The sequence below is a fragment of the Pelodiscus sinensis genome, chromosome 30 (assembly GCF_052426305.1).
Source record: "Pelodiscus sinensis isolate ZL-2025 chromosome 30, ASM5242630v1, whole genome shotgun sequence".
Lineage (NCBI taxonomy): Eukaryota > Metazoa > Chordata > Testudines > Trionychidae > Pelodiscus > Pelodiscus sinensis.
The window spans coordinates 11,849,263-11,921,100 of record NC_143081.1 but is presented as its reverse complement, the minus strand read 5'-3'; the positions used below and the strand labels follow the sequence as shown (position 1 = coordinate 11,921,100).

General features: G+C 46.4%; 3 protein-coding genes across 3 annotated transcripts; all 3 read left to right on the top strand.

Moving 5' to 3' along the window:
• The first annotated feature begins 20,611 nt into the window (after positions 1 to 20,611).
• On the top strand, positions 20,612 to 21,574 carry LOC149521231 (olfactory receptor 11H4-like). The gene has a single exon (XM_089774393.1). It carries the CDS (start codon positions 20,612 to 20,614, stop codon positions 21,572 to 21,574), a length of 963 nt encoding a protein of 320 aa, XP_089630519.1.
• Positions 21,575 to 32,980: 11,406 nt separating this feature from the next.
• Positions 32,981 to 33,943, top strand: LOC149521230 (olfactory receptor 11A1-like). Its single transcript, XM_089774392.1, has one exon. It carries the CDS (start codon positions 32,981 to 32,983, stop codon positions 33,941 to 33,943), a length of 963 nt encoding a protein of 320 aa, XP_089630518.1.
• A 24,172-nt stretch (positions 33,944 to 58,115) lies between these two features.
• LOC142821279 (olfactory receptor 6C1-like) lies at positions 58,116 to 59,072 on the top strand. Its single transcript, XM_089774391.1, has 2 exons — positions 58,116 to 58,486; positions 58,991 to 59,072. The coding sequence occupies exons 1-2, from the start codon at positions 58,116 to 58,118 to the stop codon at positions 59,070 to 59,072; spliced, it is 453 nt and encodes a 150-aa protein (XP_089630517.1).
• Positions 59,073 to 71,838: the final 12,766 nt, after the last annotated feature.

The following is a 71,838-nucleotide window of genomic DNA, read 5'->3' as shown; positions in this document are numbered from 1 at the left end:
CTCCCTGCAGGGTCGGGGTCACTATGCTCCTGGTGGTGTCCTCCTCCTCCTCCTCCTCTTCCTCTTGGAGCTCCTGGTCCTCTGGAGTCTCCCCCTGGAGTTGCAGCCGCTCCACCCCAGACTCCACAACCCTCTCGGGAGACAGGGGTTCCCTTGCCCCCAGGATCCGATCCAGCTCCTCATAATAGGCACAACAGGGTGATGCTTCCCCTGAGCGGGAGCTGCACTCACAGGCCCTAACATAGCCCTGCCGTAGCTCCTTCCCCTTTGCCCTGAGCTGCTCCCGTGTGCAGGGGTGGTGACCTTTTTTGGCAAGGCCATCAGCCATTCTGGTGTACATGTCGGCGTTCCTCTTCTTGGACTGGGGGCCCTGGAGAGACTCCAAAAGGGCTTTGATCTCGGGGCCAGACCAGGAGGGTGCCCAGCGTTTAGTGCTTTTGGCATCCTGTGGGGATGTGTCCCTGGAAGGCCCAGGGGAGTTTCGGGGGGATTGTCCCTGGGACATGGCTCTGAGTGGCCCTACCAGGACGAGCTCAGCAGTCAGGGTCCTGGTTGAGGCTAGTTTGCTGACACAATGTTACTCCCAGGTGCCGGTGGCTTTAAAAGATGGCTACAGGCCGGAACCATAGAAATGAAAGGTCTGGCTGGCGTGTCCAGCAGGGCTTCTTCCTGGAGCCCTTTATTGTTGACAAAAGATCTTCCCCACGTGCACACTTCCCTTTTTTTGACAGACCTCTGTCTAAAATACTGTTATTCTTCGTAAAACGAGGCTTACCACTGTCAACAAAACCACCGCGTTCTTTCCAATTACTGTCGACAGAACATGGTGTCAGTCTAGACACAGGTAAAGATTTCTCAAAACAAGGCTACTGTTTTCGAAAAGTCCCTGTAGTCTAGACACACCCTTTGTGTGGTCTATTTATTTCTGGTGCCTCGCTGCTTTTGGAAATCTCACTCAGTTCTACCTGCATCTCTAGGCAAAGAAACGCTGTGAAAATTCTGTCCTTGAGTGTTTGGGAATAAAAGACCAGGGCTCTAAACCCAGCTCCCAGCTCTGTGTGTGTGTTTTACACCCTGTGTTGTAACCGCGCCTCTCGTCTGTGTGCAGCAGGCGTTGGTTACAGTTGAAGTGTGATATGTAGCAATTCTCCCATGTTTTCCTTTTGCCAGGAGTATTTCTGTCCCCCGTTCTGTTGAAACAAAAAACAGGACTGTGTAGCACTTTAAAGACCATCTTGTTAGTCTTTAAAGTGCTCCACAGTCCTGTTTTTTATTTCAGCTGCACCAGACTAACACAGCTACATTTCTACCACCATTCTGTTGAGATACTGGAAACTCTTGTGCTCAATGGCCCTGATTCTCATCCCATTTACACAATGTAAATATGGAGTGATTCCATTTACTCCTGTGGCGTAGCTGTTATCAGAACCTGGTTCAGTATCTCAGTGATCAGATGAGTGGTGCAGGCACAGCCCTGGTGTAAGCACAGGGAAATGAGAGCAGTTACACCAGGGAACAAATTGAACCATGCTATTCAAAACACACTGCCACTGCCTTGTAAAATTTCAGAGGACATGCCCAATCAGTGTTGCAGTTAATTAACACTCAGAGGTCTTAATTACAAACCCTCTATCCCCAGGGGGATATATTAGTGAGGACACAGTTTAGAGTCCATTGAGGAATTCTAGCATTGTGCTTATATATGAGTTATTTAAATCCCTAATTCCCCAGCTGTTGCTAACGGGAGAGCAAACTGACCCCTGGGCTTTACACTGATCTGAGTCCAGGGGCTGTCACTGCTCTCCCAGTGCTGGCAAAACTTGACCCTTTGGCCTAACTCCTAGTGGGCACAGGCCAGCCCATGGCTGCAGCTAACAGAGAGCTGACAAGTTGCGCATCAAAATTCACCACAGAGATCTAGTTCCTGGACTTCAAATTAAGGAAACGTGTGTGAATTAAATTTGTGTCCAATCCCTTTGGAGCCTGGGCCTTATTTGGGCTGACATAGAGGGGCTGCAGCTGAGTCTTTTCTCATTCATGGTGTAAATCAGGAGTCACTCTGCGGGAATGGTTTGGGCTCTTCCGTACCTAGTGTAAACCGGAGTCGCTTGTTCCTTACTATGAACCCTCCGACTCTGGCCATGGCTGGGGCCGTGTCACACGTTACGCTTTATAGTAGAACCCAACCAATCACACTGTCAGGGGCAATGCCAATCGTACTGGGTGGTGGGTATTTATGCATCTCAGGAGCGATGTGGCCCTGGGAGGCAGGCACAAGGGATCTCAAGTCAGAGAGGGGGGCTTCTTTCCCCTTGTTCGGAGCCCTGGCGTGACAGCTGCAGGGACACTGCTCAGTTTTGCGGCCCACAATCACAGTAGAATACTGGTCCATGGCAGACGGGGCAGGGAAGAGCCACCAGAAGGATGGGCATTGATAAAGTGCACCTCGCAGTGTTAGATTCACGGAGCTCAATGTATTTCCCTTCTCACCATGAAGGGGAAGGGGGGGCTGAGTTTATAACATAGATGGGGAAAAAAATCTCTCCCTCTCTCTGTCTCTCTCTCACACACACTCTCTGTGAGTCCATCTGTTCAAGAACACCTGCTGAGTAGTCAGAGCTAGGGCCACCACATTTGCTTTGCAGGTTCCTCTTACCCCAACTTGAAGCAAGATCTAGGTGTGGCTGTGCTTGGAAAATGGGAAGTGCTGGGAATGGGGCTGGTTTCCACAATTTGCAAAGGGAGGGGCAGAGATTGGCGATGCAATATTGAGTGTGGCCCAAGGGGGGGCAGCGAGCCTGCAGGGGAGAGCTGCAGAACGCCCATTGGCGCAGCTGCACCAAGAAGGGACTGGCAAAATAGGGATGGGACTCTCCCTCGGAGGTGGTAAGTGGCCATGGGAAGCAAGCTCCTGCCCCGCACCATCCCCAACTCCCAGCCCTAGGATTCCACACGACCGCTCACTCAGCTGCCCCACCAAACCCAGTTCAACAGCCACCTCAGAGCCACCAGATTCCATCTTCTTCTGCCCCCCACACTCAAGACACCAAGCTGCTGTGAAGGTTCCCCCCCCCCAGATAGCCCCAAGTCCCCCCAATTCCTCAAGGCTGCTGGGGGAGCTGCTACAACCCAGGGTCAGTCCATGGATCCTAGCCCCATGCACCAAGCCTGCAGCCTAGGGGCAGCTCTAGCCTACACCCCACAGCCAGACTCCAGGGGTGCAGGAGACAAAGAAGGAGGTTGGAGGGAGTCAAGGAGGGGGGATTTGCAGGAGTGAGGACTTGAGATGGGGTAGATCACAGGGTAGGGGCACTGGACACAGGGTAAGGGGTAGAAGGCTTAGGGCAGGGGGTGAGGAGTTCAGGGGTACATCTAGACTACAAGATTTTGTGAACAGAAGCTTTGTGGACAGATAGGGTATGTCTAAACTACATGCCTCTGGTGACAGAGGCATGTAGATTAGGCTACCCCGGCATAGGGAAATGCCAGAGTGCGGTTTGCTTTGTCGACAGAACTGGTTGTAGTCTAGACACTCTTTGTCCACAGAAGCTTTGTGGACAGTATTTGTATGTCTAAACTACATGCCTCTGGTGACATAGGGAAATGAAGTGGCGATTTAAATAATCACCGCTTCATTTACATTTAAATGGCTGCTGCGCTCTGCGTTGAACAGCTGTTTATCGGCACATCGGGGCAGTCTAAAGGTACCACGGTTTCACGAGGCATACCTGCGCCGGTCAACAAAGGCTTCCTTGTTGACTGCGGCATGTTTAGACTGCCCTGATATGCCGACAAACAGCTTTTCAACAGATGATTGGCAGAGCATGGCAGTCATTTATATTTAAATGAAGCGGCGATTATTTAAATTGCTGCTTCATTTCCCTATGCTGGGTAGCCTAATCTACATGCCTCTGTCACTAGAAGCATGAAGTTTAGACATACAAATACTGTCCACAAAGCTTCTGTTGACAAAGAGTGTCTAGACTACATCCAGTTCTGTCGACAAAGCAAGCCGCACTCTGGCATTTCCCTATGCCGGGGTAGCCTAATCTACCGACACACGAGCGTAGACGCAAAGGGCAGTGTAGATGCAATAATGCCTTCTGTTGACAGAACTCTGTCAACAAAAGGCATTATTCCTCACAGAATGAGGTTTACAGCCATCCACAGATCCCTTTCCTGCTCCCCACGGATCTCCCTCCCCCGCCAATGGTGAGTGTAGATCCCCCATCTGGAGTGTTGAGGAAAGGGCTCCCCTTGCTCTCATCGGCATGGTCCTGGGGACGCCGGGAAAGGGAGGCTCCCTCCTACAAGGGTGGTATTGAGATTGTTTCCAGGGATGAGGTCAACACCACAGACTCTTGGACTGTGAACATCTCTGAGACCAGCATCCTCAGGGGCGGGCCCAGCAACATGAAAAGTATGCTCCTATGCTGCTGTAAAACAGAGAAACCCTTCTTTATGGTTGGATTCGATTTGATTTCAAAAGCCAATGATGCCTGTGAAAAGTTCCTCAGAATTCCAGAATCCATCTGTTACAACAAATATTGCCTTTAAACATCGGTAGTGACTAATGTCTTATAAACTACAGTTGCATTCATAACTATCCTTCATATATATAAAAACCACCTTCTAATCCATTACAGTGCACGTCCTTTGCTGTCAGTTGTTTTCTGGACATCCTTGTCATATTCCCCAGTTCATCTCCCCTCGGGTGGGGCAGCCTGAGAACAGCCCCACAGGGATGCTGCACTGGGTTTGTCCAGGCAGGGGGAGGGCTGAGAACTGGTCACCCTTTTCTCCTTCACCACAATAACTGCACTGAATAATAGAAATGTAGGGCTGAAAGGGCTATCAAGAACCCATCTAGCCTAGTCTCTCTGCTGAATCTAACCCTAGACCTTCCTAAGAGGTGTCTGTCCAACTCATCGCTAAACTTTCCCGTGATAGAGAATCCCAGCATCCCTAGGTCACAAGCTCCAGCGCTTAGCTATCCCTAATTAGAAACTATTTCTTCATATCCTACCTAAGCTTCCCATTGGACAGATTCAATCCTTCCCGTTTTCTCCTACATTCACTGGACACGCAGAAGAATTTATCACTGTCCTGTTAACATCGTCCCAGAGATTGGCTATTGTGCCCTCTGCTTTCTGGCCTTCTGACAAAAATGTCCCACTCAATCACCCTTTCCACATAGGCCAGGGGTGGCCAACCCACAATTCGTGAGCTGCATGCAGCTCTTCAGAGAAAAAATTTTGGCTCCTGCAGCTCTGAAAGGGGCATGTTTCTGTTTGCACAGGATGCGGGTGCAGACTTCAAAATGGCCATCTTCAAAATGGCCACTTTAAAAGGGCAATGCCTGCTCTGCTCTTAAAAGGGCTGCCCTTTTCTTTTTCTCAACAACTTTTTTTCCCTTGGCTCTACCACTGTTTTGGCTCTTTGTCTGTAATGGTTTGGCCACCCCTGGCATAGGCCATGGTTTCTGAATTTCTGATCATTTGGTTGCTTTAATCTGGACTTTTCACAGTTTGTCCACAACTTCCTAAAAAGTGTCCTGCCCAGACCTGGACATAGGGCTGCAGCTGAGACCTCACCATTGCTGAATGGAGAGGGCTCGTTAACATGGGACACTCCTGTTCACACAGCCCAGAGGGGTGTTAGGCTCTCTCACAGCAGCAGAAACAAAATACAGGACTATGTAGCACTTTAAAGACTAACAAAAAAGATGGTTTATGAGGTGATGAGTTTTCATGGGCCAGACCCACTTTCTCAGATCAAATAGTGGAAGAAAATAGTCACAACCATATATACCAAAGGATACAATTCTTTCACTATTCTATCACAGCAGCAGGGCGCTGTTGACTCAAAGGCCATTTGTGCTGCACTGAGCCTCTTTTTGCAGTGTGGCTGCTGTGCCACTTACACCGACTGGGCTATAGCTGCCTTTAACTTTTCCTTCCTCAGTGGAGCACCTCACACCTCCCTGCATTGCCCCTTCCTGATTTCAGGGCAATTCTCCAATTATGTTTCTGATCACTTCACTCCTGCCCTCCTCTCTCCTTATTATCTCATGTCATAGCTGTATGCTCCACTCCATCATACAAATACTGAGTGTTCATGCACCCCTCCCCCACCAGGGCTCAGGAGCCACCAATACACACACACACACACACGTATCTTCCTTGGATGCTCATAAAACCCAGTCGAGAGCCAGAGCCAAGCTTGGTGGAGAGGCACATGAGCTGTACAAGTAGGCCCAGAAGGCAGCTAAATAAGACAGACATGTACTCATTCCATTCCCTGCAGCGTCTTCCCCTCCTCTAAGTATCTTTCACTCCGTATAGTGCAGCAGCCCTTGTGCGGCATGTGGCAAAGGGAACACCAATGTCACTGTTGTCAGGATATTTAGCCAACCAGCAGCTTGTGAGGCATCATAGGAAAACCGGGAACCTCGTGGCCATGAATACCATGAATGCCCAGGTCACTCAGCATGAGTTGAGCTCTGCGTGCTGGAACTACAGAGGGAAGGCAGGTGATAAACAAGCCGGCCCTACACAAAGGAGTGAGGATTTATGTAGCTGTCTGGAGCAAACTAACTGGCAGATCAGACACAGGATGGCTTGTGAGACACTGGCAGGCCAGATGCCAGCACCTTCCTGAGCTCCAAGGATTAGTTCAGAGTTCCTAGCTTCAGAGCTGGAGATTGGACCAGGTCACCTGCCTGCTAGTTTTGCTCCATATTAGTATTAGGGTTACAAGAATGTCTTAGATGTTGACACTGTCAATAAAAGGCCTTGGGTGTGGCCCCAGTCTGAGGCCCAGAGACAGATATCTAAACCCCTCAGCAAATCAGACTGCAGGGAGCTTACAGAATTTGGGAGCAGCTGAGTGGAGGTTTAGAGAATCCCACTAAGACCAAATTCTGGGATTTTGGCACCTACAGTTGCTAGAAACCAGAGTCCATTTGATGTATTTGAAAATCTGCATTTGAAAATCTAACCAGGTTCTATTCTGCACCTTCTAGCCCTGAGTCTTTGGTGATAAAGGAGCATGGCTCTCATCCCAGTTCCCTAATTCTGGGACTGTTTCTACCACCTGTGCTGGAAATCTGCCTCTTGTCCACGTGCCGCATGCAACAGTTGCAATTCTGCAGTGACTGTCGTATTCGTATCACACATTTTACTGTCAAGTGGTAGACTTAGGAGAGTGAGCAATTGCCCAGATTTTCCTCTCAATAACGTCAGTGTAAACAAAGAGCAATTCCATTTACTCCAGCATGTTTCTCTTATCAGAACTAGACTCAGATTCTCTGTGTTAGAAATCACCTAGGTTCAGACGTAGCCCTGGTGTCACAGTAATGAAAAAAGCAGAGTTACTACAGAGAACAATTTGGACCATGCTCTTGAAACTCACTGCAACTTCCTTTCTATATTTCAGAACATGCAATCAAGGTTGCTGTTAATGAATCCCCACAGGTCCTCTTTGCAGACCCTCTGCCCCAGTGGGATATATTACTGACCACAGCGCTTAGAGTCCATCCAGGAATTCTTGGGTTGTGTTTACACATCAATGATTTAAATTCTGAATTCCCCAGTTGTTGCGAACAGTCGAGCGCAAGGGGCTTCAAACACTCAGCCGGGCTTTTCACTGAGATGAATCCAGGGGCTTTTGCTTCAGTCTAAGTATCATAAAACGTGATGGCACTTTGGCCCATTTCCTAGTAGACACGTGCTCCAGGCCTAAGCAACAGGTGCAGCATGAAAACTTCTCATGTTGTTTCATCTGCTGCTCGTCATTGCTTTGTTCATCCCTCTGTAACCTTAGATTGGGTAGGAGTGAATACACCTGGGTAGCTCCCACTTGGCAAGATGCTTTCATTGAAGATAAGGGGTTGGAAAGGGCCTCTTCATGTTAGTTAGTCATTGGGGGAATCGATAGGCCTGAGAAGAAGTTTATCTCCCCACAGGTTCAGCAACCAGAGACACTCCAGAGAGTCGGTCAATAATAATTTTTGCTGTAACGCTCCCAGGGCAGGGGACCAGGACAAATGATGCTGGACTCCCTCTTGGGACTTCTGCGTTTTGCCACACACTGATGTGGAATCAAGTTTGAAAACAAAGGGTTCCCCAACCTTATATAAGGCAGGGAGTGATCTCATCCGTTGATTTTTGATCCCCGCACAAGACGACTCCTGGAAACAGCACAGAAACACAAAATGAGCTGAGGGAACTTGCTTGACCAAGACTAAAGGACATTCCAGCCTGTGTCTGGAAACCTGAGACTCAGGAGCTGGAAAGCCATTGGTGCCTGTGTCTTGAAATCCTGCCCGGCTTCCTACATCAGGATGAGGAAATGCTCATTCACAGCAATGTAATCAGTGTGTTGTACTTAATTTCTGGTTTTGGTTAATTTTGGTAAACTGCTTTGCTCTCATAAGTAGCCTTTATAATCACTTAAATTAACCTTTATTAATTAAGGAACTCATTTGCAGAGTAATCTTATGCGCCTTTAAAGTGAAGTGTCTGAGGAAAAAATCTCAGCTGGTTTAGTAGATGAGGGCTTAGTCCTCTCCACATTGAGGGAGGGCAAACTCAGAAATTCATTCAAACTGATCAGCAACATGACCAGAGCAGGCTGTACAGCTCTGTGGTCCTAGACCGGGGAGATCATTTATATTTAACAGTACAGATATCCACCTCCTCCTTTCCCATCCCACATACCCACCATGTTCCCTGATACCAACCTTCCCTTTAGTTATTTTTTTTTATCTTTGTGTGGAGAGAATTTTGTTGAATGTGCCCATACTGACGTAGCATGAACACATATATGTTTCCAGGAGAAAAACAGCCCTGACTATGGTATCAATATTTTTCTGGATATTAACACAGTCCATCCAAGACTGGCTCAGCATTTCAGAACTCACTTCCTAGAGAATTCCAATTGAATATGAGAGTGCAGAAAAATACTGAAATGCCCAGAGCAGTCACAGAGAGATAACAATAGCTGTTTGAAAGCGTACAAATAAAGGGAATGCATGTGTGTGTTGGGAAGAGAAACCACACCAGAAAGTGTTGGGGGTGAGTGTGAAAGAGACAGAACAAGCCACTGTTTGTACATGTGTGAGGGAGAGATAAAGTGTATGTGGGAGAGATACATGTGAGAGGGCAAGGAAACAGTGTGTGTGCATGTGTGAGAGACACCGAGACAGAGTGCTTGTGTGTGACACAGAGATAGATGAAGAGTGTGTGTGTGTGTCTCTGTGTGCTGGTTGTTAAAGAAGTGTTTGAGAGACAGTGTCTTTAACACACACCAGGAAGTTCAGACCAGACCAGCTGTGCTTTCTGGCTCCTGAGTTCTGGCCTCTGTACCACTCTTTGCAGACATGGGCCACATGGGAAGGAGAAAGGGGAAGAAGAGGAAACTGCAATATGGGGGCAAGTGTAAGAGGCAACAGAAGGCAATGCCTCCCCTGGGTCTTAATGCCCAACTTCTCCGCTCTTCCGATCGCTGTTCTGACCCTGCGGGTTCCCACAGCAGGCCAGAGTGTCCCCTCAGAGTGGCCTGACAAGACCCTGATCCCTGAGCTTCCCCTCCCCTTTCTTTCCCTTGCTTCCCCCTTCCAGCTCCCTCCTCCCTTTTTCCCCCTTCCCCCTCCCACCCTCTCTCCTGCCCTCTCCCGCCTCCTTTCCCCCCATCTGCCTAGAGGTTCATCTCCCCCCCCCAATTGTGTTAAATAAAGACAGTTTCTACTTTTGAAAATATGTTTCTTTCATTTGACATCAGGAAGGGGAGCTAGAATCATAGAATCATAGAACTGGAAGAGACCTCAGAAGTTCATCAAGTCCAGCTCCCTGCTCTAGGCGGGACCAATTCCAACTAGGGAAGTGTAAGTGGAAGGATGAGAGGGAGGAATGGTGCACAAGCCCCCCAGTGGGGCAGACCAGGGAGACTGGTGGCGCTCCTCAGGGTGGACACTCTCCTGCAGGGCCCCCTGGATCCTGACAGACCCTTGATGGTCCTCCCGGATGGCAGCCTGCAGACATCTCTGTCCACGAGATGCAGCAGAGTCCCCAGGGGTGGGTCTGGTTCCATGTTGCAGAGTGCCACGGTGCCTCGAGTGAGGGCAAGCAGAGCACTCCAAGACACAAATGCACTCAGCAAGGTAGACCAGCAAGCAGAGAATCCTGAGAACTGTCTGTCCGGGATGGGGGGGGGAGAGGTCGGGTCCCGTAAAGCACAGACCTCAGATAGCCTGAGGCAGCAGCCCCACACACTAAGTGCAACCCTGATGCCTTGCCGGCACTGGTTCCGGCCACCCTTACCTTTGATTCAGAGTCCACTCAATGTGGACGTGCTATTTCAATTTAGAAAAACACTATTTCGATTTAGTTTGTGTGTCTAGATGCGTTATTTTGAATTAGCTTAATTTGAATTAACTAATTCGAAATAAGCTAATTCAAAATAGTGCTGTAGTGTAGACATACCCTTCGTTCCCAGGCTGCTGGCTAACCCTCGTGCTCATGACACAATAATTAATTATAATAAGCTCTGGTAGTTTCGATGTTCTCGCAGCTCATGCCCCTGGCCTCTACAATCTCCACATATCGCACGAGCACAGAATCAAAAATATTCTAGATCTGGAAGGGACCGAGAGATCATCAAGTCCAGTCCCCTGTCCTCATGGCAGGACTAAACACCATCTAGATCAGTGTTTCTCAACCGTTTTTTTATAAATGTAGTCCCCTTACTAAAGGTGCCTCTGCGTATTCTCTGGGAAGATCCTGTGTTCTGCAGTCTAGCCCCAGAGACTACAATTCCCATGAGCCCTGGAGGAAACCAGGAAGGAAGTGACTTTTGTCTGGGAGATGTGAGTCTTTCCAGATGTGTGGAGGAAGACTCAGCAGTATGTGGACTCTTCCCTCTGGCACCTTCACACCCCCATGTACTACTTTCTGGCCAACTTGTCCCATGTGGAGATCTGCTCTGTCTCCACCTCCCTGCCCAGGCTGATGGGCAGTCTGGTGACCGGGGACAGAACCATTTCTCTGCAGAACTGCTACGTGCAATTCCAGTTCTGTGTTATCCTTTCCACTACACAGGGGCTGCAACTGAATTGTTTCATACTCATGTGGTGTAAATCAGGAGTCACTCTATGGGAATGGTTTGGGCTCATTTCCCTCTTATTCACCTGATGTAAACCAGAGTCTCTTGTTCCTTACTATGAACCATCTGACTCTGGTCACAGCTGGGGCCGTGTCACACGTCATACTTTATGGCAGAACCCAACCAATCACACTGTCACACCCAATGCAAATAGAGCCATGAGGTGGGGAATTGGTGATAACTGTTGCAATTCCTCAGTGTTCTCCTTTTGATTGTCGTATTTGTATCACACATTTTACTGTGAAGTTGTAGAGTTTGGAGAGTGAGCAATGGACCAGATTTTCATCTCAGTAACTTTCATCTTGGTGTAAATAAAGAGCAAATCAGAATGGGGCTCAGAGTCTCTGTGATAGAAATCACCTGGGTTCAGACATATCCCTGGAGTAACAGTAATGAAAAGAGAGGAGTTACTACAAAGAACGACTTGGTCCATGCTGTGGAAACTCACTATAACTTCCTTTTTATATTTCAAAACATGTATCCAAGGTTGCTGTTAATGAATCCCCAAAGGTCCTCTTTGCAAACCGTCCACCCCAGTGGGGGATGTATTACTGAAGAGACAGTTTAGAGTCCATCCTAGAATTCTTGGGCTGTGTTTACACATCAGCGATTTAAATTCTGAATTCCCCAGATGTTGTGAACAGGCAAGCGCAAGGGGATTTTCACTGTCATGAATCCAGGGGATTTTGCTTCAGTCTAATTATCGTAAAACGAGATGACACTGGCCCATTTCCTAGTGGACACATGCTCCAGGCATTAGCAATGGGTGCAGCACTAAGACTTTTCATGTTGTTTCGTCTGCTGCTCATCATTGCTTTATTTATCCCTCTGTAACCTTAGATTGGAGTGAATGCACCGGGGTAGCTCCCACTTGGCAAGACACTTTCATTGGAACTAGGGGGTTGGGAAGGGCCTGTTCATGTTAATGAGCCATTAGTGGTATCAATAGGCCTGAAGAGAAGTTTATCTCCCACCTCGTTAGGCTGCCAGAGACACTCCAGAGAGCCTGTAAACAATGGTTCCTGTGACTGTCCCCAGTCAGGGGACCAGGACAAATGATGTTGGACTCCCTCTTGGGACTTCTGTATTTAGCCACACACTGATGTGGGAATCGAGTTTGAAAACAAAGGGTTCCCCAACCTTATATAAGGCAGGGAGTGATCTCATCCGTTGATTTTAGATCCTAACACAAGAGGACGCCTGGAAACAGCAAGGAAACGCAGAATGAGCTGGGAGAATGTGCTTGACCAAGACTAAACGACGTTCCAGCCTGTCTCTGGAAAACTGAGAAACACGAGCTGCAAAGCCATTGACACCTGTGCCTTGAGAGCCTGACCGCCTGTCAGTTTCCTCCAACAGGGTGAGGAAATGTTCATTCACAGTCAATATAACCGGCATGTTGTACTTAATTTCTAGTTTTGCTTATTTCTGGTAAACTGCTTTGCTTTCTTAGATAGCCTTTATAGTCACTAAATTAACCTTTAATTAAGGAACTCATTTGCAGAGTAATCTAATGATCCTTTAAAGTGAAGTATCTGAGGAAAAAAATCTCAGCTTGTTTTGTAGATGAGCGCTTATTCCTCTCCACATTGAGGGAGGGCAAACTCAGCAATTCACTTCAATTGAGCAGTGATTTGACTAGAGCAGGTCTGTACAGCTCCGGGTTCCTAGACTGAGGATATGGTTTATGTTCAACAGTACAGATATCCACCTCCTCCTTTTCACTCCCACATACCCAGCATGTTTCCTGACACCAAAGTTCTGTTTATTTTACAAAGTTCCCCTTACTTTTATTTTTTTCTCTCTGTGTGGAGAGAATTTTGTTGACTATGCCCATACTAAAGGGAATGCATGTGTATGTTGGGAAGTAACAGCTACCACACAAGAAAGTGTTGGGGGGGTGAGTGTTAAAGAGACAGAACAAGTCACTGTTTGTATGTGCGTGAGGAATAGACAAAGTGTGTGTGGGTGAGGTATGTGTGAGGGGACAAGAAAACAGTGGGTGTGCATGTGTGAGAGACACCGAGACAGTGTGCTTGTGTGTGACACAGAGAAAGACACGAAGAGTGTGTGTGTGTGTGTGTGTGTGTGTGTGTGTGTGTGTGTGTGTGTGCTGGTTGCTAAAGAAATGTTTGCTAGACCGTGTCTTTAACACACACCAGGAAGTTCAGAGCAGAACAGCTGAGCTCCCTGGCTCCTGAGCTCTGGCCTCTGTCCCACGCTTTGCAGACATGGGGCACGTGGGCAGGTGGGAAGGGGAAGAAGAGGGAACTCCAATATGGGGGCAGGCAACAGGAGGCAATGCCTCCCCTGGGTCTTAGTGCCAAACCCCTCTGCCCTTCCTATCTCTCTTCTGACCCCGCTGGTTCCCACAGCAGGCCAGATTGTTCCCTCTGATTGGATCTAATATCCTAAAACTGAAAAACATTTTTCAGCTTGACTCATCTATTAGAATAACACTGTGTCATTAAGTACAGAACCTATCTGCTGTCAGGATCTGAACTTACAGGCAAAAACAATATACACTGTGCCCTGCGCATTAGAGTAATGCATGTGTCTGCCGGAGCTTATTTGAAACATTGAATTAGTTTGTGGCTGAAGGTGATAAAATCACATCTCTGAAAACCCCTTGCCTAGATATTTAGGGGCACAATCCTCTTTATCCTTAAATGCTTGGCCATTCAGACATGTAATTATTTAAAATCTTTAAAAATTAGCACCTCTATCTCAAATATACATTTGTCTGACCCCCCCAAAGAGGGTGGTTCATACGTGTAGAGAGCCAGGAACACCGACCCCTCATAATCCTTTTAATAAATTCTTCAAAAACAATCACCATCATCTGACTGTTATTTCAAATATTTGCTCCCAAAGTCTCCCTGCCCTTGATGTCCATCCCTGCTCCCCTGTTACACCTCATCCCCTCACAGGAGAGATCTCTGAATGGGTCCTCTGTGTTGGTTCCTGTTTTTCTAAATGTCAGTCTGTCTGTCACACATTTATGTGGCACCGATGCCCTTTTACCATTGCCACTCCTGGTGTAGATCTTGTGTCTGTGGGCACAAAATACGTCTGTGGAAGTAGAGGTTTGTAGATAAGATACATTGAAAGTGTAGAGAGGAAAATCAAGAAAGGCCCAATGTCGCTGACACTTTTGCGTTAGTAGCAGGGATGTGCTACTTCCATTAATGCAGATCTGTTCATAAAATGCTCAAAAAATTTGGAGGAATAAGCTGTCACCATCTCTCAAATTTTGTTTCCTCTCTCTACATCTCTCCCATTTTTCTTTGTTCTCCAGATGCTTTCTCCCTTCTAGATGAAAAAAAATTATTCTTTTTTCTCTTGTTTATTTCACTTAAATTTCTTTAGATGGGTTTTGTCTCAGCTCTCAATTCCGCCTCTGTAAATCCACATAAACCCGATTCAATTTACCTGCAATTTTATGAGATCAGTGTCACGGGCTCTTTACGGTGGGGTTTTTTTCTCTTTGTCTCTCAGCTGCATCTTGCAAATGGTCCAATTAATTTTATTTTCATCTGCTGTGATAGCGGATACATGGACAGACCTTTGGCAAACTGTGGCCTCACTGGTAGTTTGGTTTTCGTCTTATGTGGTATTTGTGTGCTCAACATAGTAAAGGGTAACTCCCTGCTCCCTTAAAGCCACACAGAAAACCTTTAATTGAGCCTTGTGTTAAAAACAGCATAATGTCAGCAGCAGAGACTAACTGCCCCAACCCAGTTCCCTCTGAGTTCCAAGGTACGTACACAGGTGTGTGTCCCAAGCCACTGGCCCTGCTGCTCTGTACCCATGGCTAATTTTACCTTGTTCATTTGATCAAAGCTCGTGCATGTTACCCTGGCTGAGAATGACACCTCCCAGCTGCAGGGCAGATGTACCCACGTTTGAACTTTAAATATCCTTCCTTTCTATTGACTTTCGTTATGTCCTCGACATTGGCCAAAATGACACTGCCATGATGAAGATACTCCAGATTCCCATCTTAAAAGACTTTATTTAATGTTCAAGAGGGCTTCAGGCAGTCAAGTGGGCAACATCTGTAAATTCATTGATGTAGCCAGTTGGACATAACACACCACCTCAACACTGGCATCTAGCAGTCTGGACATACTTCTCTGCTTTCCCTTTTTTCCTTCACCCTACCTCTCTTAGGGTATGTCTACACTAGCTCATTAATTCGAGCTAGGTAGGCAAATGAGGCAACTGGAGTTGCAAATGAAACCCGGAATTTAAATATCCCAGGCTTTATTTGCATGTTCCCATCTGGTCACCATTTTGAAATTTCACTAGCCCGAAATCACTACCACGACGGTGAAACTTTAGTTCGAACTAAGTCCTTAGTTTCAATTAACTGTTACTCCTCCTGTATCATCCCTCCATTGACCTATTTCCCACTGATAATGAATGGTCAATTAGTTACCAAGATCATATTCTCAAACCATCCCCTTATCATAGAACTGGAAGAGACATCAGAAGGTCATCAAGTCCAGCCCCCTGCTCTAGGCAGGACCAATCCCATCTAAATCAACCCAGCCAGGGCTTTGTCAAGCCGGGACTTAAACACCTCTAGGGATGGAGACTCCACTACTTCCCTAGGTAACCCATTCCAGTGCTTTACCACCCTCCTAGTGAAATAGTTTTTCCTAATATCCAACCTGGACCTCTCCCACCATAACTTGAGACCATTGCTCCTTGTTCTGCCATCTGTCACTATTGAGAACAGCCTCTCTCCATCCTCTTTGGAACCTCCCTTCAGGAAGTTGAAGGCTGCTATCATATCCCCCCTCACTCTTCGCTTCTGCAGACTAAACAGACCCAATTAGCCTCTCCTCATAGGTCAGCCTCTCCTCATAGGTCATATGCTCTGGCCCCCTAATCATTTTGGTTGCCCTCCACTGGACCCTCTCGAATGCATCCACATCCTTTTTGTAATGGGGGTCCCAGAACTGGACACAATACTCCAGATGTGGCCTCACCAAAACTGAATAAAGGGGAATGATGACATCTCTGGATCTGCTGGCAATGCTCCTCTTAATGCAACCTAATATGCCATTAGCCTTCTTGGCTACAAGGGCACGCTGTTGACTCATATCCAGCTTCTCATCCACTGTAACCCCAAGGTCCTTTTCTGCAGAACTACTACTTAACTGGTTGGTCCCCAGCTTGTAACTATGCTTGGGATTCTTCCGTCCCAAGTGCAGAACTCTACACTTGTCCTTGTTGAACCTCATCAGATTTCTTGGGGCCCAATCCTTCAATTTGTCTAATTCACACTGGACCCTATCTCTGCCCTCAAACGTATCTACCTCTCCCCCCAGCTTAGTGTCATCCGCAAACTTGCTGAGGGTGCAATCCATCCCCTCATCCAGGTCATTAATAAAGATATTGAACAAAACTGGTCTTAGAACCGAACCTTGGGGCACTCCACTAGAAACCGACTGTCATCCTGACATCGAGCCATTGATCACTACCCACTGGGTCCGGCCTTCTAGCCATCTTTCTATCCATCTTATCGTCCATTTATCCAATCCACATTCCCTTAACTTGCTGGGAGACCGTATCAAAAGCCTTGCTAAAGTCAAGGTATATCACATCCACTGACTTCCCCATGTCCAGCGAGCCAGTTACCTCATCATAGAAGCTAATCAGATTGGTCAGGCACGACTTGCCCTTTGTGAATCCATGCTGAGTATTCCTAATCACTCTCCTCTCATCCAAGTGCCTCAATATGAATTCCTTAAGGATCCTGAGCAGGAGCATCATAGTTCTTGCGCAAGAAGCCCTGATTTCATACATTAGAACGTCAGTGTACTTGTGCAAGAACTCGTGGCCAGTGTAGACAGGCAGGAAGTTTTTGTGCAAAAGTGGTCGCTTTCGCGCAAGATCACACCAATGTTGAGGCAGCCAGCTTGTTTAGCACAAGTGGGCTTAATTCTCTCCACACTGAGGATGGGCAAACTCAGTGCGGCATTCCAGTTGGCCAGCGATTGGACCAGAGCAGGGCTGTACAGCTCTGAGGTCCTCGACTGAAGAGTTCATTCACGTTGAATAGTACAGATATCCACCTCCAGCCTTCCTATACCATGTCCACACCACAGTCTCTCAGCTGACATCACCGTTCCCTTTATTGTTTTTATGTCTGTGTATAGAGAATGTTGTTGTGTGCACCCATATTGAGTGAATGTGTAGATGTGTGCTGCCAGTAGAAAAACAACCCTATTTATAATACAAATATTTTTGTGCATGGCAACATAGAGATTCATACTCCATCCAAGAGAATTTCGGCAATTCCTTAGGGGACTACTAAAAGAATTCGAATTAAGCACAAGAGCGCAGTACATTTTTGAAATTCATAGAGCAGACAAAAACTATAACAACAGATGTCTGAAAGCATAAAGTGAAAAGGAATGTATGAGCATTTTGGGAAGAAAGAGCAACAACACAAAACGGTGCTGGGAAGTGAGTGACTAAACAAGTGTACTTCTGTGAGTGTGAGGGAGGGAGAGACAAAGTGTGTGTGTTTCTAGGATAGGACAAGTGAACAGTGGGTGTGCATGTGTGAGAGACACAGAGACAGTATGTTTGTGCGTGACACACATACAGAGAAAGAGGGAGTTTGTGAATATGAGTGTGTGTTCTGGTGGCTAAAGACGTGTTTGAGAGACTGTGTCTTTATCACACTTGCACCAGGAAGTTCAGACCAGACCAGCTGAGCACTCTGGATCCTGAGCCCCAGCCACTGTCCCAAGCTTTGCAGACACGGGGTACATGAGCAGGGGAAGGTGAGAAAGAGGAAAAGCTGACATGGGGGCAGGTGGAAGAGGCATGGGGAGACAGTGCCTGCACTAGATCTTAGCACTTAACCACACGGCATTTCCTACCCCTATTCTGACCCTGCGGGCTCCCACAGCAGGCTGCTCAGAGTGTTCTCTCTGAGTGGATCTATTATCATAAAAGTGAAAAACGCTTTCCAGCTTGCCCGACTTACACTTGACCTGTGACACAGCCACTAAGTGCTAACAAAGCCATTTAACAAGCATGTGACAACCTGCACCTCTCTACTACCAGGGTCTGAATTTACTGCAAAGCCAGCTGTGTGTTCATGTCACACAGATGTCCACAGGACCGTATTGTAAAATTTGCTTTAAACATTGAATTGGTTTGTGGCTGAAGATTCAAAAAATCCCATCTTTAGCCTTGACTGCTTGGCTCTTACGATGTGTCTAATTGTACGTTAGAAAGGTTTTTCATACGGGACGACAGAGTGATGTCAACCGTCACGGTGCATCCTGTAGCCCCTTCCTCCGTCCTCAGCCATGCAGCCCCCCATGCTCCGACGTGCCCTGCCAATGCCGAGGGTGGCGGTAGCCCTGAGCAGCGTGGCTCCGATCCCTGGGGCTCCCCCCACTCCCCTGCCCTACTGTGTCCCTTCCCCGCACCCATGATCCACCATTGGTTCTGCAGCACATGGGCTGGCAGCTCACACCCGCCGCCGGCCCCTGATTGTCCCTTCGGCACATGGGTGGGCAGTTACCAGAATTTAAATGTAACCCCACAGCTCCCCCGCTGTCTCGGGGGGCACAGGTGAGTGGGAACTGGGGGGAACGGCAGCCAAGGTGGCTCAGATGGGATAAGGGGAGCACATGGGAGCTGCAGGGGCTCTAGTAGGGGGAGGGGGAACACAGGAGCCATGGGGGGTCTGGGTGTGGGAGCCACGTGATATCTCGGGGGCTCAGACGGAGGGAGGGGAGACATGGGATCCGTGGGGGAGGGGATGCACGGGAGCGGTGTGGACTTGTCCCTCACTGGCGGGGTCTGGAACCATGTGGCCTCCCCCTTGTGACCAGAGCCATGTGGCTTTTCTGCCCTTGGCACAACCAACCATCCCCCACCCGAAGCAGCTGAAAGGAGGAGAGCGAGGGGGGCCAGGGCTGCTATGCCTTGACCTGCCCTCAGCTGGCGGGAGAGGGGCCGTCTGTTCCCGGAGAGGGTGGTTAACGAGCGTAGCAAGCAGGAAGCACTGACCCCTATTCATTCTTTCAGTAAATTCTTCAAAAACAACCACCCTCATCTGACTGTTATTTGTACAACCACAAATATTTACTCCCAAAGTCTCCCTGCCCTTGCTGTCCATCCCTGCTCCCCTTTTTTACCCCATTGAAGTGAGCCCGTAATGGGCCCTCTGTCTTGGTGCCTGTTTCTCTAGACTTGTATGTTCCTGTCACACATTTATGTGGCACCGACGCCAATGCACCATTGCCACTCCCGGTATAGATCTAGTGTCTGTGGGCACAAAATAAGACAGTGGACGAAGAGATTAGCAGGTAAAATGTATCAGAAATGTGGAGGAGAAAATCAAGGAAGAGATGACAGGCTGATTAGCTCTGGCACTTTTCCATTAAGAGCAGGGCTGTGCTACTTCTACGTAAACAAATCTGTGCTCATAACATTTGGAGAAATGAACCAACTCAATGTTTGTCTCTTTTGATGACTTTTCATATTAATTTCACTTCCATTTCTTGATATGGGTTTGGCTTCGTATCTCACTTCTGCCTCCATAAATCCTGAAACCTGTTGCAATTTACCTACCGTTATCCGAAACCAGTGAGGTGGTCTGTTTACAGTAGGGATTTTTTTTCTGTGTTTGACAATTTCTCAGCTGCATCTTTCAAATTGTGCAAAGTTTTCTCTTTTTTTTTTATTTCAGTCTGCTGTGATTGGGGATAGCTGGAGAGACCTGCATGCAAGCCTTTTCCTTATCTTGGTTTTTGACTTATGGGGAATATCTGCAGTCAGCCTCTTATATGCACTTTCCTGCTCTGCTAGATTGAGCAAACTTGGATTGAACTCTTGTACTAATGACAACAGTGTAGCCTGGGCAGTACAGGCTAGCTGCCCCAACCAAATCCCATCTGAGATCCCAGGTACATACACAGGTGTGTATCCCCGGCCACTGCCTCTCCTTCCCCATTCTCATTGCTAATTTTACCCTGCTGGCTTGATCAAAGCTAGTACATGTGACTCCATCTGAAAATGATACCTCCCAGCTAAAGGACAGATGAACCCATTTATGAAATTTAAATATCTTCCATTTCCAATCTATGTTACCTTCATTGATTCATATGAAACTGACATGATATTTCCAAATCCTAGCCTAAAAGACGTTATTAAAAGTTAAAAAGGGCTGAAGGCAGTTAAGTGAGAAATTTGTGTAAATTCATTTAGGTTAAATGCTCTTAGTTCACCTATATTGGAAGCTCGACCTCTTAAAAGAATGAGTCTTCCTCTGCATAAAAAACTTTTACTGGGGAGAGATGCAGCGGTACGTGGTTATAAATAATAGATTTCTGGCCATGTAGCCAACAGCATAACCTGTCTGTGTTTGCTCACTGAATATCTGAGGTTTTTATATTTCTAGATACGAATTATGGAGGAAGAAGAAGGAAGAAATAAAACGCCCATCGTGGAACTGATCCTCTTAGGGTTTGGGGATGTCCCTGAACTGCAGCCCCTCCTCTTCCTGCTGTTTCTGGTGATCTACATTGCGGCTGCATCTGGGAATCTCCTCATCGTTGTGCTAGTGGTGTCTGATCGGCACCTTCACACCCCCATGTACTACTTTGTGGCCAACTTGTCCGCTGTGGAGACCTGCTACGTCTCCACCACCCTGCCCAGGCTGATTGGCAGCCTCGCAACTGGGGACAGAACCATTTCTCTTCAGAGATGCTACGTGCAATTCTATTTCTATAATATCTTCTCCACTACAGAATGTCAGCTGCTCACGGCCATGTGTTATGATCGGTATCTAGCGATCTGCCATCCCCTCCGTTACCCTGCTCTGATGAACGGCAGAGTGTGTGGCCACATGGTGGCATGGTCCTGGATAATCAGCATTTTGTACTACATCATGATGCACATCATCGGTTCGCAATTAACATACTGTGGTCCCAAAGAATTTGACCATTTCTTTTGTGATTTTGCACCCATGAAGGGAGCATTCTGTGGCAACGCCGCAAACCTGACAATTCTGACAAATGTTGTGTCCATCATAGTGACAATTTTGATCCTTCTAATGACCCTGGCATCCTACATTTCTATCATCGTCTCCATCCTGAGAATCCCTTCCAGCACTGGGAGGCAAAACGCCTTTTCCACCTGCTCCTCCCACCTCATTGTGGTTGCTATTTACAATGTGTGTGTCATTACAACATATGTGATTCCAGCGCTCGACCCTCCCACAATACTGTACAAAATATTGTCTGTCTTGTACGCAGTCCTGATACCTTTGGTCAACCCGGTCATCTACTGCCTTAGAAACAAGGAGGTCAATCAGTCCCTGAGAAAAGCTCTGCTGAAAATGGTTGCTTTCAGACACAGGCATGGAGTGTGAAAGGACAAATTTTAGCCTATAGATGAACTGATTTATTTCCTTACACATAGAAATCTCTCTTGGTTCAAGTCCCACTGCCTTCCTAAGTTGCTCTTCACACCACCCCGTCCCCCCGCCTTTTCCGTCACATCCTCTCACTTTGACTCTATGTTGTAGTTTTTACGGGAACTTCCAAAGGATAAAGCAATAAAAATAAAACTGAAAAAATCAACAAAAGAACCCATAAAATAAGAAATAATTAATAAGAGAAAATCTCTACTTTAAATTAATCCAGTAAATTACAGAAGTTGGCCAGAACAGACTCAGACCTGAGAGGTATGAGAGGCACATGGTAAACACATTTCACAGGGATTGTAACAGGACACCTTATTAACAGACATCTCAGGACCAACACACTCTGCACAGATAGCAGGAACAAACTGCCCCAGGTACAGGAGAGGGTCTAAAGTGAAAGCAGGACAGATAGGCTGTGTCTACATTGGCAAGATTTTGTGAAAAAGTGATTACTTTTGCGCAAAATCTTGCCGCAAGTCTACACTGGCCGTGAGTGATTGCGCAAGAACACTGATGTTATAATGTACGAAATTACATTAGAGAGGATAAGCCCGCTTGCGCAAGTATTCTTGTGCAAGAGGCCAGTGTAAACAGGCAACGTTCATTTCTTGTGCAAGAAAGCCCGATGGCTAAAATGGCCATCGCAGCTTTCTTGCGCAAGAGAGCGTCTACACTGGCACGGATGCTTTTGTGCAAAAGCACATCTCTTGCGCAAAAGCACATGCCAGTGTAGACGCTCTCTTGTGCAAATACTTTTAATGGAAAAACTCTTCCGTTAAAAGTATTTGTGCAAAATCTTACCAGTGTAGACGTAGTCAATAGTGATCAAATCCCCATGTACGAGGCAATGGTTAGATCTAGGTAGCATCAGAGGGGGGCAACCGGATACATGAGCAGAGGTGTGTAACTTGGTTGTATCTCTGGGTAAATGTGAAGCCCGAAAAGTTATTGGTCTCTGGCTGAGGGGGCAGTCTCTCATTCGTGGCACTGACTGAATTGATTCCATCATCACGGGCATGTGTTCTTGGTCTAGCTGTAGACAGCGGATACAGGGAAGCTGTTAGTGAGCTTCATCTATAATAAACCTGGCCTGGTATCATCAATCCTTCTCTGATTTTGTGTTCTTTGGGGGCTCGCTCAGACTCTTCTGTACGGCCTCTCTGTGCAAGCCAAGACGGCACCTAAAAGAAGCCTAGGTACACAACTGAATGGTTCTCATCATGGATGGAGCAGGAGGCCTATCAGGACAACTCACAGTGACACCTGACTGCTACACCTACCTGTGCATCATGTGTGCAATCCTGAAAAGACTGTCTAAGTCTGGGGGGGAAAAGGCACTAGCGAACATTTAAAAATGGCAGCCCCCAGCTTTATGCAAATGAAGCCCAGGAAATTCAAATCTCGGGCTTCATTTGCAACTCCGGTTGCCTACATTACCTCCCTAGTTCGAACTAGGGTGGTAGTGTAGACATACCCTAAAATACAAAGGAAGTTATTTGGGATTGGTCCTGCCTAGGGCAGGGAGCTGGACTTGATGGTCCTGAGGTCTCTTCCAGCTCTATGTGTCTATGATTCTGAAGAGCTAGGCCCTGAGAAATTCTGTGAATTCAGAAGTTCCAAGTGAATTTTCCTCTTTCTTTCTTTCTTTCTTTCTTTCTTTCTTTCTTTCTTTCTTTCTTTCTTTCTTTCTTTCTTTCTTTCTTTCTTTCTTTCTTTCTTTCTTTCTTTCTTTCTTTAAGAAAAGGGGGCAGGTTCTGCTTCTGTCAGAGGGGTGGAGCTTTAGTGACTGTTACTTTCTTTGCTTGTTCCCGTCTCCTGTAGTCAGGCTGTAGTGAGAGACTCTTTGCCAATGATGGACCAGGTCTAGAAATCCAGTTCCCCAGCTCTGTGTTTGTGTCTACCATCTGTGCTAGAACTGTGCCTCTTGTCCGTGTGCAGCATGGATCGGTGTGAAAGGTGGCAGTTCTGAGATACCAGATGATACCAAACTGCCCAAGAGAGTTGAAATCATAGCCTCGGTGTCTAGCAGCTGTGTTGGAACTGTGCCTCTTGTCCATGTGCACCGTGGGTTGGTGACAATGGAAGCAATCCGTCTGTGTTCTCCTTTTGACAGTCGTATTTTTATCTCACATCTTATTGAGACGCTGCAGAGTTTTGAGCGTGTGAAGTGGCCCAGATCAACAGTAATGAAAGGAGAGGAGTTACACCAGAGAAGAATTTGGTCAATACTATTGGAAACTCCCTGCAACTTCCTTTCACTATTTCAGAAGATGTGATGCAATCAAGATTGCTATTAATTAATACCCAAATGTCCTCCCTGCAAACTGTCCAACTCAGTGCGGCATATTAGTGAAGACACAGGTTAGAGCAGGGGTGGGTGATAATTTTTAATTGGGGGCCATGCTAAGGTTCTGGCAGGTGGTCCAGCTTCTATGGATGGGGCGTGGGGTCCGGCATGGAGATTGGGTGCCCAAAGGAAGCTTGGGGTAGGGGACTGGGGTGCAGGGTCTCAGAGGGAGTTTGGGTGAAGGAGAGGGCTGTGATCTGCGGCAGGGGTGTGGAGTGCATAGTCCAGCAGGGTGCAGGGGGTTATGGGTGTGGGAGGGGCTCTAGAATGGGGTGCAAGATCTGAGAGGGAGTTAGGTGTGAAATGGGTGCAGAGGGTTTTGTGTGGTGACCTGAGGCAGGGGAATGGCGTGCAGAGTCAGGGACAATACAGAAGACCTCAGTTGGGGGAAAAGGGGTACAGAGGGCTTGGGAGGAAGCCTGGGGCGGGTAGTCAGAGGGGAGAGAGGAGGTAGGGTGGCAGACTGTCTGCTGCTGTCAGAGGAGGCAGGCTGCTCCATGTGGCTCTGTAATGGGCGGGGAAGGGAGGGAGCAGGCTTCCTATGCTGCCCGTGCCCCCAGCAAATTTTTTTAGCTCCTATTAGCCAGAAACTGACTGATGGGAGCTGAGACACTTTTCAGGCGAGGGAGATAGCATTCGAAGACTCCCTTTTCCCTCCTCAGCAGTCTGGAAAAGAGACGAGCTGGCTGTTTACAGAATGACCTGTACTCTGCCTAAGGGTTTTGAGGTGGCAGCTGTGGGCTGGATCTGGGGCTTGGGTGGTGAGTGTGAAAGAGACAGAACAAGTGAATTTGTGTATGTGGGTGTGAGGGGGAGACACAGCCTGTGGGTATGTGGGAGAGGTGTGTGAGACAGGATAAGTAAACAATGTGGGTGTGTCTAGACTACAGGGTTTTGTCGACAAAAGTGGACTTTTGTTGACAAAACTATACCTGGGTCCACACTGCCTTTGAGTTATGTCGACATAATGTCAACAAAACTCAGCAGTTTTGTCGACGTCTGTAAGCCTCATTCTACGAGGAATAACGCCTTTTGTTGACAGAGTTCTGTCGATAGAAGGCATTATTGCATCTACACCGTCCTTAGCGTCCACACTGTTATGTCGACAAAGCAACTTGCTTTGTCGACAGAACTGGATGTAGTCTAGATGCTCTTTGTCGACAGAAGCTTTGTCGACAGTATCTGTCGACAAAACTTCTGTCCACAAAACCCTGTAGTCTAGACTTACCCTGTGTGTGCTCCCACATCGGCTCTTGCAACTTTGCGAGAGTGTTTTCTCTAACTGCATCTATTATCTTAAAAGTGACAAGCCTTTCAACCACTAGACCTATTAGCATATCACTGAACCTCTGAAAGAGCCAGTAAGTGTCAAAAAAACCATTTCAGATACATGTCCCCTTAACAGGGATAGCTTAGTAGTTTGAGCTTTGGCCTGCTAAACCCAGAGTTGTGAGTTCAATCCTTGTAGAGACCATTTAGGCTTTGGGGGCAAAATTCATCAGTAATGGTACTTGGTCCTGCTGAGAAGGCAGGGGACTAGACTTGATCACCTTTCAAGGTCCCTTCCAATTCTTGGAGATAGGCAATCACCAGTATAAAAAAAAAATCTGAACCTATATACTGATAGGTATCTGAATTTGATGGCAAAAAGAGTGGTACATTAGAGAAATACAGATGTCTTTGGGGTCTTATTTTAAAATTTGCTTTAAACATTTATTTAGTTTGTTGCTGATGGTTATAAAATCCCATCTCTAAAGAACCTTTGCATAGATATTTAGATGACCAATTAGCTTTACCGTTAAATGCTTGGATACTTAGACATATAATTCTTCACATAATTTCTACAAAAACAGCTTCCTTATGTAAAATATATATTTGAATTTTAATTCTAATAGTGCAAATATTTGCTTCTAAAGTCTCCCTGTCCTTTCTGTCCATCCCTGCTCTCCTTTTATACTCCTTCCCTGTTGAAGAAAGCCCTTGATGGGACAACTTCCCTTTCTTCCAGACAGGGACATTCATTTGTCTAGATTTCTTCAGTTATGGCAATTTGATGAATAAGTTTTAAGAGAACCTTCAAACAAAAGTAGGACCATTAATGCAATATAAAATCACTTGTTTTGCCTACAGTCTTTGGAAAAGTATTTTTAAGATAAACATACAGGCTACGTCTACACTGGCATGATTTTCCGAAAATGCTTTTAACGGAAAAGGAAAGCATTTTGAAGCACTAGGAAAAGAGGAAAGTGATGAGAAATAATCAGAAATGATTCACTGAGGGCAAGTCATGCCTGACCAACCTGATTGCCTTCTACAACAAGGAAACTGGCTTTGTGGACATGGGGAAGTCAGTGGTTGTGATAGACCTTGACTTTAGCAAAGCTTTTAATACATTCTCCCACAATATTCTTGCCAGCAATTGAAGACACTATGGATTGGATAAATGGACTGTGAGGTAGATAGAGAGCTGGCTAGATTGTCCGGCTCAGCGGGTAGTGATCAACAGCTCAATGTCTGGTTGGGAGCTGGTATGAAGCGGAGCACCCCAAGGGCCGGTTTTGTTCAACATCTTCATTAATGACCAGGATGAGGGGATGGATTGCACCCTCAGCAAGTTCACAGATGACACTAAGCTGGGGGAGAGGTAGATGTATTGGAGGGCAGGGATAGGGTCCAGAGTGACCTACACAAATTGGAGGTTTGAGCCACAAGAAATCTGATGAGGTTCAACAAGGACAAGTACATTGTTACAGGCTGAGGACTGAATGGCTAAGTAGCAGTTCTGCAGAAAAGGAACTGGGGATTCCAGTGGACAAGAACCTGGAGATGAGTCAACAGTGTGTCTTTGTCACCAAGAAGGCTAATTGCATTTTAGGTTGCATTAGGAGGAGCATTGCCAGCAGATCCAGAGAAGTGATGATTCCCCTTTTTTCAGCTCTGGTGAGGCCACATCTGGAGTATTGCGTCCAGTTCTGGGCTCCCCATTACTGAAAGGATGTGGACGCATTGGAGAGGGTCCAGCGGAGGGCAACCAAAATGATTAGGGGGCTGGAGCGCATGACCTATGAAGAGAGCCTGAGGGAGTTGGGTCAGTTTAGTCTGCAGAAGTGAAGAGTGAGGGGGGTTTTGGTGGCAGCTGTGAAGTGTGTTCCAAAGAGGCTGGAGAGAGGCTGGTCTCAGTGGTGGCGGATGGCAGAACAAGGAGCAATGGTCTCAAGTTATAGCGGGGGAGACCTAGGTTGGATATTAGAAAAAACTATTTCCCTAGGAGGGTGGGGAAGTGCTGGTTGGGGGGGGGGGGTGAGATTATATGGGTGTCCGCACCGTCCCAAGCCCTGCATTGCTCTGCACACACAATCCTGGTTGTTCCTCCCCCACTTCCCCACAGCCTCTACACTGCAACACTTACCATCCCCCCCCCTCGCCATTTTCCAGGCCCGACAGCCTGACCCCTGCTCGATTCCTGACCCTGAGCGGGTTTCCCTCTGGCCAGGTCTCCCAAGATCGGCCCTCGTGTGAGGCCGCCCTTCCCACCCTCAGTGATATGGGGTGGGATTCACATTGAAGAGGCTTTTTTAAACTCACACAGCCATTAAACAACAGTTGGTGGGGCAACAGGTTGGCAGGAAAACGAGCACCTCTGCACATGTGCAGCTCCCACATCTGCAAGCGTTTCCTCTGCTCGTGGGTTCTCCCGCCAACAGCCACGGCACACAGAGCCTCCTCCCTTTGACGTCCCAGGGGCGTCTCATACCGCTCTTTGGCGCTAAAGCGCCATTTCATGGGGAGGAGGGGGAGCAGGACGTACCATTGTAGAGAAGCGTGGACGCGGGACCCGCACGCCCGCTCCTGGTGCACATCAACGGGGTACCCATACGTCTGCTCCTGGTGCACGTCAACGGGGCTCCTGCACACCCATTCCTGGTGTATGTCAAAGTGCACCCCCATGCCCACTCCTGGTGTATGTCAAAGTGACACCCATGGGATCCCAGTGAAAATAGCACCCCCATGTCTTCTCCCGCTCTCATAGACTCATAGGCTGTGTCTACACTGGCATGAATTTCCGGAAATGCTTAAAACAGAATACTATTCCATTTACAGATTTTCCGGAAAAGGAGCATCTACATTGGCAGGCTGCTTTTCTGGAAAAGCCCTTTTTCTGGAAAAGCGTCTGTGGCCAATGTAGACGCGCTTTTCTGGAAAAGACTACTGGGCTGTCTACACTGGCCCTTTTCTGCAACAGTGTTCCGGAATAAGGACTTATGCCCGAGCGGAAGCAGAATAGTTTTTCCGGAATAGCGCCTGATTTTGTACAGTAGAGCATCGTTGCTTTTCCGGAAATTCAAGGGCCAGTGTAGACAGCTCGCAGCTTATTCCGGAAAAGAGGCTGATTTTCCGGAATAAGTGGCCCAGTGTAGACACAGCCATTGACTTTAAGGTCAGAAGGGACCATTATGATTATCTAGTCTGACCCCCTGCACAGTGCAGGCCACAGAATCTCACCAACCCCTCTTAGAATAATCCTCTCACCTATATCTCAGATATTGAAGCCTTCAAATATTTTGAAGGCCCCAAGAAAAGTTTGAGGCGCAAGTAGAGTTGTCGCTCAACTGCCCTGTGGAAGGAAAAGGTCCAGGTAGGGATCCTCAGATTTTGGAAGTAAATGCAGAGTTGGAGAGAGAAGGGCTTTGGACTCTTCAGCCATGGGGTGCTGTTCTGGGCACAAGGATTGTGAGGAGGAGATTGCATCCACCTAACAAAGAAAGGGAAGCGCATCTTCACAGGCAGGCTTGCAAACCTAGTAAAGAGACTTCAAAGTAGGTTCATCAGGGATGGTGATCTAAGCCCGGAGGTACGTGGGGAAGATACACAAGGTGCATACAATTTTCATGGCTATGAATTTAGTAGGGTCCTAATTCTGATGTACAGAGATACAACTCTGCGATCTACTGTAACAATGACAAAGTGGCCTTCCAGGCGATCTGTTGCCAACAGGTTTGTAGATAACATGGCTGGATAATCATTTCTCAGTCCAGCATACACAGAGTATTTTCTTATGGTTGTTGGGTTTTTTGACAACCAGTAGAGCCAATGCACTGCAGAAAAATCTCCACCCAGTCCATGCGGCGTCGATAACTGTTCAGTCTATTTAGATGCCAACTGTATCCCAGACAGCAATGGTGGTAACAGTGTTTGATTAGTCTTGCTTGTTATCCTCTCCTATCATATGGCAACAAGAGGTTTTCTCTGTGAATGTGGAGGCCTGTGATTACACCTATGGAGGCTGAGATATTAAGGGATGGGGGAAATAGGTGCCTAATTCCCTTAAACTCCATTGAAACCCCCAGACCTGCTTTATTTTTATTGTTTGATCATTTTGATGGCTAAGATCAGTGCTTACTTTTAAGCTTTTTTTAGATTTATATCAATTAGGGATGTTGAATTGTGAGTAATTGCCTAATTGAATAGTCAGTGCACTTTGCATCGACTATTCCACGAGTCGGTAAGGCACCTGTGCCTCTGGAGTATAGCAACAGCCCTACAGTCTGTAAATAATACTTGCTGTGACTCTCCTACGGCTGTTGCTACACTTCAAAGGTGAAAGTTCCACATGGAGCCCGGGGCCAACTGGGGACTCCCCTGCTGACCCCAGGCTCAGTGAGGTGCTGCTGCTTTGAAATGCCACCGTGTCAGGCTTGTTGCGGCATTTCAAAGCGGCAACGCCACATGGAGCCTGGGGCCAGAAGGGGAGTTGCCAGCTAGCTCTGGGATACATGCAGCATTTCAAAGTGCCAGCACCATGTGGTAGAAGGTGTAAGTCTTTCGCCCATGTTCTTCATAGTGGTATAATTATCATATGATTATAACAGAATTATGAGGCCACTTGTGCACAGGGGATCATTGAAGGTGACATTGCAAAGTTATGATTTTCTGAATAGGATTATCCCATTGATATGTATGCCTCATGTCTGTGTCTGAAATGAGGAATATTGACAATGTGTCTGTATTTGCAATTTAGTTACACCTGAGTAACTCCCAATTGGCAAGATATTTTCATTGGAGATAGAGAGTTGGGAAGGGCCTGTTCATGTTAATGAGCCATTAGGGGAATCAATGAGACTTTGCAGATGTTTCTCTCCCACCAGGTTCGGCTGTCAGAGATACTTTAGAGAGTCTGCCAATAATGGTTGTTGTGACTCTCCAAGGGCAGGGGACCAGGCTGAATGATGCCGGACTCCGTCTTGGGACTTCAGTATTTTTCCACACCCTCGTTTGGGAATCAAGTCTGAAAACAAAGGGTTCTGGCCCATCCTCGCCCTACATAAGGCAGGGAGTGAGCTCATCGGTTGCTTTTTGTTCCCCACGCAAGAGGAAAAACCAGTGAAACACGGAATGAGCTGGGGGAACAGCTTGACCAAAACTAAGGGACGCTCAAGCCTGTGTCTGGAAACCTGAGAAATCTGAGCTGCAAAGCAAACACCACCTGTGCCTTGAGAGCCTGCCCGTCTGCCGGCTTCTTCTGTGAGGGTGAGGAGCTGCTCATTCCCCGTCAGTGTCACCAGCGTGTTATGCTTAGTTGCTGGTTTTGCTTATTTGCTGGTGAGCTGCTTTGCTCTGTTAGATAGCCTTTACAATCCACTTCAATCTTTTCTAGTTAATAAGCTTGTTTGTAGTTTAATCTACTGTGCCTTTAAAGTGAAGTGTCTGGAGGAAAATCTCAGCAGCTATGTCTACATTGGCATGATCTTGCACAAGAACTCTTTTGCGGAAGAGTTCTGGCCAGAAGAGAGTGTCTACACTGGCATGTGCCTTTGCACAAGAGATTCGCTTTTGCGCAAGAACATCCTTGCCAGTGTAGACGCTCTCTTGCACAAGAAAGCTCTGATGGCCATTTTAAACAGAGGGCTTTCTTGCACAAGAAATTCATGCTGCCTGTCTACACTGGCCTCTTGTGCAAGAAGAGTTGCACAAGAGGGCTTCTTCCTGAGCGGGAGCATCATAGTTCTTGCGCATGAAGCCCTGATTTCTTACATTAGAACATCCTATGAGTCATAACAGGGTGGTCGATAAAGGGCTTTCAGGTTGGCGCGGGAGCATCCAGACTAGCGCGCTGAGCCGACAAACAGCTGATCAGCTGTTTGTTGGCTCAGCGCAGCAGCCATGTAAATTTAAATCGCGGCTTCATTTCCCTTTGCCTACAACCCTCATCTGCATGGCTCCATTGAGGTAGCCATGTAGTTTAGACACAGCCTGTGTGTGCATGTGTGAGAGCCACAGAGACAGTATGTTTGTGCGCGACACACAGAGACAAAGTTGAGTTTGTGAATATGAGTGTGTGTTCTGGTGGCTAAAGAAGTGTTTGAGAGACCGTGTCTTTATCACACTTGCACCAGGAAGTTCAGACCAGACCAGCTGAGCACTCTGGATCCTGAGCCCCAGCCACTGTCCCAAGCTTTGCAGACACGGGGTACATGAGCAGGGGAAGGTGAGAAAGAGGAAAAGCTGACATGGGGGCAGGTGGAAGAGGCATGGGGAGGCAGAGCCTGTGCTAGATCTTAGCACTTAACCACATGGTTAATGAGCGTAGCAAGCAGGAAGCACCGACCCCTAGTAATTCTTTCAATAAATTCTTCAAAAACAACCACCCTCATCTGACTGTTATTTGTACGACCACAAATATTTGCTCCCAAAGTCTCCCTGCCCTTGCTGTCCATCCCTGCTCCCCTTTTTTACCCCATTGAAGTGAGCCCGTAATGGGCCCTCTGTCTTGGTGCCTGTTTCTCTAGACTTGTATGTTCCTGTCACACATTTATGTGGCACCGACGCCAATGCACCATTGCCACTCCTGGTATAGATCTAGTGTCTGTGGGCACAAAATAAGACAGTGGACGAAGAGATTAGCAGGTAAAATGTATCAGAAATGTGGAGGAGAAAATCAAGGAAGAGATGACAGGCTGATTAGCTCTGGCACTTTTCCATTAAGAGCAGGGCTGTGCTACTTCTACGTAAACAAATCTGTGCTCATAACATTTGGAGAAATGAACCAACTCAATGTTTGTCTCTTTTGATGACTTTTCCTGTTTATTTCACTTCCATTTCTTGATATGGGTTTGGCTTCGTATCTCACTTCTGCCTCCATAAATCCTGAAACCTGTTGCTATTTACCTACCGTTATCCGAAACCAGTGACGTGGTCTGTTTACAGTAGGGATTTTTTTTCTGTGTTTGACAATTTCTCAGCTGCATCTTTCAAATTGTGCAAAGTTTTCTTTTTTTTTATTTCAGTCTGCTGTGATTGGGGATAGCTGGAGAGACCTGCATGCAAGCCTTTTCCTTATCTTGGTTTTTGACTTATGGGGAATATCTGCAGTCAGCCTCTTATATGCACTTTCCTGCTCTGCTAGATTGAGAAAACTTGGATTGAACTCTTGTACTAATGACAGCAGTGTAGCCTGGGCAGTACAGGCTAGCTGCCCATAAACAAATCCCATCTGAGATCCCAGGTACATACACAGGTGTGTATCCCTGGCCACTGCCTCTCCTTCCCTGTTCTCATTGCTAATTTTACCCTGCTGGCTTGATCAAAACTAGTACATGTGACTCCAGGTGAAAATGATACCTCCAAGCTGAAGGTCAGATGAACCCATCTCTGAACTTTAATATCTTCCATTTCCAATCTTTATTACCTTCACTGATTCATATGAAACTGACATGATATTTTCAAATCCTAGCCTAAAAGACATTATTAAAAGTTAAAAAGGGCTGAAGGCAGTTAAGTGAGAAATTTATGTAAATTCATTTAGGTTAAAGGCTCTTAGTTCACCTATATTGGAAGCTCGACCTCTTAAAAGAATGAGTCTTCCTCTGCATAAAAAACTTTTACAGGGGAGAGATGCAGTGGAATGTGGTTATGGAGCCCAGATTTCTGGCCATGTAGCCAACAGCACAACCTGTCTGTGTTTGCTCACTGAATATCTGAGGTTTTTATGTTTCTAGATATGAATTATGGAGGAAGAAGAAGGAAGAAATAAAACACCCATCGTGGAACTGATCCTCGTAGGGTTTGGGGATATCCCTGAACTGCAGCCCCTCCTCTTCCTGGTGTTTCTGGTGATCTACATTGCAGCTGCATCTGGGAACCTCCTCATCATTGTGCTGGTGGTGGCTGATCGGCACCTTCACACCCCCATGTACTACTTTGTGGCCAACTTGTCCTCTGTGGAGATTTGCTACGTCTCCACCACCCTGCCCAGGCTGATTGGCAGTCTGGCGACTGGGGACAGAACCATTTCTCTTCAGAACTGCTACGTGCAATTCTATTTCTATAATATCTTCTCCACTGCAGAATGTCAGCTGCTCACGGCCATGTGTTATGATCGGTACCTAGCGATCTGCCATCCCCTCCGTTACCCTGCTCTGATGAATGGCAGGGTGTGTGCCCATATGGTTGCATGGTCCTGGATAATCAGCATTTTGTACTACATCATGATGCACAGCCTGGGTTCGCAATTAACATACTGTGGTCCCAAAGAATTTGACCATTTCTTTTGTGATTTTGCACCCACGAAGGGAGCATTCTGTGGCAACGCCGCAAACCTGACAATTCTGACAAATGTTGTGTCCATCATAGTGACAATTTTGATCCTTCTAATGACCCTGGCATCCTACATTTCTATCATCGTCTCCATCCTGAGAATCCCTTCCAGCATTGGGAGGCAAAACGCCTTTTCCACCTGCTCCTCGCACCTCATTGTGGTTGCTATTTACAATGTGTGTGTAATTACAATCTATGTGATTCCAGTGCTCGACCCTCCCACAATGCTGCACAAAATATTGTCTGTCTTGTACGCAGTCCTGATACCTTTGATCAACCCGGTCATCTACTGCCTGAGAAACAAGGAGGTCAATCAGTCCCTGAGAAAAGCTCTTCTGAAACTGGTTGCTTTCACACACAGGCATGGAGTTTGAAAGGACAAATTTTAGCCTATAGATGAACTGATTTATTTCCTTACACATAGAAATCTCTCTTGGTTCAAGTCCCACTGCCTTCCTAAGTTGCTCTTCACACCACCCCATCCCCCCGCCTTTTCCCTCACATCCTCTCACTTTGACTCTATGTTGTAGTTTTTACGGGAACTTCCAAAGGATAAAGCAATAAAAATAAAACTGAAAAAATCAACAAAAGAACCCATAAAATAAGAAATAATTAATAAGAGAAAATCTCTACTTTAAATTAATCCAGTAAATTACAGAAGTTGGCCAGAACAGACTCAGACCTGAGAGGTATGAGAGGCACATGGTAAACACATTTCACAGGGATTGTAACAGGACACCTTATTAACAGATATCTCAAGACCAACACACTCTGCACAGATAGCAGGAACAAACTGCCCCAGGTACAGGAGAGGGTCTAAAGTGAAAGCAGGACAGATAGGCTGTGTCTACATTGGCAAGATTTTGTGAAAAAGTGATTACTTTTGCGCAAAATCTTGCCGCAAGTCTACACTGGCCGTGAGTGATTGCGCAAGAACACTGATGTTATAATGTACGAAATTACATTACAGAGAATAAGCCCGCTTGCGCAAGTATTCTTGTGCAAGAGGCCAGTGTAAACAGGCAACGTTCATTTCTTGCGCAAGAAAGCCCGATGGCTAAAATGGCCATCGGAGCTTTCTTGCGCAAGAGAGCGTCTACACTGGCACGGATGCTTTTGTGCAAAAGCACATCTCTTGCACAAAAGCACATGCCAGTGTAGACGCTCTCTTGTGCAAATACTTTTAATGGAAAAACTCTTCCGTTAAAAGTATTTGTGCAAAATCTTACCAGTGTAGACGTAGTCAATAGTGATCAAATCCCCATGTACGAGGCAATGGTTAGATCTAGGTAGCATCAGAGGGGGTAACCGGATACATGAGGAGAGGTGCGTAACTTGGTTGTATCTCTGGGTAAAAGTGAACCCCAAAAAGTTATTGTTCTCTGGCTGAGGGGGCAGTCTCTTATCTCTGGCACTGACTGAGTTGAGTCCATCATCACGGGCATGTATTCTTAGTCTAGCTGTAGACAGCTGATACATGGAAGCTGTTATTGAGCTTCATCTACAATTATCCTGGCCTGGTATCATCAATCCTTCTCTGATTTTGTGTTCTTTGGGGGCTCTCTCAGATTCTCCTCTACGGGCTCTCTGTGCAAGCCAAGACGGCACCCAAAAGGAGCCTAGGTACACAACTGAATGGTTCTCATCATGGATGGAGCAGGAGGCCTATCAGGACAACTCACAGTGACACCTGACTGCTACACCTACCTGTGCATCATGTGTGCAATCCTGAAAAGACTGTCTAAGTGTGGGGGGGAAAGGCCTTTTCCACCTGCTCCTCCCACCCCTACTTTCTCACACTGTTCTTTGGGACTTTGATTGTTTGTGACATGTTGACAATGTCCAATTCATTGAGAGACCCAAAAAAATGGATCTCTCTCTTCTGTACAGTCCTAACTTGGCAGTCCCCATATCTATAGCCTGTAAAATACAAAGGAATTGAATTGGAATTGGTCCTGCCAATGGCAAAAAGAGTGGTGCATTAGTGTAATACAGATGTCTCCGGGGTCTTATTTTAAAATTTGCTTTAATAATTTATTTAGTTTGTTGCTGATGGTTATAAAATCCCATGTCTAAAAAACCCTTGCATAGATATTCAGAGGACCAATTAGCTTTACCATTAAATGCTTGGATACTTATATAATTCGTTACATAATTTCTACAAAAACAACCCCCCTTACATAAAATATATATTTGAATTTTAATTCTAATAGTGCAAATATTTGCTTCCAAAGTCTCCCTGTCCTTTCTCTCCATCCCTGCTCTCCTTTTATACTCCTTCCCTGTTGAAGAAAGTCCTTGATGGGACAACTTCCCTTTCTTCCAGACAGGGACATTCATTTGTCTAGATTTCTTCAGTTATGGCAATTTGATGAATAAGTTTTAAGAGAACCTTCAAACAAAAGTAGGACCATTAATATAATATAAATCACTTGTTCTGCCTACAGTCTTTGGAAAAGTATTTTTAAGATAAACATACAGTGAAATTTCACTGCAGCTGGCTGTAGATCATCAGTGCGAATGGTAAAGCAGCACGATGAAAATGAAAAAAATAAATCCACCGTGTTGGGAAGAATGGGTTTGCTTCCCCTAACCCAGAGGAAAGTGAATAACAGGAGATGGGTTACAGCCAAGTAGTGCTTCAATAGAGCAAGAAACGGCTCTCAGATTAGGAATGTAAGGATGGAGATATCGTGTTAGAGCAAAGATCTGTCTAGCACAGAATCCTTTCTTTCAACACAGCCAATGCTTCAGAGGGAATGCACAGAACACATTCCTTCTCAGACATTCCCGCTTGTGCCACACACAGGTTTAGGGACACGGTCCATGTCCAACCTGCATAACAGCCATGGATGGACCAGTTCTTCCTGAAGTTACCTAGTTTACAGGCTCCTTGCATGCATGTTTTAATTTTCACCGTGTAAGTTTCGTAACTTGTACAAATGATTGGAAAGAAACAAAAAAACTCTTTCTTCCCTCTATGTTGGTGCCTGTTTTTCTAGATTTCAATATTTCTGTCCTACATTTATGTGGCACCAATACCAATGTGCTATTGCCACTCCTGGTGTAGATATATTGTAGTGCATGTGGGCACTAAATAGGTCAGTAGATGCAGAGATTATCAGGTAAGATGTACTGGAAGTGCAGAGGGGAAAATCAAGAGATTTCAGGCTGATTGGCTCTGACACTTTTACATTGACAGCTGAGATGTTCTACTTCTATTTAAACAGAGCTGTTCATAAAATGTTCATAACATTTGGAGGAATAAACAATCTCCATTTCTCTCTCATTTTTTGTCTCATTCTGTTTCTACAGCTCTCCAATTTTTCATGGTTCTCTAGGCACTTTCTCCTTTCTGAATTCTTCTTTTTCTTTCGAAGAGCTTCTGGCCCATGAAAGCTCATCACCTAATAAACCATCTTGTTAATCTTTAAAGTGCTACATAGTTCTGACTTTTGTTTCTTTGTATGGGTTTGACTTATTATCTCAGTTCTGTCTCTGTAAATCCACATAAGCCTGATGTAATTTACCTACCACTGTCTGAGACCATTGATGTGGTCTGTTTTCGGTGGGGGTTTTCTGTCTGTTTCTCAGCTGTTGCTTTCAAGTGATGCACTTAATTTTATTTCAGTTTGCTGTGAGAGAGGATAGCGGAAAAGATCTTCATACAAACCATGGACTCTTTGTTTGGGCTTTTCTCTTAGGAGTATTTCTGTGCCTCACTGTCACCAGCCTCCCACATAGGAACTGTCCACTTCTCTGATCCCCTTGTCTTTTCCAGCTCACTGTGTCCCCCCAGCAGCCTGTCTACATCACTGTGGAAGCCATGAACCTGACATGCTGAGATGTTGGGGTCTTTAAATTGGCTGGGATCCTGTTGTTCAGGGATGAAGAGAAAATTGAGCCCCAGAAACTCCTCCAAATCCCGTACCGTAAAGAGGTCACAATCCAGCTGTCGAAGGTGGCCATATCAAACGCTGGGGAACGCAGCTGTGAATACTGGCGTGGTGAGAATGGAGCAGAGATGAGGGAGCTGGAGCACATAAGCTACAAGGAGAGGCTGAGGGATTTGGGCTTATTAAGTCTGCAGAAGAGAAGAGTGCGGGGGAATTTGGTAGCAGCCTTCAACTACTGTAAAGGGGGTTCCAAAGAAGCTGGACAGAGGCTTTTGCCATGGGTGGCAGATGACAGAACGAGGAGCAATGGTCTCAAGTGGCAGTGGGAGAGATCTAGGTTGGATATTAGGAGAAACTATTTCCCTAGGAGGGTGGCAAAGCACTGGGATGGGCTCCTTAGGGCAGCGGTGAAATCTCCACCCCTAGAAGTTTCTACGTCCCGGGTTGACAAAGCCCTGGCTGGGATGACTGAGTTGGGGTTGGTCCTGCTTTGGGCAGGGGGCTGGACTTGATGATGCCTGAGGGCTCTGCCAGCCCTGGGATTCTGTGATTCTATGATTCTTATTATTTCATTCATTTAGATAGTCAGAGAAGTCAGATGGTAAGAGGATGGAAATTGTTGCCAACCCTTTGGCTGCGTCTAGACTGGCATGATTTTGTGCAAATACTTTTAGCGGAAAAGTTTTTCTGTTAAAAGTATTTGCGCAAGAGAGCGTCTACACAGACACGGATGCTTTTGTGCAAAAGCACATCTTTTGTGTAAAAGCATCCATGCCAGTGGAGACACTCTCTTGCGCAAGAAAGCTTCGATGGTCTTTTTAGCAAGAAATTAACGTTGCTGTCTACACTGGCCGTCTTGCGCAAGGATACTTATCCCTGAGTGGGAGCATCAGAGTATTGGCACCAGAAGCCCTGATTTTGTACAGTACAAGGGTCAGTGTTCTTGCACAAATACTCATGGCCAGTGTAGACAGGTGGCAACATTTTGCACAAAAGCAGTCGCTTTTGCGCAAAATCTTGCCAGTCTAGACGCAGCCCTTGTGTTTGCATTTTATATCCCTCTTTCGATACCTGTACTGTTATCAATATCAAAAGAGACAGAGAAGCCTTGACACTGACAAGTGTACTGTGAGCCTCTTTTTCATGCCTGGGTTACACGGGAGCCCGTCACGCTTACCGGGGTGCCTGGGCGCCTGATGTTTTTAATATAAAAGGAGACCCTGAGTAACTCTGGGGTGATGTTGGATAGTTGGGGATGCCCAGTCCGCCCTCTTGCTGCAGTCCCTTGCTCCTCAAAGAATATACAATGGGGCCTCCACCCAACTGGCCCCTGTGCACACTTACTGGTGTCCCTTGGGATCCTCCAGCAATCAACTTATTCCAGGAATAATCCGGATCTGCCTCCAAAACAACCATCATAACTGACAGACATCGAACGGATTCAACTGGAAGTAACACCCCTTTACTTAACCATTTAAAGAAACAGGGTTTAACAGATTCAAAGTGAACAAAATCAATAAACAAAGGACACAGAAATAAAGGAAACGTGTCCAACTGGCATTGACCCGACCCCCAAGTATCCCACCCCGGCGTGTGCTTCCCTTGGGATTCCCTTGTTGGCCTGGGAGCGCTTGCAGGTCTGCAGCTGGTGTGGAGACAGCCCTGTGCAGATTCAGTGTGTCAGTCCATGCTGAGCAGTCAGCTGCAAAATCTGACTAGAGCAGGGGGCTGGACTTGATGACCTTCTGAAGTATCTTCCAGTTCTATGATTCTATGATAACAGGATGGCTTGAATAGTGATAGAAATGTAGCCGTGTTAGTCTGGGGTAGTTGAAGCAAAATGCAGGACAATGTAGCACTTTAAAGACTAACAAGATGGTTTATTAGATGATGAGCTTTCGTGGGCCAGACCCACTTCCTCATTTTTGATCTGAGGAAGTGGGTCTGGCCCACGAAAGCTCATCATCTAATAAACCATCTTGTTAGTCTTTAAAGTGCTACATTGTCCTGCAGGATGGCTTGAGATAGCATGATCTTGGTAACTAATTGACCATTCATTATCAGTGGGAAATAGGTCAATGGAGGGATGATAGGAGTTACTATAGAGAACTTCCTTTGTGTCTGGCTGGTCAGTCTTGCCCACATGCTCAGCTGATCATCATATTTGGGGTAGGGAAGGAATTTTCCTCCAGGGTAGATTGGCAGAGGCCCTGGAGGTTTTTCGCCTTCCTCTGTAGCATGGGGCACAGATCACAGCTGGAGGATTCTCTGAATCTTGGGGTCTTCAAAGTATTTGAAGGCTTCAATATCTGAGATATAGGTGAGAGGATTATTCTAGGAGGGGTGGGTGAGATTCTGTGGCCTGCACTGTGCAGGGGGTCAGACTAGATGATCATAATGGTCCCTTCTGACCTTAAAGTCTATGAGTCTATGAGCTCTGGGACTGGAAAAAGGCTCCACACCACAAATCTGGATCATTTGAGCAGATTCTCACCCAGAATGATGTTACCAGCCGTCTGGCAGTTTCTCAAGACACAATTTGCCTTTGCTTTGCAGCTTGGGATGCTCGGGTTTCCAGACACCGGGTGAGACACCTTTCACCTGAGTCCAGCCCTTCCCCCAGGTCAGTCTGTCTTCCTCAGCTCCTTCCCAGCATCCTCTTGTGTCGGGAGTGAAAATGGCTGATTTCACCCCCTGCTTATATAGCTCTGGCAAAGGGGGGATCCTTTGTTTCAAAATTGCTCCCAAGACTAGGGTCTGGAAAAACAATATCGGAAGAGGGAGCCCAGAGTCATGTTGTCTGATCCCCTGCCCTTGTGCACAACTGTTCATTGTGGTCTCTCTGGTGAATTCCAAGGAAGGCGCTCCCTCTGGGAGTTCGGCTTCTCCTGAGGCCTCTTTCTTTCCCCAGTGTCTCATTACAGGGTTCAGCGATCTGTCTGCACTGAAAGCCCCTTCCCCAGTGGGATACCGCTGTGTAAATACATTGGGAATTAAGATACATGCTCCTTATTCGTACTGAGAGATACAAAAATTAGACAGGAACACAAACCAGGTTAATCACAGTCAGCAAATTATAACCTTTCCAATGGCACCTTAAATATCCCATCAGACACCAGCAACTGTTCAGACTGGGGGTTTCCATGTTTTTCCATCAATTTTTCCCTTTAAAGAAGCTGGATTTTCAATAAAATGACCATTTTGTGTGGGTTTCTCAGAAAGGTTTCAGATTGTCATGGCGGAGCAGAGTCCAGTGTAATCCAGAAAACTGGGTAGATTATCAAGCTCGGTGATCAATGTTTATGTCTCAATGTCTAGTTGGCAGCTAATATCAAGGGGGTGATCTAGAGATTGATCCTGGAGCTGGTTTTACTGAAGAGCTTCATTTATGGACTGTATGAGGGGATGGACACTGAGCTGTGGGGAGAGGTTGATACATTGAAGGGGAGGGGGACTTTTGACAAATTGGAAGATTGGACCAGAAGAAATCTGATGAGGTTCGACAAGGACAAATGCAGAGTCCTACCCTGAATAGGATGAATCTACACTCCGGGGGGCTGACTGACTAAGAAGCAATCCATCAGAAAAGGACCTGGGGATTACAGTGGATGAGAAGCTGAATATGACTCAACTGGGTGCCTTTGTAGCCAAAAAGATTAACGTTCTATTACAGTGGATTAGGTGTGACATTATCTGCAGATCTTGGAAAATGGTTACTCCCCTCTGTTTGGCACTGGTGAGGTCACAGCTGCAGTATTGCATCCAGTTTTCGGTCCCCCATTACAGAGAGGACGTGGACAAACTGAAGAGAGTCCATCAGGGGTCAACTAAAATGATTCAGGGGCTGAGGCACATGACCTGTGAGGAGAGGCTGAGGGAACTGGGTTTATTTGGGCTGCAGAAAAGAAAAATGAGAGGAGATGTGATAGCAGCCTTCAACTACCTGAAGGGGTGTGTGTCAGGCGGAGATCACAGAAGACCCCTTTGTTTTGATGGCCGTTGTCCTGATTATCTCTCAGGTGCCTTCCTGCCTGTTTTCTGGGCCCCCTCCATCGTTCTGTCCTGCAGGGCCCAATATTCTTGTCTCCTTTAGACAAGGCCCAGGGTTGGGGATACCATTACACTGTGAAGCAATGCAGACACTGGACCACTTCAGCTCAGGGAGGCCACAGTTTGAAGGCACAGCAATCAGGAAACCATCCCCCAGAAGAGATCAAAACTCTGAAAAAGCTGTCTTTCTCTGTGTAAAAATGTACATTGTTTAGCTCAGGGAGGATACACCTCGAAGGCACAGCTCCCTGGAAACCAACCCCCAGAAGGGATCAAAACCCTGAATGAATTTACCTTTCTTTGTGTAAAAATGTGCACAGTCCAGGGTCACCCATTTACTCTCTTTCTCAATGACAGAGAGAGATGCACGATGGTTGCTCCCCCCCACACAGTTTCAAAGCCAGCTGAAGCTCCAAGGGTGATAGGTTCCCATTGATTTAATGGACTTGCCTCAAGAGTGGGAATATTTTGTTTGGTATCGATTTTCCAATGGAAATTCACCATGTCCAAATGGATTTCAGTAACTGGTGTTCTGGTTACCTGTCTTCATAAGGTCAATCACCCTTAGGATATACAGGACAAACAAGGCTGCTCCTAGGTGGTTGAGTTGATCACCAAGCCATTAGGTTTCCAGGGCACCAAAAATGGCTCACTGGCATATTTACAAGAAACAGATTGACACTTTATATTTCTAACTTCATATGCAATAATGCTACTGACACCATGATAGGATATACAGATTCTGCAGATTTGAATATTAAATTTGATGGGTTGCATGAGTTATTTTGTCCAAAGTATCTTCAAGTTATTCCTATTCATATTTGTAAGCCGATTTTCATTAGGAAGCATGAGGGACTGTCACATTTTACCCCATAAGCGCCGAGGAGTCCTGTGGCACCTTATAGACTAAGTGAAGTGCATCTGACGAAGTGGGTCTTTGCCCATGATAGTTTATGCTCCTACACTTCTGTTAGTCTATAAGGTGCCACAGGACTCCTCGCCGCTTTTGCAGATTCAGACTAACTGGCTACCCCTCTGATACTTCACCCCAGAGATCATTGCTAGTGGGTAGGACAGTGTACACTCTGAAGACAGTGTGTCCAAAACTTCACTTAGGCTTAGGTTTTACAACCACCCAGTGGCCACATTTCCACCACTTTACACTGGAATCCTATCAACGGTTACACTTACTTGCATGCCGCTAGCATCCATCCAAGACACATTTTCCAATCAGTGGTTTAGAGACAAGCCCTAGGATACAACCGGATTTGCTCCAATCCCACAGACAGAGATAAAAACCCACAGGATCTCTAGCCGGAATTCTTCTAACTTAAATACCCACCCTGCCAGCCCCTTACCACACAAAAATGCCCTGCTCTGTCATCCCTGCTGCCATGGCAGCCGCAGCACTCCCAGTGAGCCCCCCACAGGTGCAAGCAAGCCAGCAGCCAGCTCTAAGCCCCTCATTGGGGGTGGCGGAGAAGGCAACTCTTGTGGGTTGCTTCAGAGATCTTGTATCTCCTCAGTATCTGGCATGAGGAATCACATCTCCAGGTTCTCTGCACCAGATGATAAAACGTCGATGTGTACGGCCAGATGGCTTCCATTTTGGTGCAGAAAGGGCACAGCTATACTATGGACAAGGCCAGGGTGAAGATTAAGGCGCTCCCCAAGCCCTGCACCAAGGCAGGGAGAGAAGTTCTCAATCTGGAGCATCACCCCGGAGCTACTCCATCTACGCCCAGCTGGATGCCATCCTGGGAGTGGGACAGGTTGTCTCCCCTTCTCTTTTCATGACATGGCTGTCGTCAGCCTCCCAGATGGCAGGACTGTGGAGGCGGATGACGAGGATAACGATGAGGGCCAGTGCTCCTACCATGACCAGCGCTCCCACCAGGCCCACCAGCCAGGCGGTGGTTGTCAGCATGGAGCCAGTATCCTCCTTGCAGGATGTCTCTCAGGGTTCAGACGTTCCCAGAGAAGGCCTGTCAGGTTAGTTCCATTACCTTCCCTAGACAAACATGGGCGGTGAGGGGCTGCGTGCTCCTCACTTGGCCTTCTCAGCCCGAGGGCTCGACAGCCTGTGCACGTAGAGCGCCAGTAGAGAGAAGCGAGCCTCATGAAGCTGCCACACTGGAACCAGTCGCTCCTTCTCACAAGGGTTCTGCAGAGATCTGCCTTACACCTGACCCCGAGGGGGGACGCCTTCCCACTGCAAATCACCACTAAGGAGTGTGGGATCATGGAAACACACAGCACAGACTCATGCATGCACTTTAGGGGCAGCAGCCACTCCCAGGTAAACATGGCGAGGCAGAGGATGCTGGAGCCCCTGCATGGGAAATTGCTGGGTGGAAGGAAGTGGAGGGGGCACAAATAACACTCTCTCTGGCAAGTGACATCTGCCACTCACACACACCTTCCCAACACCTCCCCCCACCTCCTCCAGTGGCCAGGGATAGATGTTTTCCCTCTGTGGAACGCCACCAGTGCCAGACCCGGCATGTGCGCAGCACAGAGGGAAGCCGATCTGGCTGGCATCTTTCCATGGCAGGCTGCTTGTCATCCTCAAGAAGTGACACAAGGGCAGCCTGCATGAACTGTGCCAGGAGGTGCAGCAGGAAATCTAAGAGCCAGTGAGTGTTTGCAGCAAGTCTGGTTCCATGGCAGAAGCACTATGGTGGCCGCAAGGGTAACCAGAGCACACGGTGTGGTGTCTGCTGTTTCTGAAGGTGGCAGGCAATGTTGAAGTGGAGACCATTTAACAAGAAGCTACGGGGGAGGGGGGGGGAGGCTTTAAATTCAATTCAGGCTCCAATGAGTGTGGAGAGGCCATTTAAATCTAGCTCTGCACTATTTCAATAGAGATTTGTAGTGTGGGCACATTATTTCAAAATAGTAATTTCAAGAGTTATTATTTGGAAATAACTTATTTTGAAATAAACTTGTAGGGTAGATCTAGCCTCTGTGTCTAGCATCCGTGTTGGAACTATGCCTCTGGTCCATGTGCAGCATGGACGGGTGACAGTAGTAGCAATCCTTCGATGTTCTCCTTTTGACAGATGTATTTTAGCACACATTTTATTGAGAAACTACAGAGTTTTGAGAGTGTACAATGGACCTGATTAACAATAATGAAAAGAAAGGAGTTACACCAGGGAACAATTTGGTCCGTGCTATTGAAAACTCACTGCAACTTACTTTCAATATTTTAGAAGGCATGATGCAATCAAGGTTGCTGTTAATTAATACCCAAATGTCCTCATTGCAAATTGTCTATCCCGGTGGGACATATTAGTGAAGACACAGTTTTGAGTCTATCCAGGAATTCTTGGGTTGTGTTAATAAATAGTTATTTAAATTCTGAATTCCCCAGCTCTTGTAAACAGGAGAGCTCAAGCAACTTGGAACACTCGGACGGGCTTTTCACTGACATGAATCCAGGGGCTTTTGCTTCAGTATCATAAAAACGTGATGACACTTTGGCCTATTTCCTACTGGACTTGTGTTAGAACTATGGCTACAGCTCCTGGCCTTAGATACTTGGGAGTAACAGTGTAACACCAAATAAACTTTCAATCATACTTATTAACCAGCAGGGCATTTTTGTGTTAAAAGACATTCAGAAATTCCTGATTCTTTATGGCTGAGATTTTCAAACAAACCGAAAGAAATTAGACAATTCTCACTGGAAATCAATAAGACTTGACCTTCTAATTCTCATAGGTCACTTTAAAATCCAATGTGGTTGGATGGGTAAACATCAAATCATGTTTATAAACAATGTATTTCTGGATGACAAGATACCAACACCGGGCAGCATGGGTAAATAATTGTGTACTCTCTGAGGCACAAACCCTTTCTCATTTGCAAGGTGTTCCAGAGTCATTTTGGTCTGGGTAACATCGCCTATTATTTTGTGGCACATACACACCTATGTTACTGTCGTACCTCGGTGCCTTCGTACCTTGGTACCTTTGGTGGTCTGGACTGTCAGTGTCAGCGTCATTTGGTCAGGGTCGTCCTGGCGCGCTCCTGGCAGGACCTCTACTCCATCGGTGATAAACTTTCGGCTGCGTGCGTAACAATCGGCGCTCCCTTTATCTAGAGTGTTAGACCCCATGCACTTGGGTCAACACAAGAGATCTCTGAGAGGCCCCAGAAATGACAGACGCAGGCAAGGTTTGAAATCAATTGAACAGGTTTATTGTCAAATGTGAAGCTCTACCAGTTGGTAACAGAGATCAGTACAATGTTACGCCACTGGGCACTATGGCCCGCGTTGACAAGGTACCAACACCAGGCAGGCCTATTGCCATAGAACAGATATTAACAGCAGTTAGTCAAAGTTAAGCTACTGTGCATTCTGTAAATTTAGGCAATGACACCTGCCGTTCAGGCGCCTAGTGCGCCCCCCCTGAAGGTCGGCCAGAGAGCACCCTCTGTGGTGTCCTTTTATAGACAGGTACAAACAACTTACATCATTTCTTTACGTACCAGGTTACCACCCTCTGTTGCCTAGTTACCACCCCTCACCTTACGGAAGGGGGGCTTACTTACTATCCTTCATGCTGTCATTCTCGACCCGGTCCTGAACGTAGGTCCGTATATACATTAGTTTTTAGGGAGCCTTTGTACCAAGACATTTCTTATTAAGATGTTCCGTTACTCCCCTTTGGCTCACAGTCTGTACCCCGTGCCTCCCTGTGTCCTTCCATGCTCGACCTAACTTACACAATTACACAGTTATCAGTAGGGCCTCTTTCTTGCCTCCTGTTACTGAACCAAAGTTTTGCTCACTAGATTGCAGGCCTGTTGCTGTTTTCATGTTACAGGCCTCTATTTAGGCCTGCTGATTCCATGTTACTGACCCTCAACTTACTACAGTTACCAGCTTCACATAAAATTGCCATTCCATAACAAGTTCATAATCCCAATGCATGACCCTTTAGGACACATAAAATCAGCTGACATATGCAAGTGGTAATCATCAGGGTATTTCTTAACTAGATGACCTATATATGGACTTGGATCTGTTTATCGCAGTTGAATGACAGTTGTTTTCCATTAGTTTAGGTCAGAACAAAACTGGACTATTGACTTGAGAGAACTTTTCACAGAATTAAATATTTTTAGGTCAGTAGGGAAGACCGAAAATGCAGTGCATGAACTCTTCATATCTCTCAGGATATTTGATAGAAGGAGCAGCGTTAGAATACATCTGACAATAGAGTATCAGTGTGAAAAGAAAAGCAGTGTAGTTAAACAGGAATGATCTGATTTAGAAAAGGGAAATATCTTCCCGAGAATTCATTGAGTTACAAAGAATATGTTTGCTTGTTCAATTGAGGGCAAAAGTAAATGTAGATAGATAGTGTGAGTCTGCACCTGATGTTCTTCATAGTGGTATTATTAGCATATGACCATAATATAATCATAAGGCATTTTTTGCAAAGTGGATCATTTAAGATGTCATTGGATCATTGAAGGGGACATTGGAAAGTATGATTTGCTGTATGTGATAATCCCATTTGCGTGCATGGCTCATGGTTGTATCTGAAGTGATGAATATTGACAATGTGTCTGTATTGCCAACGTAGTTACACCTGGGTAGCTCCGACGAGGCGAGTTGCTTTCATTGGAGATAAGGAGTTGGAAAGGGCCTATTCATATTAATGAGCCATTGGGGGAATCAATAGGCCCGAGGAGAAGTTTATCTCTGACCAGGTTAGGCTTCCAAAGACACTGTGGAGAGCCTGTAAATAATGGCTACTATGACTTTCCAAGGGCAGGGCTCCAGGACAAATGGGCTACGTCTAGACTGGCATGAATATCCAGAAATGTTTTTAACGGAAAAGTTTTCCGTTAAAAGCATTTTCGGAACAGAGCATCTAGATTGGCACCGACGCTTTTCTGCAAAAGCACTTTTTGTGGAAAAGCGTCCGTTCCAATCTAGATGCGCTTTTCTGCAAAAAAGCTCCAATCGCCATTTTCACAATCGAGGCTTTTTTACGGAAACAAAACTGAGCTGTCTACACTGGCCCTTTTGCGCAAAGTTTTGTGCAAAAGGACTTTTGCCCGAACGGGAGCAGCATAGTATTTCCAAACGAACACTGACAATCTTACATGAGATCGTCAGTGCTTTTGCAGAAATTCAAGCAGCCAGTGTAGACAGCTGGCAAGTTTTTCCGGAAAAGTGGCTGGTTTTCCAGAAAAACTGGCCAGTCTAGACACAGCCACGATGTTTGACTCCATTTTGGAACTTTTGTATTTTTCCACACACTGGTCTGGGAAACAAGTTTGAAAATAAAGGGTTTCCGCCCCATCCTAACTTTATATAAGGCAGGGAGTGATCTCATCTGTTGCTTTTCATTTGTCATATAAGAGGATTCCTGGAAGCACCAGAGAAACAAAAAAGGAGCTAGGGGTAGTTCTTGACCAAGACTAGTGGGCATTGTAGCCCGTGTCTAGAGACCTGAGAAGCCTGAGTTGCAAAGCAAATGCCACCTATGCCTTGGAGAGCCTGCTCACTTTGTATGTCGGGGTGAGGAACTGTTCATTCCCAGTCAGTATAAGCAGTGAGTTATACTTAGTTATTGGTTTTGTTTTTATGGTGGTAAATTGCTTTGATCTCTGAGATAACCATTAGAATAATTTCAAATCAATTGTTTCTAGTTAATATGATAATTTGTTGTATAATCTAATGTATCTTTAAAGTGAAGTGTCTGGGGGGAATTCTCAGCTTGTTTTGTACAATAGTTCTTATTACTCTCCGCATTGAGGGAGGGCAAACTCTGCAATATATTCCAGCTAATGAGGGATTTCACCATAGCAGGGTTGTAAAGTTCTTGGGTCCCAGACTGGAGAGATCATTTATGTTTAACAGCACAGTTATCCACATCCTCCTTTCCCATCCCACATAAACAGCTTGTTCCTTGACACCAACGTTCCCTTTATTTTTTTCTCTCTCTGTGGGGAGAGAATTTGGTTGTATGCACCAATACCCAAATAATGTGTAGATGTATGCTGCCAGTAGAAAAAGATCCCTATATTTAGGATATATTTTTGTAGCTGTCAATATAGGAATACATGCTCCATCCAAGAGCGGTTTAGCTTTCTATTACTGAAAATTTCAAATTAAGTACAAGAGCACAGTTAAATTACAGAATGCATACAGCAGTTAAAAAACCGTAATAAAAGCTCTTTGAAAGCATAACACGTGTCAACCTGAACCTATATATAGTCAGCATCTGAATTTACTGGCAAAAAACTGTTGTCCATTAGTGTAATAAAGATGTCTACAGGCTCTTATATTAAAATGTAATTTTATTTTACTATACTGTAAAATAAAATTGTATTTTTCAAAATGACACAAAAAAGACATGTCTTCTGAAATTAAAATAGCTTCTTTCTAGATTTTCTGATTGCAAAATTCTGGATACGTTCATCGAGGCTGACTTGACAAAGCACGTCCACTTCCATACACAATACGGAAAGTGAATCGAGTCTGTCCTGAAACATTGTTGTTCTCTGAGTGTTTTATATTATTTTCAGCTGAGAAAAAGAGCATTCTGTGGAGTTCTGACTTTTCCCATGATGACAACTTTGATACTTTTTTTGAAATATCAATTTTTTTCAAAAAAAAATCTCATTTTTTTTGGTGCCCCTGCTTTGCTAGCGCCCTAAGCATGTGCTTAGTCTGCTTATTGGATAATCCAGCCCTGCCTCCATGCTTAAAGGGACCCTACCCTCACCCCGGACAGACAGTTCTCAGGGTTCCCTGTTTTCTTGTCTACCTCAATGAGGAACAGCAAAGCAGTCCTGGCTTGGAGTGTCCTGAGTGCCCACATGGAGCCAGAGCTGCCCCTGGTCACGTCGGTGCATCTCATGGGGTCGTCGCCATCAACCCGGCTGCACTTGCTGCAGGCTGCCATCAGGGGGGTCCATCGGGGATTGACAGGTTTCAGGCGGCCCTGAGGGAGAGTGTCCACCTCGAGGAGTCCTCAAAGCCTCCCCCGTCCTCCCAACCGGGGGCTTGTGCCCCATTCTTCCCTCATGTCTTTCCACTTACCCCTCCCTAGCTCCCCTTCCTGATGTCAAATAAAAGACATGTTTGTTCAAAAATAGAAGCTGGGTTTATTGAAAGAAACTGGGGGGGAGGGGAATGAACCTCTGGGAGGACTCGGAAAAAGAGGTGGGAGAAGGGAAGAGAGAGGGTGGGAGAGGGATTGGGAAAACCTGGGAGGAGGGAGCTAGAAGGGGGAAGCAAGGAGAAGAAGGGGGAGGGGAAGCTCAGGGATCATGGTTAGGGGGCCTCACTGGACCAACCTGACTTTAATGCTAATCTGCTCCTGGGTTCGCATGTGGCCTTTGGTGGCCTGAATGGCAGCTATCGGCCATAGAAGGCCACATTCCTCCATCTAGGGCTGAGATCATGGAGGTTGGGAGCATCCCCCCAAACCTGAATAAGGTCCATGATCTCCACCCTGGACCAGGAAGGCGCCCGCCTTCTCCAGCCCCTGTCAGGTTCCTGTGAGCTGGCAGACTGCTCCTGGGGATTGGTGGAGGGCTGGCTGCCAGTGACTTGCTGGCTCATGTTTTGGAGCTACTGGGTCAGGGGCCCAGGTGGCTGCTTCTGGCTCTGGGCTTGGAGCTCACACAGGCACTGTCACCAGGGTCTATCCCTTAATGGCTCCAGGGCTGGGGGAGAGGAGAGTAAGTTTTCCTGGTTGTGCCCAGAGGGGTCATCAGGGCTCCTTGGGAATCATAGAATCATAGATCCATAGAGCTGGAAGAGACCTCAGAAGGTCGTCAAGTCCTGCCCCCTGCTCTAGGCAGGACCAATCCCAAATAAATCAACCCAGCCAGGGCTTTGTCAAGCCAAGACTTAAACACCTCTAGGGATGGAGACTCCACTACTTCCCTAGGTAACCCATTCCAGTGCTTCACCACCCTCCTAGTGAAATAGTTTTTCCTAATATCCAACCTGGACCTCTCCCACCACAACTTGAGACCATTGCTCCTTGTTCTGCCATCTGTCACTACTGAGAACAGCCTCTCTCCATCCTCTTTGGAACCTCCCTTTAGGAAGTTGAAGGCTGCTCTCAAATCCCCCCTCACTCTTCGCTTCTGCAGACTGAACAAACCCAACTCCCTCAGCCTCTCCTCATAGGTCATATGCTCCAGCCCCCTAATCATTTTGGTTGCCCTCTGCTGGGACCTCTCCACTGTGTCCACATCCTTTTTATAGTGGGGGGCCCAGAACTGGACACAAAACTCCAGACGTGGCCTCACCAGAACCGAATAAAGGGGAATAATGACATCTCTGGATCTGCTGGCAATGCTCCTCCTAATGCATCCTAATATGCCATTAGCTTTCTTTGCTACAAGGGCACACTGTTGATTCATATCCAGCTTCTCATCCACTGTAACCCCCAGGTCCTTTTCTGCAGAACTACTACTTATCTGGTTGGTCCCCAGTTTGTAACTATGCTTGGGATTATTCCGTCCCAAATGCAGGACTCTGCACTTGTTCTTGTTGAACCTCATCAGATTTCTTGTGGCCCAATCCTCCAATGTCTAAGTCACTCTGGACCCTATCTCTGCCCTTAAGCGTATCTACCTCTCCCTCTAGCTGAGGGTGCAATCAATCCCCTCAACCAGATCTTTAATAAAGATATTGAACAAAACCCGTCCAAGAACAGAACCTTCAGGCACTCTGCTAGAAACCGACCATCATCCTGACATCGAGCTATGGACCACTACTCGCTGGCTCCAGCCTTGTGGCGCGGGGCCTATTGAAGCGCGGGGCCCAGGTCAGCCACCCCATTCGCCTGCCCTATATCCACCACTGCTAGCGGGCGGAGGTTCGGAGCAGCCCCTGGGGACTCCAGCCAGGGCTCCATGGCCCCCGCCCCTGCCCACCCATCAAGGCTCCTTCTCTTCCCAGCCCATCGTTGCCCTGCCTCCCCTCCGAGCAAGCGGCATCTCCACCTCATTGGCCACCCCAGCTACAAGCAGGATTACACTGGGGCAAACAATAGGGGTACGTCTACAAATCCCGTTAGTTTGAGCTAGGTAAGGTAATGAAGGCAAGTGGAGTAACCGTAGTTTGAATAGGATCTTTAATTCGAATTACCTCCTCCATGCCGCGTGTTGCCAAGGGCACGGAGTTTGGACTAAGGGGGATTTAAAAATGGTAGCACCCAGAAACATGCAAATGAATCCTGGGATATTTATATCTCTGGCTTTATTTGCAACTCTGCTTGCCTTCACTACCCTACTTAGCTCGAACTAATGAGCTAGTGCTTTCTGCAATTCTATTTCTATATTATCCTGTCCAATACAGAATGCATGTTGCTCACAGTAATGTGTTATGATCGGTATCTATCGATTTGCCATCCCCTGCATTATACTGCTCTGATGAATGGCAGGATTTGTTGTCACATGGTGGCATGGGCCTGGATAAGAACCTTTTTGATCTACATCATGCTGCACATTTTGGTTTCTAATTAACATATTGTGGTCTCAACGAATTTGACCATTTCTTTTCTGATTTTTCACCCACGAAAAAAGCGTTCTGTGGAAACACTGCGAAGCTGACAATTGTGACAAAGTATGTGTCTATCGTATTGACAGTTACGATCTTTCTATTGACCCTGGCATCCTACATTTCTATCATCGTCTCCATCCTGAGAAAGCCTTCCATCACTGGAAGGCAAAATGCTTCTTTTACCTGCTCCTCTCACCTCACTGTGGTTGCAGTTCACAATGCATGAGTAATTATAACCTATGTGATTCCATTGTTCAAACCTCCTGCGGTCCTGTATAAAATATTGTCTGTCTTGTACGCAGTCCTGATATTCTCGATCAACCCTGTCATCTACAGCCTGAAGAAGGGGAAGAAAACAGTGTGTGTGCATGTGTGCCTCTGGGACCAGGCCTCTAATCCCAGTTTCCCAGCTCTGTGATTGTTTCCACGATCTCATGGAATCATAGAATCATAGAACTGGAAGAGACCTCAGAAGGTCATCAAGTCCAGCCCCCTGCTCTAGGCAGGACCAATTCCAACTAAATCAACCCGGCCAGGGCTTTGTCAAGCCGAGACTTAAACACCTCTAGGGATGGAGACTCCACTACTTCCCTAGATAACCCATTCCAGTGCTTCACCACCCTCCTAGTGAAATAGTTTTTCCTAATATCCAACCTGGACCTCTCCCACCACAACTTGAGCCCATTGCTCCTTTTTCTGCCATCTGTCACTACTGAGAACAGCCTCTCTCCATCCTCTTTGGAACCTCCCTTCAGGAAGTTGAAGGCTGCTCTCAAATCCCCCCTCACTCTTTGCTTCTGCAGACTAAACAGACCCAACTCCCTCAGCCTCTCCTCATAAGTCATATGCTCCAGCCCCCTAATCATTTTGGGTGCCCTCCGCTGGACCCTCTCCAATGCGTCCAAATCCTTTTTGTAGTGGGGGGCCCAGAACTGGACACAATACTCCAGATGTGGCCTCACCAAAGCCGAATAAAGGGGAATGATGACATCTCTGGATCTGCTGGCAATGCTCCTCTTAATGCAACCTAATATGCCATTAGCCTTCTTTGCTTAGCTTCTCATCCACTGTAACCCCCAGGTCCAGATCTGTGTTGGAACTCTGCCTCTCCTCCATCAGCAGCATGGACTGGTGACAACGGTTGCAAGTCCTCAGTGTTCTCCTTTTGACTGTCGTATTCGTTTCACACATTTTACTGTGAAGTGGTAGACTTAGAAGAGTGAGAAATGGCCCAGATTTTCATCTCAGTGACTCTGGTGTAAATAAAGAGCAATTTACTCCAGTACATTTCTGTTATCAGAACGGGGCTCAAATTCTCTGTGATAGAAAGCACCTGGGTTCAGACATAGCCCTGGTGTAAGAGCAATGAAAAGAGAGGAGTTACTACAGAGAACAATTTGGTCCATGCTGCTGAAAACTCACGACAACTTTCTTTCAATATTTCAGAACATACAAGCAAGGTTGCTGTTAATGAATCCCCAAAGGTCCTCTTTGAAACGTTCACCCCAGTGGGATATATTACTGACCACAGCGCTTAGAGTCCATCCAGGAATTCTTGGGTTGTGTTTAAACATCAGTGATTTAAATTCTGAATTCCCCAGTTGTTGCAGAAAGGCGAGCCAAGGGGCTTCGAACACTCAGCCGGGCTTTTCACTGACATGAATCCAGGGGCTTTTGCTTCAGTCTAAGAATCATAAAATCTGATGACATTTTGGCCCATTTCCTAGTGGACACGTGCTCCAGGCCTAAGCAAAGGATGCAGCATGAAAACGTCTCATGTTGTTTCATCTGTTGCTTGCTATTGCGTTGTTCATCCCTTTGTAACAGTAGACTGGGGAGGAGTGAATACACTTGGGTAGCTCCCACTTGGCAAGATGTTTTCATTGGAGAGAGGTAGTTGGGAAGGGCCTGTTCATGTTAATGAGTCATTGGGGGAATCAATAGGCCCGAGGAGAAGTTTCTCTCCCCTCAGGTTAGGCTGCTAACGACACTCTGGAGAGTCTGTCAGTAATGGTCCTTCTGACTCTCCCGGGCAGGGCACCAGGAGAAATGATGCTGGACTCCATCTTGGGACTTCTGTATTTTGCGCCACACTGATGTGGGAATCGAGTTTGAGAACAAAGGGTTCCCCAACCTTATATAAGGCAGGGAGTGATCTCATCCGCTGATTCATTATCCCCACACAAGGGGACTCCTGGAAACAGCAGGGAAACGCAGAATGAGCTGGGACGATGCTTGACCAAGACTGAAGGAAACTGGAAACCCGAGACACACGAGGTGGAAACCAAAGGTGCCTTCGCCTTGTGATCCTGCCCACCTGCCGGCTCCCTCTGTCAGGGTGAGGAAATGCTCATTCACAGTCTATGTCACCAGCCTGTGGTACTTAATTTCTAGTTTTACTTATTTCTGGCAAACTGCTTCGCTCTCTTAGATAGCCTTTATCATCACTTAATGTAACCTTTACTAATTAATGAACTCATTTGTGGAGTAATCTAATGCGCCTTTAAAATGAAGTGTTTGGAAAAAAATCTCCGTTTGTTTAGTAGATGAGGGCTTATTCCTCTCCACGTTGAGAGAGGGCAAACTTGGCAATTCACTTGAACTGCTCAGTGATGAGGCCAGAGCTGGGTTGTACAGCTCCGGGGACCTAGACTGAGGAGATGGTTTATGTTCAGCAGTACAGAAATCCACCCCCTTCTGTCCCATCCCACATAGCCGGCATGTTCCCTGACACCAACATTCCCTTTTATTTATTTTTTTTCCATCTCTGTATGGAGAGAATTTTGTTGAATGTGCCCATACTGAGGTAACATGTAGATGTCTACCCCTCGGAGAAAAACAGCCCTGTCTATGCAATCAATACTTTTTTAATATTAACACAGAGATTCATACTCCATCCAAGGCTGGCTCAACATTTCCGAACTCACTCCCTAGAGAATTTCAATTGAGCAGGAGAGTGCAGTAGAATTGTGAAATGCCCAGAGCCGTCAAAAAGCGATAATGACAGCTGCTTGAAAGCATAAAATTAATGTGGAATGCATGGGTGTGTTGGGAAGTAACAGCAAACACAGAAGAAAGTGATGGGGGTGAGTGTGAAAGAGACAGAAGAAGTCACTGTTGGTATGTGTGGGAGAAAGAGATATGTGTGAGAGGAGAAGAAAACAGTGGGTGTGCATGTGTGAGACACCGAGACAGTGTGCTTGTGTGTGTCACAGAGATAAACACGAAGAGTGTGTGTGTGTGTCTGTCTGTGTGCTGGTTGTTAAAGAAGTGTCTGAGAGACAGTGTCTTTAGCACACACCAGGAAGTTCAGAACAGACCAGCTGAGTTCTTTGGCTCCTGAGCTCTGGTCTCTGTCCCACGCTTTACAGACATTGGGCACATGGGCAGGGGGAAGAGGAAGAAGAGGAAACTCTAATATGGGGCAAGTGTAAGAGGCAAAGAAAGGCAATGCCTCCCCTGGGTCTTAGTGCCCAACGTGTCCACCCTTTCTACCTCTGTTCTGACACTGTGGGTTCCCACAGCAGGCCAGAGTGCCGCCTCTGAGAGCATCTATTATCCTAAAAGTGAAATATGTTTTTCATCTTGCCTCACCTGTTAGCATAACACTGAAACGGTCACAGAGTCATTGAGTGCTAATGAAGCCATTTAACAGGCTGAACCTGTTTACTGCCAGGATCTGAACTTACTGTCAAAAAGAGTGTACATTGTGCCCTGCGCATTAGAGTAATACACGTGTCTGCTGGAGCTTGTTTGGAACACTGAAGTAGTTTGTGCCTGAAGTTGATAAAATCACATCTTTGAAAAACCCTTATGGAGATATTTAGGGGCACAATCCTCTTTGTCATTAACTGCTTGGCTCTTCAGACATGTCGTTCTTTAACAAAAAGCAGGACTATGTAGCACTTTAAAGACTAACAAGAGGGTTTATTAGGTGATGAGCTTTCGGGGGCCAGACCCACTTCCTCAGATCAAATAGTGGAAATAAATTGTCACAACCACATATACCAAAGGGTACAATTTTAAAAAATGAACATATATGAAAAGGACAAATCAAATTTAGAACAGAAGGAGGATGGGAGTGGGGAAGGTAATTATCTGTGAGCTAATGATATTAGAGGTGGGGAAGCTATCTTTGTAATGGGTAAGGTAATTAGATTCTTTGTTCAAACCTAAGCGTAGTGTTGAATTTAAGCGTGAATGAGCATTCAGAGGATTCTCTTTCAAGTGCAGTCTTGAAAGGCTTATGAAGCAGGATGCAGGTAATCAAGTCGTTGAGACAATGTCCTTTCTTGTTGAAATGGCAAGAAACTTTTTTTTCTTTGTGATCCTGTCTAATATCTGTTTTGTGGGCATTGATCCTTTGGCGATGTGTCTGAGACATTTGTCCAATGTACAAAGCAGACGGACACTTTCATCACATGACAGCATAAATTATATTTCTGGATGCGCAGGAATATGTGTACTTGATCTTATAATTCACCTGGTTAGGTCCAATGACGGTATCAGCAGAGTGAATATGTGGACAAAGCTGACAACGGGTTTTGTTGCAAGGGAAGGTACCAGGTTTGGTATTAGTGTGGTATGTCCTGTGGTTGTTGGTAAGAATCATATTGAGGTTAAATGGTTGTCTATAGGAGACTATGGGTTTGTCTCCCAGAATCTCTTGGAGTTCAGTATTCTGTTCCAGTATAGGCTGTAGTTTATTGATAATGTGTTGGACAGTTTTAAGTTGGGGCCTGTAGGTGATGACAAGTGGTGTTCTATTGTTGGTTTTCTTGGGTCTGTCTTGAAGTAGATGGTTTCTAGGTATTCGTCTGGCTCTTTCAATTTGCTTTTTTATTTCTCCAGGTGGGTAGTTGAAGTTTAGAAATGCTTGGTGGAGATCCTGAACTTTCTGGTCTCTGTCAGTGGGATTAGAGCAGATGCGGTTGTATTGAAGGGCTTGGCTATAGATGATGGATCGTATGGTGTGTTCTGGATGGGAACTGGAAGCATGTAGGTAACTGTACGAGTCAGTGGGTTTTCTGTAGAGAGTGGTATCTAATTTTCCATTTCTGATTTGTACTGTGGTGTCCAGGAAATGGATCTCTCGTGTGGAGTGGTCCAGGCTGAGATTGATGGTGGGGTGTAGGTTGTTGAAATCTCTGTGGAATGTCTCCAGTGTTTCTTGGCCATGCGTCCAGATCATAAAGATGTCATCGATGTAGCATAAGTAGCGAAGGGGTAAAAGGGAACGGGAGTTGAGGAAACGTTGTTCTAGGTCAGCCATAAAGATATTAGCATACTGTGGGGCCATGCGTGAATCCATGGCTGTGCCGCTGATCTGGAGGTATACGTTGTTCTCAAATTGGAAATAAGTGAGGGTGAGAACAAAGTTACATAGGTCTGCTATCAGATTGACAGTACTGTCCTCTGGGATAGTGTTTCTAGTTGCTTGTAATCCATCTTCATATGGGATGTTTGTGTATAGAGCTTCTACATGCATGGTGGCAAGGATGGTGTTATCGGGGAGGTAATCGATGTTTTGTAGTTTTCTTAGGAAGTCAGTAGTATCTCGCAGATAGCTGGGGGTTATAGTTGCATAGGGTTTGAGAAGAGAGTCTGAAATTTTATTTGCCCTTTTCATATGTGTTCATTTTTTTAATTGTATCCTTTGGTATATATGGTTGTGACAATTTCCTTCCACTATTTGATCTGATCTGCCACCCAATTGTCAGTGAATGTGTGAACGAGAATCTTAATCTGGACCAATAAAAAACCCCAAACAATCCTGCTCCAGCTCATCCTTTCTCTGGGTTTGTTCCTCAGCAGGTCTGAGGAAGTACAAATATGTAAATTAGATGTTCCAGGCTCACAACTATTGGAAGCTCTGCCTCTAATTGAAATGAGTCCTCCTCTGGAGATTTACAAGTTAACTATTTCAGAGAGGAGACACAGCAGCATGTAGCTACAGATCCCATGTTCCTAAACCAGGCAACAAACAGCACAACCTGTCTGCATGTGCTCACGGTGTAACTGATGCTTTTGTGTTTCCAGATATGAATTATGGAGAATCCAGGAGGAAATCAAACGCCCATTGTAGAACTGATCCTCGTAGGTTTTGGGAATGACCCTGAACTGCAGCGCCTCCTCTTCCTGCTCTTCCTAGTGATCTACCTGGTGGCTGTGGCTGGGAATCTCCTCATTGTTGTGCTAGTGGTGGCTGATCGGCACCTTCACACCCCCATGTACTACTTCGTGGCCAATTTATCTGCTGTGGAGATCTGCTCCGTCTCCACCTCCCTGCCCAGGCTGATTGGCAGTCTCGCGACTGGGGACAGAACCATTTCTCTGCAGAACTGCTATGTGCAATTCCATTTCGGTGTTATCCTTTCCACTACACAATGTCATCTGCTCACGGCCATGTGTATTGACCGGTACCTAGCGATCTGCCACCCCCTCCGTTACCCTGCTCTGATGAACGGCAGGGTGTGCTGCCACATGGTGGCCTGGGCCTGGATAATCGCCATTTCCTACAGTATCATGCTGGAAATGTTAAGATTGCAATTAACATTCTGTGGTCCCAAAGAATTTGATCATTTGGTTTGTGATTTTTCAGCCACAAACTCATTCTGTGGTCGTGCCGACAAACTGTCAATCGGGACAAATTATGTGTCTATCATATTGATGTTTATGAATTTTCTACTGTCCCTGGCATCCTACACTTGTATCATCATCTCCATCCTGAGGATCCGCTCCAGCACTGGGAGGCAAAAGGCCTTTTCCACCTGCTCCTCCCACCTCATTGTGGTTACAGTTTTCAATGTGTGTGCAATTATAAACTATGTGGTCCCAGTGTTCAGACCTCCCCCACTCCAATACAAATTATTGTCTGTCTTGAATGGAATCGTGATACCGTTGATCAACCCTTTCCTCTACAGTCTGAGGAACAAGGAGGTCAGTCAGGCCCTGAGAACAGCTACTGAGAAACTGGCTGCTTTCAGACACAGGCACAGAGTGTGAAAGGTGCATTTTAACATATTGTAAAATAGAGATGAAATGACGTATTTCCTGACAGTTGGAAATCTCTCTTGGTGCATGTCTCCCTACGTTCCAATTTCTATTCAACGCCCATTTTCCCTCACCTCCACTCACTTTGACTCTCTCTGGGTATGTCTAAACTTGCACCCTGTTTCGAGGGAGGGATGCAAATGTAGACATTTAATATTGTAAATGAAGCCGCTATGTAATGATGGGATGTAAATATCCCGCACTTCATTTCCATATTCGTGGACGGGCGCTACTTCCAAATACTTTATTTTAAATTAAAAATACTGTTTAGATGCAATTATTTCGGGAGATAACCCTGCTTCCGAAATAACCCTTAAACCTCTTTGTATGAGGAATAAGGGATATTTCAGAAGGAGGGTTTTCTCTTGAAATAACCGGAGGGAACATAACAGGTAATCATAACGTGATTCCTCTCATCTCGTTCATTTCCAAAAGAACAGAGGCTAGGGAAACCATTCCTACCCAGTCTGGCTAGTCACCATTGATGGACCTAACCTCCATGAATTTACTTATCTCTTTCTTGAACCCTATTAAACTCCTAGTCTTCACAACATCCTCTGGGTTGGAATTCCTTAGGTTGACTGTGTACTGAGTGGAGAAAATCCTCCTTTCATTTTATACCTGCTGCCTAGTAATTGTATTGAGTGACCCCTAGTTCTTATTATTTTGGGAATAAGTAAATATATTTTCCTTATTCACTTTTTACATACCAGTCTTTTTAACCTTCTTTATATGGGACCCATTTCAAACCCCTAATCATTTTTGTTGTCTTTTCCTATAACTTTCCCAATTTCAATAGATCTCTTTTGTGACCACATCTGTACACAGTATTCAGGACGTGGGCATAGTATGTGGTCTTAATTAGAGGCAGTAAGATGTTCTCTGTCTTATTCTTTATCCCTTTTCAAATTATTCCCAACATTCTGTTTGCTTTTTTGACTGCACTTGCACACTGAGTGGATGTTTTCAGGGAACTATTCAGAATAACTCCAATAACTCTCTTGGACATCTGGGTTTCTAAAGTTAATTTCCAATGTCGCAAATTTTCACCCAAATATTCTTGCTGTCTTTCTATCTAGGAACAGTTTTCTAGAGCTATCAAGTAAGGACTTGCACAGCTCTGCACACATCTTTCTCAGTTTTTCACATTAATTCTAGAAGTGATGAACAAAGCCAGTTCTGAAACAGTGATTATTATCTTGGGGCATTTTGTGTATTTATTTCTACAGGCCACCCAGGAAGAAGTGGAGTCCTGTAACTACCAGGTGGTAGAGTCATTCTTATATTGCCGGTTTTCCTTACTGGATTATTTCACTAGTTATTCAACATGGAAAAAGTTTAACTGATGACACTGGAGAAGCCCCACACACCAGATTATGCAGAGAGTTTCCCACCCTTCAGCAGAGGGGGAATTGGAACGAGGGTTGTCTGACTTCCCACTTCATCACCCTGGCCACTTAGCTCAATGTGAGAACGGAGTCCCCCTTCCATCCCAATGCTTAATGTGAGCTCACCTGCCCCATTGGGCCCTCAGGTGAGTTAGCTGGAAGAAATCTGGGTATGTCTACACTACAGCACTAATTCGAACTAACTAATTCGAATTAGTTAATTTGAAATAAACTAATTCGAACTAGTGCATCTAGACCTAAAAACTAGTTCGAATTAGCATTTTGCTAATTAGAACTAGCATGTCCACATTGAGTGGACCCTGAACCGAAGTTAAGGCTGACCGGAAGCAGTGCCGGCAGAGCATCAGGTTAGGACTTAGAGTGTGGAGCTGCTGCCTCAGGCTAGCCGAGGGCTGTGCTTAAAGGGACCCGACCCCCACCCCGGACAGACAGCTCTCAGGGGTTCCCCGCTTGCAAAGCAGTCCTGGCTTGGAGTGCCCTGAGTGCCCACACTCGGCACATCACATCACTCGGCCATCAGCCCAGCTGTACTTGCCGCAGACTGCCATTCGGGGGTGGGGTGGGTTAATCGGGGGGCTGCAGGAGAGCTGCCACCCTGAGGAGCCCGCAGAGCCACCCCAGTCCTCCCTATCGGGGGCTCATACCCCATTTCTCCCTCACCTCCTTCCACTTACCCTTCTCTATTCCCCCTTCCTGATGTACATAATAAAGGACACCTGTGTGCAAAAATAGAAACTCTCTTTATTGAACAAAACTCGGGGAGACTGGGAAAAGGAGGTGGGAGAGGGGAAGAGAGAGGGTGGGAGAGGGGAGGGCAACTAAATGATCAGGGGTATGGAACAGGTCCCACATGAATTAGTGCTGTAGTGCAGACATATCCTGTGTTATAACCGTGCCTCTCGGCCGTGTGCAGCAGGTTTTGGTTACAGTTGAAGCGTGATATGTAGCAATTCTCCCCTGTTCTTCTTGTGCCAGGAGTATTTGTGTCCCACATTCTGCTGAGATGCTGGAAACCCTTCTGCCCACTGGCTCTGATTCTCGTCCCATTTACACCAATTCCCCAGGTGTTGCCCAGAGGAGAATGAATTGACTCCTGGGCTTTTCCCCGATCTGAATCCAGGGGCTGTCACTGCTCTCCCAGTGCTGCAAAACTGGACCCTTTGGCCTAGTTCCTAGTGGGCAAAGGCCAGCCCACGGCCGCAGTGGAGAGAGGTGACAAAGAGCTGGGCCAATAAGAGATTTGGCCGCACCCAGGTTTTCAGATGAAAATTCACCACAGAGATCTGGTGCCTGGACTTCAGATTAAGGAAACGTGTGTGAATTAAAACGGTGTCCGATCCCTTTGGAGCCTGGGCCTTATTTGTACTGACACAGGGGCTGCTGCTGAATTGTTTCTCACTCGTGTGGTGGAAATCGGGAGTCACTCTACGGGAACGGTTTGGGCTTGTTTCCCTCTCACTCTCCTGGTGTAAACCAGAGTCTCTTGTCCCTTTCTATGAACCCTCCGACTCTGGCCAAGACGGGGGCCGTGCCCCTCCTCGCGCTTTCTGGCAGAACCCCACCAATCTCGCTGTCAGGGGCAATGCAAATCGAGCAGGGAGGTGGGTATTTATGCATCTCGGGAGCGATGTGGCCCTGGGAGGCAGGCACAAGGGATCTCAAGTCAGAGAGGGGAGCTTCTTTCCCCTTGTTCGGAGCCCTGGCGTGACAGCTGCAGGGACTCTGCTCAGTTTTGCGGCCCACAATCACAGTAGAATACTGGTCCATGGCAGACGGGGCAGGGAAGAGCCACTAGAAGGACGGGCATTGATAAAGTGCACCTCGCAGTGTTAGATTCACGGATCTCAATGTATTTCCCTTCTCACCATGAAGGGGGAGGGGGGGCCTGAGTTTATACCATACATGGGGAAGAGCCCGCTCTCTCTTTCCCTCTCTCTCACACACACACTGTGTCTGCCTGAGTCCTATCTTCTCAGGAAGAGGAGACTTTGCCAGGCTGGGAGCAGAGGGTTTCCTACTGAGTGACCCCTTTTCCTGATGCATTGGGTTGGAAAACATTCACCTCACTTGATGACTTGACTTGGGGGATGTGAATTTGGCCCACTGCTATGGGAAGATCTCATTTGTCTTCGTCCACGAGGGAAACTTCTTGAAGAAGAGGTAGGAAGTGAGGGTGGGATTCCGGACCGGGAGGAAATAGTGAGATAGATACATTGAAGGACCAGCTACAGTCAGTACATGAGCACGTGCGATTTCAGATCAATCTCCAGGCCTTGTGGAGGGAAGAGATATTCGTCCCCCCACTTAACCGACCCACCTGGTCTGAGGATGGTGTGGAAGAAAACATTGTCCTCACTCTGAGTTTGTAAGCAACAAGTAGCCAGAGGCAGTTTTATTATGAGGTGCAGCAAGGGAAAAACTGGTTCGGACAGGGGGGGAGCCCCCCCCCCCCACTGAGGCAGATCTTCGAAAACAAGCAATTATGTCTATAAATATAATAACAATAACAATTAGTCTCCTTCCCATTCCAAACACCAATGGCTAACAGTTATTTAGTTCCACCCAGATGCTCCTTATCCCAAGGTCTCTGCCAGAGTCAGCGTTCTATCCTTATCTCCGTATGGAGGCGAGAGGCAAAGGCAGCGTCTAATTACAGATCTCGCCCTGTCAGGCCACAGACTTAGCCTGACTCTTGCTCTTTTGTTAACAAGACCAAGATGGCTGCACACGAATTCCCTTCTTCCCTTTTCCTGCCTCCACACAAACAATATGTTTGCTTGTTCAATTGAGGGCAAAAGTAAATGTAGATAGATAGTGAGAGTCTGCACCCGATGTTCTTCATAGTGGTATTATTAGCATATGACCATAATATAATCATAAGGCATTTTGTGCAAAGTGGATCATTTAAGGTGCCATTGGATCATTGAAGGGGACATTGGAAAGTATGATTTGCTGTATGTGATAATCCCATTGGGTGTGCATGGCTCATGGTTGTATCTGAAGTGATGAATATTGACAATGTGTCTGTATTGCCAACGTAGTTACACCTGGGTATCTCCGACGAGGCGAGTTGCTTTCACTGGAGATAAGGAGTTGGAAAGGGCCTGTTCGTGTTAATGAGCAGTTGGGGGAATCAATAGGCCCGAGGAGAAGTTTATCTCCCACCAGGTTAGGCTGCCAAAGACACTCTGGAGAGCCTGTAAATAATGGCTACTATGACTTTCCAAGGGCAGGGCTTCAGGACAAATGGGCTATGTCTAGACTGGCATGAATATCCAGAAATGTTTTTAACGGAAAAGTTTTCCGTTAAAAGCATTTTCGTAACAGAGCATCTAGATTGGCACCGACGCTTTTCCGCAAAAGCACTTTTTGCGGAAAAGCGTCCGTGCCAATCTAGACGCGCTTTTCTGCAAAAAAGCTCCAATCGCCATTTTCGCAATTGGGGCTTTTTTGCGGAAAACAAATCTGAGCTGTCTACACTGGCCCTTTTGCGCAAAAGTTTTGTGCAAAAGGACTTTTGCCCGAACGGGAGCAGCATAGTATTTCAGCAAGAACACTGACAATCTTACATGAGATCGTCAGTGCTTTTGCGGAAATTTAAGCGGCCAGTGTAGAGAGCTGGCAAGTTTTTCCGGAAAAGTGGCTGTTTTTCCGGAAAAACAGGCCAGTCTAGACACAGCCACAATGTTTGACTCCATTTTAGAACTTTTGTATTTTTCCACACACTGGTCTGGGAAACAAGGTTGAAAACAAAGAGTTTCTTCCCCATCCTACCTTTATATAAATCAGGGAGTGATCTCATCGGTTGCTTTTCGTTTGCCGTATAAGAGGACTCCTGGAAACAACAGAGAAACAAAAAAAGAGCTAGGGGTAGTTCTTGACCAAGACTATTGGGCATTGTAGCCTGTCTAGAGACCTGAGAAGCCTGAGTTGCAAAGCAAATGCCACCTATGCCTTGGAGAGCCTGCTCGTCTGCTGCCTTTGTATTTCAGGGTGAGGAACTGTTCATTCCCAGTCAGTATAAGCAGTGAGTTATACTTAGTTTTTGGTTTTGGTTTTACGATGGTAAATTGCTTTGATCTCTGAGATAACCATTAGAATAATTTCAAATCAATTGTAGTTAATAAGACAATTTGTTGTATAATCTAATGTATCTTCAAAGTGAAGTGTCTGGGGAGAATACTCAGCCTGTTTCATACAAGAGTTCTTATTACTCTCCGCATTGAGGGAGGGCAAACTCTACAATATATTCCAACTAATGAGGGATTTCACCATAGCAGAGTTGTAAAATTCTGGGGTCCTAGACTGGAGAGATCATTTATGTTTAATTGCACAGTTATCCACATCCTCCTTTCCCATCCCACATAAACAGCCTGTTCCTTGACACCAACGTTCCCTTTATTTTTTTCTCTCTCTGTGGGGAGAGAATTTGGTTGTATGCACCAATACCCAAATAATGTGTGGATGTATGCTGCCAGTAGAAAAAGATCCCTATATTTAGGATATATTTTTGTAGCTGTCAATATAGGGATATATGCTCCATCCAAGACAGGTTTAGCATTTTATTACTTAAAAATTTCAAATTAAGCACAAGAGCACAGTAAAATTGCACAATGCATACAGCAGTTAAAAAACTGTAATAAAAGCTCTTTGAAAGCATAACACGAACCTATATGTAGTCAGCATCTGCCAACCTGAACCTATATATAGTCAGCATCTGAATTTACTGGACAAAAACTGTTGTCCATTAGTGTAATACAGATGTCTACAGGCTCTTATATTAAAATGTTCTTTAAATATTGAATTAGTTTGTTTCTGAAGATTATATCATCATATCTCTCTTATTGGCTTCCATAGACATTTAGGCTGTGTCTAGACTGCATCCCTTTTTCATAAAAGGGATGCAAATTAGACATATCGCAATTGCAAATGAAGCGGGGATTTAAATCCCCCTCACTTCATTAGCATAAAAATTGCTGCCACATTTTTCTGGCTCAGGGCTTTGCCGGAAAAAAGCGCCAGTTCTAAACACGGATCTTTCGGAAAATAAAGCCATTTCCGAAAGATCCCTTATCCAGTATTTTAACTTGCTTCTTATAGTGTGTTGCCTACTGCAGTAGTCTAGGAGCTGACCTTGTCTATGAAGACAGAGGCAAAAAAACCCCAAACCATTGAGTACTTCAGCTTTTCCCACATCATCTGTCACTAGGAATAAGGGATTCCTTGAAAGTAGGAATAGGAATAAGGGATCTTCCGGAAAAGGGTTTATTTTCCGCAAGATCCCGTCTAGACTGGCGCTTTTCTCCGGCAAACCCTCAAGCTCGAAAAAAGCGGCAGCCATGTTCATGCAAATGCCGCGGGGGTATTTAAATCCCCCGCAGCATTTGCAATTCCGAAGTGTCTCATTAGCATCCCTTTTCCGGAAAAGGGTGCCAATGTAGACACAACCATTCAGTATTTCAGCTTTTCCCACATCATCTGTCACTAAGTTACCTCCCTCATCCAGTAAGGGCCCCATACCCTCTCTGATCACCCTCTTCTTGCTAACACACCTGAAGAAACCTTTTATGTTCCCTTCATAACTCTTGCTAGCTGCAATTCCAATAGCGCTTTAGCCTTCCTGGTTGCACCCCTGCATGTTTGAGCAAGATATTTATACTCCTTTGAAAGAACAGAATCTGTACACCGTATATGAAGCAAGCATGAGAGTTTATTACAAACGGCACTGTAGGAGTGTCACATCACTTGGTAGGTTACGTGAACACTGCCAAACAATAGGTTACAACTAATTAATTAATGCTCAGATCAAAGTGATGGAGGCGGGGAGGAGTAAGATCCTGGACTCCTGAATAGTTGCTAATTGTGAGGCAAAATAAGATGTGATCCATCCGGGGATTAAAGAAGAGACATTGGGTATGTCTACACTACAGTGCTATTTCTAATTAACTTAATAGTTAATAGTTAATTCTAATTAAGCTAATTCAAAATAGCGCGTCTAGACACAAAAACTATTTCGAAATAGCACGTCCACACTGAGTGGACCTTGAACAGAAGTTAAGGCTGGAACGAGAGGCGGCAGGGCATCAGGGTGGGACTTAGTGTGTGGTGCTGCTGCCTGAGGCTAACTGAGCTCCATGGTTAAAGGGACCCTATCCCCACCCCGGACAGACTTTTCTCAAGGTGCCACGCTTGCTTGTCTACCTCAATGAGGGACAGCAAAGCAGTCCTGTCTTGGAGTGCCCCAAGTGTCCACACTCGGGAAACCACAGCACTCGGCCACATGGAGCCAGAGCTCCCCCTGGGCATGCCGGTGGATCTCGTGGGGTCATTGCCATCAGCCCAGCTGCACTTGCTGCAGGCTGCCATTCGGGGGAGTCAATCAGGGGGCTGTCAGGATCCAAGAGGTCCTGAGAGAGAGTGTCCACCCCAAGGAGCCCTAAAAGCCTTCCCTGTCCTCCCTACTGGTAGCTCGTGCCCAATTCCTCCCTCACGTCTTTCCACTTACCCCTCTCTAGCCCCCCTTCCTGATGTCAGATAAAAGACAGGTATGTTCAAAAATAGAATCTGGGTTTATTGAAAGAAACTGGGGGGGGGAGGGGAATGAACCTCTGGGGAGACTGGGAAAAGGAGGTGGGAGAGGGGAAGAGAGAGGGTGGGAGAAGGGAAGAGGAAACCTGGGAGGAGGGAGCTGAAAGGGGGAAGCAAGGGGAAGAAGCAGGAGGGGAAGTTCAGGGATCAGGATTGGGGGTATTACTGGACCAACTTGATTTTCATGCAAACCTGCTCCTGGGTTTGCATGTGGCCTTTGGTGGCCAGACTGGCAGTTTTCCTGCCATAGACGGCCACGTTCCTCCATCTAGGGCAGAGATCATGGACATTGGGGGCATCCCTTCCAAACCTGAATAGGGTCCATGATCTCCATCCTGGACCAGGAAGGCGCCCGCCTTCTCCAGCCCCTGTCAGGTTCCTGGGAGCTGGCAGACTGCTCCTGGGTATTGGTGGAGGGCTGGCTGCCAGTTGCATACTGGTTCATGTTTTGGAGCTACTGGGTCAGGGTCCCGGGTGGGCACTGCTAGCTCTGGGCTGGCAGGCTGGGAGCTGGCACAGGCACTATGGCCACGGTTTACCCCTTTAATAGCTCCAGGGCTGGGGGAGAGGAGAGTAAGTTTTCCTGGTTGTGCCCAGAGTAGTCACCAGGGCTCCCTGGGAATTATAGACCTATAGAGCTGGAAGAGACCTCAGAAGGTCATCACGTCCAGTCCCCTGCTCTAGGCAGGGCCAATCCCAACTATATCAACCCAGCCAGAACCCTGTCAAGCCGAAACACCTCTAGGGATGGAGACTCCACTACTTCCCTAGTTAACCCATCCCAGTGCTTCACCACCTGCCTAGTGAAATAGTTTTTCCTAATATCCAACCTGGACCTCTTCCACCACAACTTGAGACTATTGCTCCTTGTTCTGCATCCGTCACTACTGAGAACAGTCTCTCGCCAGCCTCTTTGGAACCTCCCTTCAGGGAGTTGAAGGCTGCTCTCAAATCCCCCCTCACTCTGCTTCTGCAGACTAAACAAACCCAACTCCCTCAGTCTCTCCTCATAGGTCATATGCTCCACCCCCTCATCATTTTGGTTGCCCTCCGCTGGACCCTCTCCAATGCGTCCACATCCTTTTTGTAGTGGGGGGCCCAGAACTGGACACAATACTCCAGATGTGGCCTCACCAGAGCCGAATAAAGGGGAATGATGACATCTCTGGATCTGCTGGCAATGCTCCTCTTAATGCAACCTAATATGCCATTAGCCTTCTTGGCTACAAGGGCTCCTGTTGACTCATATCCAGTTTCTCATCCACTGAAACCCCCAGGTCCTTTTCTGCAGAACTACTATTTAGCTGGTTAGTCCCCAGTCTATAACACTGATGGGATTCTTCTGTCCCAAGTGCAGGACTCTGCACTTGTCCTTGTTGAACCTCATCAGATTTCTTGTGGCCAAATCCTCCAATTTGTCTAAGTCACTCTGGACCTTATCTCTGCTCTCAGGTGTATCTACCTCTCCCCCTAGTTTAGTGTCATCCGCAAACTTGCTGAGGTTGAAATCCATCCCCTCATCCAGGTCATTAATAAAGATATTGAACATAACGGTCCTAGAACTGAACCTTGGGGCACTCCGCTAGAAACCGACAGCCATCCTGACATCGAGCCATTGATCACTACCCGCTGGGCCCAGCCTTCTGCCTATTGAAGCATGGGTCCCTGGACGGCTGCCTCACTCACCTGCCCTATATCCACCACTGCTACCGGGCGGAGGTTCAGAGAAGCCAGTGGGGGCTCCAGCCAGGGCTCCATGGCCTCTGTCTCTGCCCACACATCAAGGCTCCTTCTCTTCCCACCCCATCGCCCCCCTGCCTCCGCTCTGAGCGAGCAGCATCTCCACCTCCTCATTGGCCACCCCAGCTGCAGGCAGGATGACACCGGGGAAACAATAGGGGTACGTCTACACTAGCTCGTTAGTTCGAGCTAGGTATGGTAAGGAGGGCAAGCGGAGTAATGGTAGTTTGAATAGGATCTTTAATTCAAACTACCTCCTCCATGCTGCGTGTAGCCGCAGGCACGGAGTTTGGACTAAGGAGGATTTAAAAATGGTGGCACCCGGGAACATGCGAATGAAGCCTGGGATATTTAAATCTTGGGCTTCATTTGCAACTCCGCTTGCCTTCACTACCCTACCTAGCTCAAACTAACAAGCTAGTGTAGACGTACCCTAGCTGCTTTAGGAACTGATCTTCTTGGGATTTGGGGATGTCCATGAATTGCGGACCCTTCTCTTCCTGGTGTTTTTGGTGATCTACAGTGTAGCTGTGGCTCGGATATGTCCTCATCATTGTGTTAGCAGTGTCTAATCTGCATCTTCACACCCCCATGTACTACTTTGGGGCCAATTTGTCAGGTGTGGAGATCTGCTCCGTGTCCACCAACCTGGCCAGGCTGATTGGCAGTCTCCTGTCTGGAGACAGAACCATTTCTCTTCAGAATTGCTTTCTGCAATTCTATTTCTATATTATTCTGTCCAATACAGAATACATGTTGCTCACAGTAATGTGTTATGATCAGTATCTATCGATTTCCCATCCCCTGCATTATACTGCTCTGATGAATGGGAGGATTTGTTGTCACATGGTGGCATGGGCCTGGATAAGAACCTTTTTGATCTACATCATGCTGCATATTTTGGTTTGTAATTAACATATTGTTGTCTCGAAAATGTGACCATTTCTTTTCTGATTTTTCACCCACGAAAAAAGCATTCTGTGGAAACACTGCGAAACTGACAATTGTGACAAATTATCTGTCTATTGTATTGACAGTTACGATCTTTCTATTGACCCTGGCATCCTACATTTCTATCATCATCTCCATCCTGAGAATCCCTTCCATCACTGGGAGGCAAAAGGCTTATTCCACCTGCTCCTCTCACCTCACTGTGGTTGCAGTTCACAATGCATGAATAATTATAACCTATGTGATTCCATTGTTCAAACCTTCTGCGGTCCTGTATAAAATATTGTCTGTCTTGTACGCAGTCCTGATACCCTTGATCAACCCTGTCCTCGACAGCCTGAAGAAGGGGAAGAAAACAGTGTGTGTGCATGTGTGCCTCTGTAACCAGGCCTCTAATCCCGGTTTCCCAGCTCTGTGATTGTTTCCACGATCTGTGTTGGAACTCTGCCTCTCCTCCATCAGCAGCATGGGCTGGTGACAAGGACTGAAATTCCTCAGTGTTCTCCTTTTGACTGTCGTATTTACTGTGAAGTGGTAGACTTAGGAGTGTGAGCAATTGCCCAAATTTTCCTCTCAATAACGTCAGTGTCGTATTCGTTTCACACATTTTACTGTGAAGTGGTAGACTTAGAAGAGTGAGCAATGGCCCAGATTTTCTTTTCAGTGACTCTGGTGTAAACAAAGACCAATTTACTCCAGTGCATTTCTGGTATCAGAACGGGGCTCAAATTCTCTGTGACTGAAAGCACCTGGGTTCAGACATAGCCCTGGTGTAAGAGCAATGAAAAGAGAGGAGTTACTACAGAGAACAATTTGGTCCATGCTGCTGAAAACTCACGACAACTTTCTTTCAATATTTCAGAACATACAAGCAAGGTTGCTGTTAATGAATCCCCAAAGGTCCTCTTTGAAACGTTCACCCCAGTGGGATATATTACTGACCACAGCGCTTAGAGTCCATCCAGGAATTCTTGGGTTGTGTTTACACATCAGTGATTTAAATTCTGAATTCCCCAGTTGTTGCAGACAGGTGAGCTAAGGGGCTTCGAACACTCAACCGGGCTTTTCACTGACATGAATCCAGGGGCTTCTGCTTCAGTCTAAGTATCATAAAATCTGATGACATTTTGGCCCATTTCCTAGTGGACACGTGCTCCAGGCCTACGCAAAGGATGCAGCGTGAAAACGTCTCATGTTGTTTGATCTGTTGCTCGCTATTGCGTTGTTCGTCCCTATGTAACCTGGGGAGGAGTGAATACACTTGGGTAGCTCCCACTTGGCAAGATGTTTTCATTGGAGAGAGGTGGTTGGGAAGGGCCTGTTCATGTTAATGAGTCATTGGGGGAATCTATAGGCCGGAGGAGAAGTTTCTCTCCCCCCAGGTTAGGCTGCCAAAGACACTCTGGAGAGTCTGTCAGTAATGGTCCTTCTGACTCTCCCGGGCAGGGCACCAGGAGAAATGATGCTGGACTCCATCTTGGGACTTCTGTATTTTGCCACACACTGATGTGGGAATCGAGTTTGAAAACAAAGGGTTCCCCAACCTTATATAAGGCAGGGAGTGACCTCATCCGCTGATTTCTGATCCCCACACAAGGGGACTCCTGAAAACAGCAGGGAAACGCAGAATGAGCTGGGACGATGCTTGACCAAGACTGAAGGACACTGGAAACCCGAGACACACGAGCTTCAAACCGAAGGCGCCTTTGCCTTGAGATCCTGCCCGCCCACCGGCTCCCTCTGTCAGGGTGAGGAAATGCTCATTCACTATCTATGTCACCAGCCTGTTGCACTTAATTTCTAGTTTTACTTATCTCTGGTAAACTGCTTCGCTCTCTTAGATAGCCTTTATCATCACTTAATGTAACCTTTACTAATTAATGAACTCATTTGTGGAGTAATCGAATGCGCCTTTAAAATGAAGTGTCTTGGGAAAAAATCTCCGTTTGTTTAGTAGATGAGGGCTTATTCCTCTCCACGTTGAGAGAGGGCAAACTTGGCAATTCACTTCAACTGCTCAGTGATGAGGC

Coding starts and splice junctions, on each gene's coding strand:
- LOC149521231 (XM_089774393.1), top strand. CDS start 20,612: ATGGAGGAAGAAGAAGGAAGAAATAAAACGCCCATCGTGGAACTGATC.
- LOC149521230 (XM_089774392.1), top strand. CDS start 32,981: ATGGAGGAAGAAGAAGGAAGAAATAAAACACCCATCGTGGAACTGATC.
- LOC142821279 (XM_089774391.1), top strand. CDS start 58,116: ATGGAGAATCCAGGAGGAAATCAAACGCCCATTGTAGAACTGATCCTC. Junction 58,487..58,990: donor ACGGCCATGTGTATTGACCG/GTACCTAGCGAT, acceptor TTTCCTCTACAG/TCTGAGGAACAAGGAGGTCA.